The 72,089-nt window shown below is 45.7% G+C and overlaps 1 protein-coding gene across 2 annotated transcripts; it reads right to left on the minus strand.

Annotated features, from left to right (window-relative positions):
• Positions 1 to 4,729: 4,729 nt before the first annotated feature.
• LOC129693649 (butyrophilin subfamily 1 member A1-like) lies at positions 4,730 to 17,914 on the minus strand. 2 transcript variants are annotated; one of them, XM_055630433.1, is made up of 8 exons: positions 17,576 to 17,914; positions 15,985 to 16,068; positions 15,389 to 15,736; positions 12,684 to 12,968; positions 9,187 to 9,315; positions 7,562 to 7,588; positions 6,655 to 6,681; positions 4,730 to 5,661 (listed from the first exon to the last, which is right to left on the minus strand). In XM_055630433.1, exons 1-8 carry the CDS (start codon positions 17,721 to 17,723, stop codon positions 5,126 to 5,128), a joined length of 1,584 nt encoding a protein of 527 aa, XP_055486408.1. In that variant the 5' UTR covers positions 17,724 to 17,914; the 3' UTR covers positions 4,730 to 5,125. The 2 variants fall into 2 exon arrangements, with proteins under 2 accessions (XP_055486408.1, XP_055486409.1); XM_055630434.1 differs by lacking the exon at positions 7,562 to 7,588 and having other exon boundaries at positions 4,731 to 5,661; positions 17,576 to 17,913.
• Positions 17,915 to 72,089: the final 54,175 nt, after the last annotated feature.

The following is a 72,089-nucleotide window of genomic DNA, read 5'->3' on the forward strand; positions in this document are numbered from 1 at the left end:
GTAAATTGCAATGAGTCTTAGCTTGATTCTGCAGAGCTTTCCTGTATCCCATCCGAAGGAAGTCAGCAAATTATTCACGCTTGATTTGCACTTGTAGTCATTGCGGGCTGCTCGGCGTTGTACTTTCTCCAGGGTGATCTTGTTGGTGTTGGTGAAATGATCCCACACAGCTCCATAATGCTCCAATTTGGGCAAGACCAAGGACTTGTAGGCATTCTCTTTGACGGATGTACCATAGGCGTGAAAATGTATTTAAACAAGACTGAGAGTTCTATTTGCTTTGTTAGACACTTGACTAATATGCGTCGCCCAATTTAGCCCTTTGCTTAATTCGACTCCTAGATATGGGTGACGGTCGACAGCAAGCAATGTATGACTACCCATGTTGAATTCTGATACAAGTGGTTTAATCTTGTGTGAGACATGCACGGCATGACATTTGGTTGTATTGAATGACATCTGCCAGGATTGTCCCCACTTACAGATAGCATTCAGTCAAAACACAAGATGAAGCATACAAATTAACCAGAAAAAAGCAGCCAACCAGAGGGCTGGGAGAAATTCAGAGTCCAGCAGAGGAGGACAAGGGGCTTAATTAGGAAAGGGAAAATAGATTATGAAAGAAAACTGACCGGGAACATAAAAACTGACTGCAAAGGTTTTTATAGGTATGTAAAGAGAAAACGGTTAGTTAAAACAAATGTAGGTCCCTTGCAGTCAGAAACAGGTGAATTGATCATGGGGAACAAGGACATGGCAGACCAATTGAATAATTACTTTGGTTCTGTCGTCACTAAGGAAACATAAATAATCTGCCAGAAATAGCAGGGGACCGGGGGTGGGTGAGTGGGCAAATGCATGGCAGATGCAGTATAATGTGGATAAATGTGAGGTTATCCACTTTTGTGGCAAAAACAGGAAAGTAGACTATTACTGAATGGTGGCCGATTAGGAAAAGGGGAGATGCAGCGAGACCTGGGTGTCATGGTACACCAGTCATTAAAAGTAGGCATGCAGGTGCAGCAGGCAATGAAGAAAGCCAATGGTATGTTAGCATTTATAGCAAAAGGATTTGAATATAGGAGCAGGGAGGTTCTACTGCAGTTGTACAGGGTCTTGGTGAGATCACACCTGGAGTATTGCATACAGTTTTGTCTCCTAATCTGAGGAAAGACATTCTTGCCATAGAGAGAGCACAGAGACGGTTCACCAGACTGATTCCTGGGATGTCAGGGCTTTCATATGAAGAAAGACTGGATAGACTCGGCTTGTACTCGCTAGAATTTAGAAGATTGAGGGTGGATCTTACAGAAACTTACAACATTCTTAATGGGTTGGGACAGGCTAGATGCAGGAAGATTGTTTCCAACGTTGGGGAAGTCCAGAACAAGGGGTCACAGCTTAAGGATAAGGGGGAAATATTTTAGGACCGAGATGAGGAAAACATTTTTCACACAGAGAGTGGTGAATCTCTTGAATTCTCTGCCACAGTAGGTAGTTGAGGCCAGTTAATTGGCTATATTTAAGAGGGAGTTAGATATGGCCCTTGTGGCTAAAGGGATCAGGGGGTATCGAGAGAAGGCAGGTACAGGATACTGAGTTGGATGATCAGCCATGATCATAGTGATTGACGGTGCAGGCTCGAAGGGCTGAATGGCCTACTCCTGCACCGGTTTTCTATGTTTCTATCCAGATGCTTCTGTAAGGACAGCTATCTTCTGGTGTTTTAATCTCTCTATAAATTATGGCATCATCTGCGAAGTGTCGAACTGGACGAAACTACATTTGGAATGTCATTGATATACAGTACAGTAGGAAGAGCAATGGACCCATGACAATCCCCTGTGTTACACCTGATGTCACAGAAGTTTATATAGATGTCTCTCCCTCCAAGAGAACTCGCTGGTGTCCCCTTGGCAAAAAGATCTCAATCCATTTAAAGAGGCTGCCGCCTATTCCTACATGGAGCCACTTGTAGGGACCCTTATCAAAAGCCTTACTGGTCTAATATAATCAGGTCAGTCTGACCCTTGATATCGAGTGACCTGGCTAGGTCATCCATTAATCCCGGCAGTTCGGTTTCACATGATCGACCCTGTTGGTGGTTTGTTAGTACCTTGTGGAAGTCAATATGGTCCACACTATGTCGGTGCATTATATGTTGGAGAATCTTGCATCGTATAGAGGTCAGTGTAACTGGGCGACAATTTGCAGGATTTGTCCTATCTCCTTTTTTATGTATGTCTCACCCCGTCACTCTCTATTCTCCCCTCTCCCATCAGGCAAGAGGTAGATAAGTGTGAAAACGCACAACTTCATTCAGGAATAGTTTCTTCCCAGCTGTTATCAGGGAACTGTTATAACCATATAACCATATAACCATATAACAATTACAGCACGGAAACAGGCCATCTCGACCCTTCTAGTCCGTGCCAAACACATAATCTCCCCTAGTCCCATATACCTGCGCTCAGACCATAACCCTCCATTCCCTTCCCATCCATATAACTATCCAATTTATTTTTAAATGATAAAAAAACGAACCTGCCTCCACCACCTTCACTGGAAGCTCATTCCACACAGCTACCACTCTCTGAGTAAAGAAGTTCCCCCTCATGTTACCCCTAAACTTCAGTCCCTTAATTCTCAAGTCATGTCCCCTTGTTTGAATCTTCCCTACTCTCAGTGGGAAAAGCTTTTCCACGTCAACTCTGTCTATCCCTCTCATCATTTTAAAAACCTCTATCAAGTCCCCCCTTAACCTTCTGCGCTCCAAAGAATAAAGCCCTAACTTGTTCAACCTTTCTCTGTAACTTAGTTGCTGAAACCCAGGCAACATTCTAGTAAATCTCCTCTGTACTCTCTCTATTTTGTTGACATCCTTCCTATAATTAGGCGACCAAAATTGTACACCATACTCCAGAATTGGCCTCACCAATGCCTTGTACAATTTTAACATTACATCCCAACTTCTATACTCAACGCTCTGATTTATAAAGGCCAGCACACCAAAAGCTTTCTTTACCACCCTATCTACATGAGATTCCACTTTCAGGGAACTGTGCACAGTTATTTCCAGATCCCTCTGTTCACCTACATTCTTCAATTCCCTACCATTTACCATGTACGTCCTATTTTGATTTGTCCTGCCAAGATGTAGCACCTCACACTTATCAGCATTAAACTCCATCTGCCATCTTTCAGCCCACTCTTCCAACTGGCATAAATCTCTCTGTAGACTTTGAAACGCTACTTCATTACCCGCAACCCCACCTATCTTAGTATCATCTGCATACTTACTAATCCAATTTACCACACCATCATCCAGATCATTGATGTACATGACAAACAACAGTGGACCCAACACAGATTCCTGTGGCACCCCACTCGTCACTGGCCTCCAACCTGACAAACAACCATCCACCATTACTCTCTGGCATCTCCCATTCAGCCACTGTTGAATCCATCTTGCTACTCCACCATTAATACCCAACCATTGAACCTTCTTAACCAACCTTCCATGAGGTTATCAGGCAACTGTTATCATACCAACACCTGTCGAGCGAACCTGACCTCCCATCTTTGACCTATATTTAATCGGACTATCAGACGTCAATGTTATATCTCGCAATAAGTGTTATAACTGTTATCCTATATCTGTGCACTCTGGACGGATTGATTGCAATCGTGTATAATCTTTATTTTGACTGTATATCACAAAACTAAAGCAGCTTTTCACTGTACCTTATTACACGTGACAACACTAAACCAAACTAAATTGGACATGGCCTTTTAATGTCGTACATGGTTGAATTTTGACTCAAAGGTCACCACCTATTCCTCTGTCCAGAGATGCTGCCTGATCAGCTGAGTTACTCCAGCACTTTGTGTCTATCTTCGGTTTAAACCCGCATCCACAGTTACTTCCTGCACATATGTATCACACATCTGGGAGTGGGGAGGGGGGGGGGGGGGGGGGGGAGAGAGAGAGAGAGAGAGAGAGAGAGAGAGAGAGAGAGAGAGAGAGAGAGAGGAGTTTTTATTTACTGAACGTATTTGTTTGTGTCTGATGTTATCTATTGTTCCCACAGAGAGAGAGAGTAAGTGCCAGAAAGTATGTAATTATTATGTAAATAAGTATGTAAATAATTTGCTTTGAAGAAGGGCCCGTGCCCACAACCAGAGATCCTGCCTCTTCCCAAGGTCAAGGTCAGTTTATTGCCACATGTACCAATTGAGGTACAGTGAAATTCGATTTACCATACAGTCCTACTAAAAAAAAGGCAGGCAACTACATTAAAGTTAGCATAAACATCCAGCAGCGGATTCCCCACATTCCTCACTGTGACGGAAGGCAATAAAGTCTTATCTTCGTTCCCCCTCATTTACCCGCGGACACGGCAGGCGAAACATCCGCAGTCGGGGCGACCGAAGCTCCTGTGACTTGGAGCACCCAAAGTCGGACTCTGATGTTAAAGTCCACAGGCTGTCGCGGTCGAAGCAACCAGGTCTATCCCAGACACGGATAGACCTCTCAACGTTGGTACGTCCGCAGGCTCCCGCTGTTGGAGCTCCCGGTGTCGGTCTACAGCTAAATTTGCCAGCTCCTCAATGTTAGGCCGCAGTGCGGACGGAGATACGATACCGAAAATAATCACATCTCCGTCGAGGTAAGAGATTTAAAAACAGTTTCCCCCCAATCTCCCCACACCCATCCCCCACATACAACCATCTAAAGAGCACAAAAGCATACATTTAACACCTACTAAAAACACCAAAGCAGAAAGGAACAGACAGACTGTTGGCGAAGCAGCCATTATGACGCCATCAGGTGGGTACTTATGTTACTCCAGCACTTTGTCATTTTGTTTGTCAATCAGCATCTGCAGTTCCTTATTTCAACTAATAATGTTATTGTTCCGTTTCGGTGCAAATTGCAATTAAACACTATTGAACAAATGAGGGTGGTGAGACCCGGGTCACAGCATTTATATCTGCGCTCTCTGGGGTTTTATGACGTGGAATTTGAGGATTCAATGGGACTCGTTCAGTACCGACCGATAGCAAGTGTTGTGTCTATCCAACAGTCCTAGCCCGCGCTAGTGAAGCCGGTCCCTGGACCCGACTACTTTAAAGCGCTGAGTGGTTCTTGGCAGATTATCAGTGGATGGTTTATGTCCCAAGTGGCGAAGAAAGGATAAAGTTTCTCTGTGAATGCATTCCCAGTGAAGGAGTAGAGAAAGGACTTGGAGTCCGCGTCGTAGAATGAAACTTTCCCAGACTCGTAACTGAGATAAACTCCCACCTTCCTGGGGATGGGACGGGCGGTGAGATTGGATTCCGGTGACGTGTTTACATAAAACCTGTCTCCCGAACGCTCCAGGGACCAGGCTCTACTCTCCGTGGTCAGTCGCTCCGATCTCTTCCTCTCCACAGACTCTGCGGCGACTCCCAGACACCAGCCCCGATTCTCTGCCACCTCCACCTCCCAGTAACGTCTCCCCGATGTGAATCCCACCGATCCCAGGAGAGAAGACCAGTATGTAAACCTCTTCCCATTGTCAGGGAGATTCCTCTCGGTCCCGATATTTTTCACCGACTGGCCGTCCTCAGCCACCACGAGCCGCGGATGCGCTGTATCCACATCCAGGGTGACGGAGACTGGGGGGAGAATCAGAGAGTCAGAGGGGTCGAGGCGAGACGCCTGCAGCGCGGCCCCGGGACTGAGAGAGGTCCGAGTGGGCTTGAAGGACAGAGTGTGGGGGGGGGGGGGGGGGGGGGGGGGGGGGGGGGGTGTGGAGCGCGGTGGGGGGGGGGGGGGGGGGGGGGGGGGGGGTGTGTCATGGGCAGGAGGGCCAGCTGCTGGGAAGAGCAACTGGGGCTGAGCAGAATGAGAACGGGGTACGTCCACCCGTGCGGCAAGGGTGAGAAGGGAGAGTACAAATGGGCAGGGGAGCGTCACTTTAGAGATACAACATAAAACAGGCCCTTCGGCCCACCGAGTCCGCACCGACCAATGACTACCACGTACACTGACAATATCTTACAACGTGGCACAATTTACAGTGGACAATTATTCCTCAAATTAAAAAAAAAACATCTTCGGAGTGTGGGAGGAAACCAGGGCACCTGGAAATAACCAACGCGGTCACAGGGAGAATGTAAAAACTCCGCACCGGCAGCACCCGTTGTCAGGATGGAACCCGTTCTCTACCCTCTGCTCCACTGTGGCGCCTGAAATGGCAGTGGTGGGATGAGCGGCAGAGGTGACGGCAGGTGGATTGAGAAAGGGGAAGAGCGCCGTGGAGCGGATTGAGCAAAGGATGCAGCGGGAAAGAAATGGGATAGCAGGATATTGAGAAAAAAGAGCGGCAAAGATGTGAAGTCAAGGAATGTGAGGAAAATGGGGCGGGTGGTGGAGTGAAGGAAAGGTGCTAGGAAATGAGAGAGGTAGCGGTGGAGAGGAAAGTAACAGTGCAAGCGTGAGCAAGAGGGATAAAGAGGAGAGGAACGTTACTGTGCCGAGGTACATGTGACAATAACGCTTCATCGAATGGGTCACAAAACATTTGTGGCAGAATGGGATGGTTCTGTAGGCCGGAATAGAATGTGAAATAGTACAGTGTATTGGGATGCAGAATTATCTGTACGTACCATATTCAATATCCGTATCATCATAACCTGCATAAAACAAGACATTTTACACTTCAAAACTTTCATTATTTCCTGATGGATGATTCAAAGTAGAAATGGAAATGTTGACAAAATAGGTTACAATCCACTTAATTACAGCACAGATCAAATGGTCTAATCATCTCTAACCACCCAGCCGAATATCGTGAAGCAAGCTGGGCGGAGGTCACAGAGAGAGAGAGAGAGAGAGAGAGAGAGAGAGAGAGAGAGAGAGAGAGAGAGAGAGAGAAAGAGAGAGAGAGATCTTCCTGACGCCCAGACTGCAATTAGTAAGGACAGGCAACAGAGCATTTCCCATGATAATTCTCAACGTTGTTGTTTCTCAAGGCTACATCCTCGGCCCCTTTTAATACCGCCTGAGACTCATGATTTCCCGATGTTAAAATAAGAGAACTGCAAATAGGCAAGAAGAACTATTCCCAAGTAAACCGCAATCTGGGTGTATATTTGCAGATTTCACTGACACATATTTGGTTTTTCATGTAGATTTCTTTCAAATTATATTCAGACATTCACAGGATAGAATAATTATTTGTCCAATTCTGTTAGACATATAAATTAATAAGAACAATTTTTAATCTCGTTCACCAAGGGATTCCAAGACATAAAATGAGTAAACACGGTCCATTCAACTGCGGTCTGAAAGGTGAGAAGAATGGAACGAACGAGGGACTTGGTGGTGGATGGATTAGAAGAGGAAGATAGAGCGATGCAGCACAGGAACAGGCTCTTTGGCCCACAATGTCTGTGGTGAACATGACGCTACGCTTAGTGCACCACGGAGACGGGAGAAGGGCTGTGAAAAGACATTGAACATTTCTCGATCAGTCATTGTAAATTGGAGTCGGAATTCTCCAAAATATCTTACCTTCCAAAGTGCAAAACAGCTGGAGTTCTGAAAATAAAAACAAGCCCCAGGACCATGTCAGCCACTGCGCACAGACAGAGAACAGTGCAGGCGGTGCTCGCTGGATTCAGACACTGTTGACAGTAAATGAGCGCCCTATCTAAACTACTTGCCAAACATGTATAAATGTTTGCCAACTACTTGCCAAACATGTATAAATGCTATAAATGTGAGGTGCTACACCTTGGCAGGACAAATCAAAATAGGACGTACATGGTAAATGGTAGGGAACTGAATAATACAGTTGAACAGAGGGATCTGGGAATAACCGTGCATAGTTCCTTGAAGGTGGAATCTCATATAAACAGGGTGGTAAAGAAAGCTTTTGGTATGCTAACCTTTATAAATCAGAGCATTGAGTATAGAAACTGGGATGTAATGTTAAAATTGTACAAAATTGGGCGGAGGAAACAGAGAGAGAGAGAGAGAGAGAGAGAGAGAGAGAGAGAGAGAGAGAGAGAGAGAGAGAGAGAGAGAGAGAGAGAGAGAGAGAGAGAGAGAGAGAGAGAGAGAGAGAGAGAGAGAGAGAGAGATCTTCCTGACGCCCAGACTGCAATTAGTAAGGACAGGCAACAGAGCATTTTCCAAAGTAGAAATGGAAATGTTGACAAAATAGGTTACAATCCACTTAATTGTACAAAATTGTGAGACCAAATCTGGAGTATGGTGTACAATTTTTGGTCGCCCAATTATAGGAAGGATGTCAACAAACTAGAGAGAGTACAGAGGAGATTTACTAGAATGTTGCCTGGGTTTCAACAACTAAGTTACAGAGAAAGGTTGTATAAGTTAGGTCTTTATTCTCTGGAGCGCAGAAAGTTAAGGGGGGACTTGATAGAGGTCTTTAAAATGATGAGAGGGATAGACAGAGTTGATGTGGATCAGCTTTTTCCTTTGAGAATAGGGAAGATTCAAACAAGAGGACATGACTTCAGAATTAAGGGACAGAAGTTTAGGGGTAACATGAGGGGGAACTTCTTTACTCAGAGAGTGGTAGCAGTGTGGAATGAGCTTCCAGTGGAAGTGGTGGAGGCAGGTTCGTTGGTATCATTTAAAAGTAATTGGATAGGCATATGGATGGGAAGAGAATGGAGGGTTATGGTCTGAGTGCAGGCAGGTGGGACTAAGGGAAAAAAAGATGTTCGGCACGGACTTGTAGGGCCGAGATGGCCTGTGCTGTAATTGTTATATGGTTATATGTTATATGGTTATATGCACTTGGATCTGCAGACTTTCAACACACTTTTGGTTGAAGTAATTTCCCCAGCTCCCCTCTAATCCTCCTGACCAGAACCTTCAATCTAATGTCCCTAGTCATTGGTCTGGCAGTCATGGAAATACATCCTTCCCACTAACTCTTTCCCATTATTCCACACATCAGGGCATCTTCTCTTGGTGGCTTCACCCACCACCCCCGGTGAGAAAACATTGTCCCCTAAGGTTCGTACTAGATCTTTCCCCACTCACCTGAAGCTGATGCCTTCTAATTCGTGATTCACTGTCCATGGTAAAATACTCTGCACTCACCTTATCGATTCCATTCATGAATGTATACATCTCTATAAGATCACTGCTCCCCTTCTCACCTTGAATCTTTTTGTCTTCGTGTCTGTGGATCATTACATTCAAAGCAGCAGCTGTGATCACAAAACCAGCAAACACACAGAATATCGGCAGCCAAATGTTGAACTCGTTAACTTTATTGATGAACATATCTAGAAGGGAAATGCGTACACTCGTATCAGATGCCCCAGCGCTTGAGAACCTGAGCTACAGCGAGATATTCGACCGGCGGACTTTATTCCTTAGAGAGCAGGAGGCTGAATGCTGATCTTATAGAGGTGTACTAAACCATGGCGGACATTGAGAGGTTGAGTGCTCAATCTTTTACCCAGGATAGGGAATCAAGAATTAGAGGGCACTGGCTTAAGGTGAGAGGGGCAAGATTTAATGCAAATCTAGGGGGCAACGTTTTCACAAAAATGATGTTGGGAATATGGAACGAGTTGCCAGAGGAAGAAGTTGAGGCAGGTAATATAACATAATTTAAAAGACAATTGGGCTGGGATGCGGATAGGAATGGTTTGGAGGGAGTTTGAGTTTTCATTTTACCGGTAGCATTTTGTCCGGCGAACTAGTGTTAGAGCCTTTCTCTGGTGAAATGTGCTCCGATCAGGGAAGCGCCCTCGACCACTATGCCCGCCACAGGTGTCGCGGGGACAGCGGTTTCGAAAAATAAAGGTCGATCTTCTCATTACGCAGGGCCAGGATAGGAAGGGTTCGTATCACTTCACAGGCTAGCCGTGTAGTGATGTGTTCTAGTAACTCGCACAAGAACCAACTCACACGTGTAGCGGGTTTACTGAGATCTCAGCCGCTGCTATGAACTGACATGAAACCCGGGGCATCTATATCATAAAATAATGGGTAGATTTCATCTTCAGTACAGACACAGCACAGCACCAGACTTCCGGTTGCGATCTCGCCCCTGTCACGAGCATTTGAACAAGTTGATGGAGATGACTGCTGCTTGGGGGGGGGGGGGGGGGGGGGGGGGGGGGGGGGGTGACACACACTTTTATTCTGAACCAGCATCTGCAGTTCCTTGTTTCATCATTTGGACAGTCTGGAAAGGCGTTGAACTTGTTTCCACAGGAGAAGCGGGAGGTGGAGCTGAATCTATCAGCGGTCCCAACGCACTGGTGACCTCCTCCCATCGGCACCGAGCCTGTAACACATCTCCCCATTCACAGCACCAACAACCAGCCCCAGCTCCCCATCACTTGCCGAATGTTGTTGTTCATTCCTGAGGAATACCACACCTGATCAGTTATGGACCCTGTGTGTAGGAGGGAACTGCAGATGCAGGTTAACACCCCAGATAGACACAAAATGCGGGAGTAACTCGGCTGGTCAGGTAGCATCTCAGGTGCGAAGGAACGAGTGACGTTTCGGGTCGAGACCATTCCTCAGACTGAGAATCGGGCGAGAGGGAGACCGGAGATATGGAAGGGTAAAGAGTGAAAATGCCAGATTAAAGCAGACATTGATCAAGGAAATGTAGAATGGTTCATTGTTAGCGGAGGGGAAGGTGAGAACGAGACATACAATCAGCAAAATTAATCAGGACGGTGAACTAGTCGAAGAACTAGGGTGGGGAGGGACGGAGAGAGAGGGAAAGCAACGGTTACTAGGTTTACTGAATGTATGCCTCCTGCAGTTCCGTGTGTCAGCTTCAATAGACAATAGACTATAGGTGCAGGAGAAGGCCCTTCGGCCCTTCGAGCCAGCACCGTACTGATTGGGGATGATCATGGCTGATCATCCCCAATCAATACCCCGTTCCCACCTTCTCCCTATATCCCCTGACTCCGCCATTTTTAAGAGCCCTAGCTCTCTCTTGAAAGCATCCAGCGAACCGGCCTCCACCGCCCTCTGGGGCAGATAATTCCACAGCTCACCGCTCTCTGTGAGAAAAAGTGTTTCCACGTCTCCGTTTTAAATGGCTTACTCCTTATTCTTAAACTGTGGCCCCTGGTTCTGGACTCAACCAACATCGGGACCATGTGTCCTGCCTCTATTGTGTCCAATCCCTTAATAATCCTATATGTTTCAATGAGATAGTAACATAGAAACATATAAATTAGGTGCAGGAGTAGGCCATTCGGCCCTTCGAGCCTGCACCGCCATTCAATATGATCATGGCTGATCATCCAACTCAGTATCCCGTACCTGCCTTCTCTCCATACCCTCTGATTCCCTTAGCCACAAGGGCCACATCTAACTCCCTCTTAAATATAGCCAATGAACTGGCCTCGACTACCCTCTGCGGCAGATAGTTCCAGAGATTCGCCACTCTCTGTGTGAAAAAAGTTCTTCTCATCTCGGTTTTAAAGGATTTTCCCCTTATCCTTAAGCTGTGACCCCTTGTCCTGGACTTCCCCAACATCGGGAGCAATCTTCCTGCATCTAGCCTGTCCAACCCCTTAAGAATTGTGTACGTTTCTATAAGATCCCCTCTCAATGTCCTAAATTCTAGAGAGTATAAACCAAGTCTATCCAGTCTTTCTTCATAAGACAGTCCTGACATCCCAGGAATCAGTCTGGTGAACCTTCTCTGCACTCCCTCTATGGCAATAAAGTCCTTCCTCAGATTTGGAGACCACAACTGTACGCAATACTCCAGGTGTAGTCTCACCAAGACCCTGTACAACTGCAGTAGAACCTCCCTGCTCCTATACTCAAATCCTTTTGCTATGAAAGCTAACATACCATTCGCTTTCTTCACTGCCTGCTGCACCAGCATGCCTACTTTCAATAACTGGTGTACCATGACACCCAGGTCTCGCTGCATCTCCCCTTTTCCTAGTCGGCCACCATTTGGATAATAGTCTGCTTTCCTGTTTTTGCCACCGAAATGGATAACCTCACATTTATCCACAATATACCGCATCTGCCAAACATTTGCCCACTCACCCAGCCTATCCAAGTCACCTTGCACTCTCCTAGCATCCTCCTCACAGTTAACACTGCCCCCCAGCTTAGTGTCATCCGCAAACTTGGAGATATTGCCTTCAATTCCCTCATCCAGATCATTAATATATATTGTAAATAGCTGGGGACCCAGCACTGAGCCTTGCGGTACCCCACTAGTCACTGCCTGCCATTGTGAAAAGGACCCGTTTACTCCTACTCTTTGCTTCCTGTTTGCCAGCCAGTTCTCTATCCACATCAATACTGAACCCCCAATGCCGTGTACTTTAAGTTTGTATACTAATCTCTTATGTGGGACCTTGTCGAAAGCATTCTGGAAGTCCAGATACACCACATCCACTGGTTCTCCCCTATCCACGATACTAGTTACATCCTCGAAAAAATCTATAAGATTCGTCAGACATGATTTACCTTTCGTAAATCCATGCTGACTTTGTCCAATGATTTCACCACTTTCCAAAATGTGCTGCTATCCCATCTTTAATAACTGACTCTAGCACTGACTCTAGCAGATCTCCTCTCATCCTTCTAAACTCCAGAGTGTTCTCTCTTCTCTCTTTTATAGAGGGATTTCCAGGTTCCCACGTACCTGATATCTGGAGATGGGCCTCTCGTGTTTTCCGCAGTCTTTTACTTCGTATGTAACAGGAATACCTGTTCACGGAATCACTTGTGACATCGATGTGACTGTGGACAGTGAACAACCCGCTGGAGTCCTTAGTAAACAGTATGTCAGACCGCGCTGTCACATCTTGTCCACTCCCATCCAGCCACCGTATCTCCGGCTTGGGAAACCATCCATCCGACATACACACCACACGCACGCCTTGCGTAGTGCTTTCCTCGAAGCGGATCCAGGGCCGGAGTCCAAATCCTGCAATCGAGATGTAATCGTTAAACACGATCGTTGCACTTGTATCTCGCCATGGAAAGGGCTTTACGTGTGCTGGGTCAGTGAGCAGTAGATGACGCCTGGGCTTGAAGAGCCACAGAAACAGCAGCGGTGGGAACTCCAACGATTGGGTCACCGTGTACCGCCGCGGTACCGCCCATCGCCTCGTTGTCACCTTCCCCTTCAGCTAACAATCATCCGTTCTACATTCTCCTTGAACCGCGTCCCCTTTGATTTATATTTTTCACACCTTACCCTTCCATATCTCTACACTCCTCTCCCATGATTCCCAGTCTGAAGAAGGGTCTGGACCCGAAACGTCACCCATTCCTTCTTTCAACACATTCTGCCTGTCCCACTGAGTTACTCCTGCATTTTGTGTCTACCTTCGGTGTAAACCTATATCCGCAGTTCCTTCCTACACACATCCACACCGTTGCCATTCCGTTCCGGGCCGTGCCACTCACAGCCTGAGCCGAGACACAGTGGTGGGCCTACATTTTTGGGGCCATGAAGCTTGAAGTGTTACGGGGGCCCCTTCGCAACCAGCAACGAGGTCTGGGTAACACTGTCATATTCTTCAATGGGGTTGTTCCGCGACACATCACCACGAAATTTAATGTTTTTCATAAATGTTAATAGTGTTTTAAATGATTTATAATTATTTTATATTAACTATATTTAGAATGAAACATCCACAATTTGAATGTTTTTTTTCGTTTGCGGCGAGTCGACATGATACTTTAATAACCTTTAAATCTTATTGTAATTATTATTTTGTATTGAATTATACTATATTATTACTATAATTAATTACCCGCTTCTCATACAGTGGACCACAATTGTTTAAACAATTTGGTCTAAGCAAGATAGGCAGAGAATTACACAGATTCACAATTCTTTATGTTAAAAAATGTTTCCTCATCTCCGTTCTAAATGGCTTACCCCTTTTCTTAAACTGTGGCCCCTGGTTTTGGATTCCCCCAACATCGGGAAAATGTTACCTGCCTCTAGCGTGTCTAAACCCTTAATAATCTTATATGTTTCAATAAAGGGCCTCATGCGGCTAAACAAATATTTACAAAAATGTTAATTGTTAATCCCCGCGCGGCTTGGAATGGCCGCGGGACTCTGCGAGCGCACGCCGGGGGCTCTAACATCAAGACCCGGTGTGCGACCTTGCATCACCCGGCGTGGCTTTAATGGCCGCGGGACAATCGCCATCGCCAGCCGGGGGCTTTGACTTTGACTCTGACATGGGGGGGGGGGGGGGGGGGGGGGGGGGGGCAGTGGAGAGATAAGTTTTTTTGGCCTTCCATCACAGCAATGTGATGGATGTTTATGTAAAATATGTTGTGTCTTGGGTCTATTTGTTTGTAATGTATGGCTGCAGAAACGTCATTTCGTTTGGACCTCAAGGGGTCCAAATGACAAATAAATTGAATCTTGAATCTTGAATCGTGAATCTTGAATTATCTCTTTGCCGAGCACTGAGATGAGAAAACCCGTTTTCACCCAGAGTTGTGAATTTGTTGAATTCTCTGCCACAGAAGGCAGAGAAATCTCGTCTCCTTCAGCAGCACCTCAAACACCCACTTGTTGTCAACTCACCTCCGCTCACTTCCCCTCACCTACACACCTACACCTTGCTAATCCACTCGTCTCACAAAACCCCTGGCCTCGACGATACCTCACTAACAAACTTCTCCTCGCCCCTCAATTAAATCTCACACCTCACCTCACCCCTTAACCCCACCGAATTAAACCCCCGACTAAACCCCGTCGCCTCGACTAAATTTCACCTCACACTTTCACCTTAACCCACTAAACCTCGCCTCGACTAAACCTCCCACCTCACGACTATACTCCACCTCACACGTAATCCCTGATTAGTGTGGAGCGCGGAGAGCAGAGCAGACGAATTGCCCGAGAGAGCGTGTGGGAGGGGAGGGGAGGGGAGGGGCGGGGCAGACGAGAGTTGACGTTGATGTCGACCCCTCCCCGCGGGAGAGAGGCGGCGACTAGTCGAGGCGGGGATTACGTGTGAGGTGGAGTATAGTCGTGAGGTGGGAGGTTTAGTCGAGGCGAGGTTTAGTGGGTTAAGGTGAAAGTGTGAGGTGAAATTTAGTCGAGGCGACGGGGTTTAGTCGGGGGTTTAATTCGGAATTGCGATTTAATTCGGAAGAATATCTGGACGAAAGTCGCTTCTGGAACCCGACCAGGATTAACGGCCCAGAAGAGCAAGTTTCATTAATTTCATAATAGATCCGCCCCTGCCGAGGCAGCGGTCTGCATTGTCAGTAACCCTTGAACTCCCAGTAAAATCCCAAATCTGAGGGGCCGTTTACTGACAATCCCAGTGTAAACCTTGATGTAAACTCTGTGCCTCCAGAGGGACTCACCTTCAACCTGCAGCCGCAGCTCCTCCTGCTGACGGGACGTGGGGGTGCTGATGGAACACGTGTAGATTCCAGCATCTGATACTTTGACCCTCTTCAGTTTAAGCGAGGCGTTTCCACGGGGAAACTCTTCCCGAAAGAGTTCCGTCCTCCCTCGATAAGCCCCGTCTTGCACCTCAGCTCGGTGTTGGCCGTTGGTGTATAAATGTACCGGTGACCCCGAGCTCGTTGTAAACCATCGGACCTCCAGAGCGTCCAGTGATGTATTCGGTATCTTCTGACATTCCAACACGGCATCTTCACCCACCGTGGCCACCACCGGGAAGTCCGGCACAATCACATAGAACTCCTCTGGAAAAATAAAATATTTAAACTTCAGTTTAACACGTTGGCGAGTTGTGTAACTTTTCGGGGGTAGGGTGGCAGTTAAGCAAACCCAGGTACATTTCCATTTCAGAGTTGCTAAATCTTCCACAAATCATCTTAGAATAACGTCACAATCTGCGTCGCTCGGATGCTTCAAATGGGGGTTTGAACCCATGGTGGTGGAGTAAGCACGATAGTCACGGTAAGGTCGCGTCGGTAGTCCTATTACCTACCCATGGTCACCGCATGAACAAGCAACAGCACAAAGATGCAGCCTGCTCCTTTCATCGTTGAAAGACTTATTTCCTTGGTTTCACCTGGAAACAGAACATCGAAATAATGTTTAAAGGGGTAGCACTACCGCACTGAAATTAAGACCATTAACCAATTCTATACATTCTATTTTTTTAAAAACATTTTTATGAGAAGTATGTATACAAAATAGCAGTAAGCGACAATTTAATTACAGATTTCTTCACTTTTTAATTTTTTTAAAGAATATAGATAAAGAGATAAAAATATAAGATAAAGTATAAACTAATAGACAGAAAAAGAAGACGAAAAAATAAATTACAAATAACAAGATTGTGATAAATCCAGGAGATGTTGAGTATAACTATTCATCCAATCCCAAACTCATGTTTGAACCCTGATTTTGTGTTAAACCAATTCACCTTTTTTTTTAAATCAATAAATGTAGACCATATTATAACAAAGAATTCTGGTTTGGCAATTAAGACAAATCTAATCTTTTTTCCAAATGCCAGGTCTCAGTCTATAAATTCTATTTTAACAGATAATATAAAAAAAAATATTGGCAAAACGCCACAGGGTATAACTTCAGACAAATACAGAAGGCGTGTGTCCAATAATATGCATAAGTTCGAGGCTGATCGTTGTTACTAGAGTTTTCACCTGAGTGTTTTATGTTTGTTTTTGCAAAATACTATTATTTGCAATACTATATTGCAAACTGCTCTCCAGTTTCAGAAAATTCAGAACATTACACAACGTTAATGCAGGGAGTGGAGGGTGGTGGATTGTGTGACAGCAGTTAAGCATTGGTCTCCGCATCGTGTTCGGCACAGACATTGTCGGCCGAGGGTGATGTTCCTGTGTTGTACTATGATCTATGTTCTATTGTGCATTGAGCCTACGTTTACAGTTTCAGTAGAGAAACGGTGGCGACGAGAGAGGCAGGAAGATTGCTGTGGTCAACGCCTCTGTCCCCCAGATCCTCTGGCCACTACTATATCAGGAAGATTGTTTGTGTCCTCCTTAGTGAAGACAGATCCAAAGTACCTGTTCAACTCATCTGCCATTTCCTTGTTCCCCATAATAAATTTGCCTTTTTCGATCTTCAATGGTTCAACTTTGGTCTTAACTAATGTTTTCCTCTTCACATACCTAAATAAACTTTTACTATCCTCCTTTCGGGAGAGGCAAGAATATTGTTGTGGTAAATGCCTGGAGATAAGCATTGTGCAGGGCGACAGTGAGAAGTTAAGATACAGCGTCCATTCACAGGAGGACATGATATAAACCACACGAGGCTATCCCAGACCGTGGAGCAAGATGCACCCCACTAACCGGAATATACAGAATAAATTATTGTCCTTTAAAAGAAACAGAAAAACAAAACATTGTTAAGATTTCTCACCGCTAAAATGTCCAAGTTGCTTGTCTTTGAAAATGGCGGCATAGCTTTAATTTAACATTCCAAGACTAGGAAGGAAAATTATTTGACAAAGAACATCCAGCCAATTTGGTCAATGCTGGTAAAAGTTGGGATATTGAGATGCACAGAAGAAAAAAATGATTCACCTGTTACCGAAAAGGTTTGTGGATGTGGTACCGGATGGATTGCTGTTTGAGACAGCCTGCGCTGGGCCACTGGTTCAGTCCCCTCCCGAGTTTCTGGTGAATGTGATGATTTACATGACTCCTTTCTCTGGCTGCTATAACCTGGCATCTGCTCCCATGAAAAACGCCTTCCTTTGAGTTTGAAACCAGATAAATGTCCCACACTAATACTCTTCGCAAATATGAAACCTCTCAACAGCAAAAACAGCACGCCGCACCTTTTCTGGGTCCAAAGTCTGGCTTGTTCCTTTTATTAAAGAGAACTGATAAAGATTCAGGCTAAAATCATAAAGGAATCCAAAGGTCTGATGGAGATAAAAGGGAGTCCAAAGGGCTTTTACTGCACATTAACAATCGAAGGACTATCGGGAGGCAGTGAGATGACGAACAATCACAGTTGGGAATAATATAGGGCCATTTTTCTACACTTTTAACTTGTTTCCTATAACTGTGGCCATACTGCAACATAACTGACCAATGTGGACATTAGAACAATATGAAGTTAACCATATAACCATATAAAAATTACAGTACAGTACAGAGAGTGGTAGCGGTGTGGAATGAGCTTCCAGTGGAAGTGGTGGAGGCAGGTTCGTTGGTATCATTTACAAATAAATTGGATAGGCATATGGATGAGAAGGGAATGGAGGGTTATGGTATGAGTGCAGGCAGGTGGGACTAAAGGAAAAAAAGCTGTGTCGGCACGGACTTGTAGGGCCGAGATGGCCTGTTTCCGTGCTGTAATTGTTATATGGTTATTATATGGTTATTATCAGAAGGATTTTGATAAGGTGCCACACGCGAGGCTGCTAAACGGGATTGGAGCTCTTAGTATTTGAAGCAAGGTTCTAACATGGATAGTAGATTGGTTGATGGGCAGATTCAACGAGTGAGAATAAAGAATAAAGGGGGGGGGGGCATTTCTGGTTGGCTGTTGGTGACCAGTGGTGTTCCCCGGGGGTCGGTGTAGGGGCCGCTACTTTACACTTCATGTGTTAATGGTCTGGATGGGAGAATTGGTGGCATTGTGGACAAATTTGCAGACGATACGAAAATAGGTGGAGGGGCCTGATGTGTAGAGGAAGCATGGAGGTTGTAGAATGACGTGGGCAGGTTGGGAGAGTGGGCAAAGAAGTGGAAAATGGAATACAGCAGGTTGCTGTGTTTGACTCTGAAAGTTCACAATCTAAAATATCCGTTCCCCGCAACTCCCTGGCACTGATAAGGACAAGCGCAGTGAGCTGGGCACAACGGTAAAGTTACCGCACTCTTCTTCGTCTTGCGTTTGTGAACACAAACTTTTTTTAAAAGACGAGGCAAACAATTGGGCGTGCACAGTCTAAAGTTGTAGGACAACTTGTTCTATTTGATCTTATTTGATTGTGCATGCCGGGGTCATTGCACTCGTCGAAACAGGGCGGACCACGTGAAGGTTGCAAACTCTCACATCGAAGTGCCAAAAGTTGCTTCAATTAAACGAAGACAAAAGGGAGGAATTTGTTTTTATAAAGCACTGAATGATCTAGGGCCAAAATGCATCTCTGGTCTTCTGCTACATTATGAACCATCCAGACCTCTGAGGTCGGCTGGCATAGGTCTGCTTTCTGTCCCCAGAGTCAGAACCAATCATGAGGAAGCAGAGTTTAGTTTTTAAGCCCCACATCTATGGAACACATTTCCTGAAATATGCAGGTCCGTTCCAACTCTCAGTCCTTTTAAATCGGGACTGAAGACTTTTCTGTTTGACGCTGCCTTTAATTAAATTAAATCATTATCCATTTCTCACACTGCACTGTAACTTTTATTTTGCATTTTATACATGTCTTAATCTATTTCAGCTTGTTTTTATTTTCTATTCTTTTTAATGTGTGTTGTTCAACATAATTGATTGCTTTTTAATGTTTTGTGTAAAACATTTTGAATTGCCTTGTTTCTGAAATGTGCTACGTAAATAAACGAAGCTTGCGTGCTCAGTAACGGAATACCATGGACTCCCTCTGGCACTACCATTGATATTTGTATAATTATACTAGACTAAGTGGGACCCGTTGGGTCCCAGCATCACACGGGGGGCTGGTCACCAACGCAATATTCCACCTCTCCACCAATTCCAATAATGCTCGCAAGTGGGGGGGAGGGGGGTCTGTTGCGTTAGTATGGGTGTTGCGGGCCGAAGGTACTGGTTTCCATAGGGCTAGTATAGATATTGTGGGCCGAATGGGTTCTTGGGCTGGCAGGCAACTGCTGCAACGATTTTAAAAGCCAAGGCGAGGAAAACAATTGGGCTGCAGCCACATGACAACCAAATTCATTTTGTGAACATAAACATTTTTTAAAAAGGCGAGCAAACATTTGGGCTGCAGCCACATCCGACAACCAAAATAGTACGATTAAACGAGATCTTACCAGTTTGAAGTTTAATCTTTATTTTATGAGGAGTTACAATGAGAGACTATGTGAAGACCCCATCTAGCTGCACATGCGTCAATCTTCAAAGCAGTGGTGTGAAATCACAGATAATAGTGACTGAAGTATAATAGTAAGATAAGTGAAGACTAGAACTACCAGATGTCCTTTCTGAAGGGTGGGAGCGGAGGGCACGTAGTCCCTCATCGTAACTCCTCATAAAATAAAATCAAACTTCAAACTGGTAAGTTCTCGTATAAACTTAGTATTTTGGTTGTCAGGTGTGGTTGCAGCCCAATTGTGGCTACAGCCCAATTGCAGCCCACCATGTGAGTGACTACGTGAAGATTTTAAAGCTCTGTGATTTCATGCCGTACATTCAAATCCAGGCGTCTCACTGCACTGATTGACTCTGAATGAGTAAAGTAATCAACAATGCATAACCATAACATTGATGCAAACAATTAATGGTTTATTTATCACAACAAAAAACAATACTAACCTCGCTATCCCAGGGGGAAACGTAAAACTGAATCCAAAACAGCACCACAAAATACCCCAGGTTCTGTAATCTCCTTATGGTAATACTTGTGAAACATCCGTTCACTTGCCCATCCTGCGGCCGCGAGGATATGGTCTATTGGAACGTCCAAATCCCTGGCCGCCGATGTTGATGCCGCCCTGGTGGAATGAGATTTAAATTTGTCAGTATCAATACCTGCATCAACCAGCACCTGCTTCAGCCACCTTGAGATAGTCTGAACCGACACATTCTTATGCTGCTTCTTATGGCTGATAAAGAATGCTGATTCTGCACCTCTTAAGGTTCTGGTGGCTTCAATGTAACATCGTAAATGTGACACTACACATAGACGTGGATCTGTAGGATATGCTGAAAAACCCAACTTACATCCCGTGACTCCAGGTCTGCTCTGTTTGAGCAAATCATAGACATATAACGTAATGGCATCTGCAGCTATTTCCATCCTGTCTATTCGTAGTTTCTGCAATGTCTGCACTCTCTGTGCTGACACCAGTGCCATGAGCATGACTACCTTCATGGTAACTTTGGCCAAGGACAGAGCTGAAATAGGAATCCATTGACGAAGGAGCATCAGCACATCCCTTACATTCCAGATTACTGTATACCTGGGTCTAGGAGGCTTGGAATTGAAAATTCCCTTCATAAACCTACAGTCCAAAGGGTGTGACCCTACAGGATATTGTTCTGATTCCCTCCATAGATATGCAGAGAGGGCACTCCTTGCAGTATTGATCGCACTATAGCTTAACTTAAAATCAAAATAGAGAGTTGACAGAAACACTAACACATCTGGGATGTCTGCCGTGTGGTATGAATTATTCTGCCTTAAGCAGAACACCTCCCATTTCCTCCAGGATGCCACAATAACATCCACATCTGATAGTCCTCTTCCGAGATATGGCCTCCTTAGCATCTGCAAATCAACAAACCAATACGATCATGTAAAGGATGTGAATCAGCAGTTACAGGATCCACAAGTAGGTTTTCCTGTTTGGGAATAATCATAAGGGGCTTTGTGATAATTTTTAACACCAGAGGGTACCATGGTTGTGTAGGCCAGTCTGGTACCACCAATACTCCTTAAGTGGAGTCGTGTTTGATATACTGTAGACACCGACTGATGAGGCAAAATGGAGGAAATGCATACAAAAACATTCCACCCCAATGCAGCGAGAAAGCATCCATCGCAACTGCCCCAGGATCTGGTTCCCATTAAACATATTTAGGTAATTGGTGGATTAGTCTGGATGCAAATAAATCAATCTCTGGCATACCGAACTGTGCAACAACCTTATTACATTTGTCATGATTCCATATCCATTCTGTATTGTCATGGAATTGACTTGACCTTGTATCTGCTACTATGTTGAATCTACCAGGTAGGTAGATTTCCGAATGTTTCTGGTAATACACCAGCTCCAGATCACGTTTGCCAATCTATCACAAGGTTCTGACTTGATTCCACCCATATGATGAACATACGCTACTGTCGTAGTGTTGTCAATCTGTACCTCAACATGCAAGTTATGCATATTAGAGCAATATGCTTTAAGCCCATAAAATGTTCCTTAATGCTGTAAGTAATTGATCCCTTGTGCTTGCAGCAAAGTTAGTTCCTCCACATTCCATCTACCTCCAAAGCTGGAAATAGTATCAGTAGCTCCCCAACCTAGACCACTTACATCAGTCCGTAGAACAATGGAATGTGTTTCAACCAGAATTTCCCTGGAAGCATTTGAGACACTCCTGATCCACAATTGTATTTCAGTAATAACTGCAATTGGCAATTGCATGGGCATGTCAAAATGCCCTGAATGTATCCTCAATGCATGTACCTTTGCTCGCTGTAATTGCTGATAATGCAGTGGTCCAAACTGCACGGCCGGAAATGTAGCGATTACTTTGCCAAGCAAGCTTGCCACCTGCCTAATTGAGGGTTGGTGCTGTGTAATGAGCTTGATACAACCTTCAATTAACTGCAGCCTTTTATCCTTGGGCAGAGTCACCACCACGAGTTAACAGTGACACCCAAGTAATCAATTACTGTGCTTGGTGATAATTTGGACTTATCTGGATGAAGGATAAACCCCAGTCTCTTGAAGGTGAGCTTAACTACTGACACCGATGCTTCCGCTGTAGCCCGAGTGTCGCCCACAATCAAAATATCATCCAAATAGGCCATTACCAAATGGCCATGAGCTCTTAGTAGCACTGACTGGTTTTTAACAATTTGGTAAATCTAGGAGCTGAGGACCTTTAGGCAATGCTTTAAATTGCCATTATTGACTCATCCAGCTAAATATTAAATATCTCCGATCATTACCATGAACAGCCACTGAGTAATATGCATCTTGAAGCATTTTCTCAAATTTAGCTGTATAGCATTGGCAAATGTCTCCATTTTAAAATGTTTCAACTTTACAATGGGGTTAAGACTCATCAGATCGAGGATGATTCTGCACCCACCATCCTTGTTTGCTCTAGGAACAATACTTGACACAAATTGATGGCGTTGGCAAACTGACTTCTCAATTACTTCTTTATTACACAATTTTTCAAGTTCTGCCTGAATCTCCTTATTCTCTTCTTTTGAGAAAATACGTGTCCGGGTTGAAACATGCTGAGTAGGAGGACACAAATTTGGGTAGAATTCAATTATAAACCCCATTATACTGCACAGTATAAATGCATCAGATGTTATTTCTTGCCATTCTTTTAGGAAGAAGTGTAACCTCCCTCCAACTTGTAAGTGTGAAACACTTAATATGTTTCTATCAGGACCAGACCCACCGACCCCGGGGTTTGCCGGTGAAACATGTTGTCCCCTGCTCCTAGTGGGAAAACTGTAACCTCCACATGTCCCAGGAGCAGTGCGCCAATAACGCATATACGGGAAAGACCGACTTGTTCCTTCCCCGGCCCCAGTCACCCCACGTCGGTAGGGAAACTGCCTTTGAATTGATCTGCCGAGCACCGGTGGCTTCATTAACCCCACAGTTTTTGCCTCTTCATTCAGGTCTTTTACCCTTTTGGCCAGATCCTCTCCAAAAAGCAGATAAGGCAATTGAATATTAGTTGGTTTACAGAGCCCCACAAACTTAGGGTTAGGCCTTATGGCACTTTTACGAGTACAGTTTATTTCAAAGTGCGCACTACTCATGAGTGCTAAGGCATCCTGTTGTGATTCAGACACATGTTCCTCACCCAAGCATCTGGCGAAAGCCGTAATGCCTGATCCCAGCAACTTCAGCACCCGCAGTAATTTCATGTCTTGTGCACGTACTGCAATGCCCAAATAGCCCCATATTACATTATTAACTGCTGGGACTGCTAAATGTGCGCAATTCTGTGGGTTTCATATTTTTTGGCAGTCTCGTCCATAGTGAGTTCCTGGCGCTGACGGGAAAGCAAGTAATTTATTGTCATTGCTAATTCGTCTCCCAATGGTCTCCCTGTTAGTCTGGGAATGGCAAATTTTTGGGCCAGGCCCGATATTTTAGGCTCTGTTATTGGGCTCCGATCCTCATATGATTCATCATCAGAATCTTGCTGACCCGTGAAATAATCCTCCTCAGATAACCATATAACCATATAACAATTACAGCACGGAAACAGGCCATCTCGATCCTTCTAGTCCGTGCCGAACACATATTCTCCCCTAGTCCCATATACCTGCGCTCAGGCCATAACCTTCCATTCCCTTCCCGTCCATATAACTATCCAATTTATTTTTAAATGATAAAAACGAACCTGCCTCCACCACCTTCACTGGAAGCTCATTCCACACAGCTACCACTCTCTGAGTAAAGAAGTTCCCCCTCATGTTACACCTAAATTTCAGTCCCTTAATTCTCAAGTCATGTCCCCTTGTTTGAATCTTCCCTACTCTCAGTGGGAAAAGCTTTTCCACGTCAACTCTGTCTATCCCTCTCATCATTTTAAAAACCTCTATCAAGTCCCCCCTTAACCTTCTGCGCTCCAAAGAATAAAGCCCTAACTTGTTCAACCTTTCCCTGTAACTTAGTTGCTGAAACCCAGGCAACATTCTAGTAAATCTCCTCTGTACTCTCTCTATTTTGTTGACATCCTTCCTATAATTAGGCGATCAAAATTGTACACCATACTCCAGAATTGGCCTCACCAATGCCTTGTACAATTTTAACACTACATCCCAACTTCTATACTCTAGGTGGGGGCGATCTGGTATCCCTGCTTCAGGTGCTTCCAGCGCGGGCTCTCCCGTAGGCCCGCGCATTGCAGCCCTCTTTCAGGTGGTGCTGGCGCTGGCTCTCCTATAGGCCAACGCATAAATCGCCCTTATTCAGGCATTGCTGGCGCTGGCTCTCATGTAGGCCAACATCTAGCCGGACCTCTTTCAGGCGCTGCCTGCGCTGGCTCTCACGTAGGCCAACGCGGACTCCTCCTGGAGTGGGTCCTGATAAATCAATTTTTCCATGAGGAATTCTAAATTTGCGACCCAAGCAGCCATAACGTCTGCCTGAGGAGGGGAACCGTCCGGGTCTGACTCCTCAGAGTCCACTGGTCGAACAGACTTTTTGTTGGCCTTGCGCCCCAACGGCTCTGTGACGGTATTTTCAATGACCGCTTCTGCAGTCGATGGCCTCACTGCCACCGACTCGTTAAGCGGGTGCCCGCTACTCGCAGGCCCGCGGGCCCGCGGTATGCCTCCCCTTTCCTTTACCCACTTTCCCCATTATAAACTTGTAGCGTAGAAACTACAAGTCTATTCCCCGAAGAATGCGACCTGTAGTAAAGTGAATGCACTTACCTCAGGCTTTTTTAAACTCCTCTGTACTCTCTCTATTTTGTTGACATCCTTCCTATAATTAGGCGACCAAAATTGTACACCATACTCCAGAATTGGCCTCACCAATGCCTTGTACAATTTTAACATTACATCCCAACTTCTATACTCTAGGTGGGGGCGATCTGGTATCCCAACTTCTATACTCAACTAGACTAAGTGGGACCCGTTGGGTCCCATGTTCACATGGGACGGCTGGTCCCCCGATGCAATATTCCACCTCTCCACCAATTCAAATATTGGTGGCCAGTGGTGGCTTTCTGGAGTGCTGGTGTGGGTTCTTGGGATGGCAGCTCTGTCCCCCAAGCCTGATCTGCTGGCAGCTCACTCACGACTGGTGAGCTGGCAGTAGACTCATCACTATTCCTTGAAATTCCATTTCAAGCAGGGTTCAAGGCCTCCAAATTCAAATCCATATTCCTACCATTTCAAGCAGGGTGCAAGGCCATCGAATTCAAGTGCAGTTTCCAACCATTTCAAGCCGGGTGCAAGGCCACCAAATTCAAGTGCAGTTTCATACCACATCAAGCAGGATGCAAGGCCACCAAATTCAAGTGCAGTTTCATTCCAATTCAAGCAGGGTTCTAGGCCACCAAATTCAGTGCAGTTTCATACCACATCAATACCTGAAGGGAGGATTTAGGGAGTTGGGAGGAGAGTTAAGAAAAAGGACCAAAAAGGTAACAATCTCAGGATTACTGCCTGTGCCACGCGACAGTGAGAGTAGGAATGGAGCGAGGTGGAGGATAAATGCGTGGCTGAAAGACTGGTGCAGAGGGCAGGGATTCAAGTTCCTGGATCATTGGGACTTCTTTTGGGGAAGGTGGGACCTGTACAGAAAGGATGGGTTGCACTTGAACCCGAGGGGGACCAATATCCTAGCGGGGAAATTTGCAAAGGCAGCTGGGGAGACTTTAAACTAGAATGGTTGGGGCGAGGGACTCAAATAGCGAAAGGTAGTAGACAGAATGGGAGGCAGGAAGCAGAAATGGGAAGCACTCGGACACAAGAGGAAAAAGAAAAAAAGGAAATAAACAGAGAATAAGAGACGGGGGTTTTCTTAAATGTGCATATTTTAATGCTAGGAGCATTGTAAGAAAGGTGGATGAGCTTAGAGTCTGGATAGACACCTGGAAGTATGATGTTGTGGCGATCAGTGAAACGTGGTTGCAGGAGGGCTGTGATTGGAAACTAAATATTCCAGGATTTCGTTGCTTCAGGTGTGATAGAATTGGAGGGGCAAGAGGTGGAGGTGTTGCATTGCTAGTCAGGGAAGATATTACAGCAGTGCTTTGGCAGGATAGATTGGAGGGCTCATCTAGGGAGGCTATTTGGGTGGAATTGAGAAGTGGGAAAGGTGTAGCAAAAACTTATAGGGGTGTATTATAGACCGCCAAACGGGGAACGAGAATTGGAAGAGCAAATATGTAAGGAGATAGCAGAGATTAGTAGTAAGCACAAGGTAGTGATTGTGGGAGATTTCAACTTTCCGCACATAGACTGGGAAACACATTCTGTAAATGGGCTGGATGGGTTGGAGTTTGTAAAATGTGTGCAGGATAGTTTTTTGCAGCAATACATAGAGGTACCTACTAGAGGAGGGGCAGTGCTGGACCTCCTGTTAGGAAATGAGACTGGACAGGTGGCGGAGGTATGCGTTGGGGAGCACTTCGGGTCCAGTGATCACAATACCATTAGTTTCAATATAATTATGGAGAGGGTCAGAACTGGACCTAGGGTTGAGATTTTTGATTGGAGAAAGGCTAACTTTGATGCGATGCGAGATGATTTAAAAGGAGTGAACTGGGACATTTTGTTTTATGGGAAAGATGTAGAAGAGAAATGGAGGACATTTAAAGGGGAAATTTTAAGAGTACAGAATCTTTATGTTCCTGTTCGGTTGAAAGGAAACAGTAAAAATTGGAAAGAGCCCTGGTTTTCAAGGGAAATTGGACATCTTGTTCGGAAAAAGAGGGAGATCTACAATAATTATAGGCAGCATGAAGTAAATGAGGTGCTTGAGGAGTATAAGGAATGTAAAAAGAATCTTAAGAAAGAAATTAGAAAAGCTAAAAGAAGATATGAGGTTGCTTTGGCAAGTAAGGTGAAAGTCAATCCAAAGGGTTTCTACAGCTATATTAATAGCAAAAGGATAAGGAGGGATAAAATTGGTCCATTGGAGAGACAGAGTGGACAGCTATCTGCAGAGCCAAAAGAGATGGGGGAGATATTGAACAATTGTTTTTCTTCGGTATTCACCAAGGAGAAGGATATTGAATTATGTGAGGTAAGGGAAACTAGTAGAGTAGTTATGGATACTATGAGGTTCAAAGTAAAAGAAGTACTGACACTTTTGAAAAATATAAAAGTGGATAAGTCTCCAGGTCCTGACAGGATATTCCCTAGGACATTGAGGGAAGTTAGTGTAGAAATAGCCGGGGCTATGACAGAAATATTTCAAATGTCATTAGAAACGGGAATAGTCCCCGAGGATTGGCGTACTGCGCATGTTGTTCCATTGTTTAAAAAGGGTTCTAAGAGTAAACCTAGCAATTATAGACCTGTTAGTTTGACTTCAGTGGTGGGAAAATTAATGGAAAAGATACTTAGAGATAATATATATAAGCATCTAGATAAACAGGGTCTGATTAGGAACAGTCAACATGGATTTGTGCCTGGAAGGTCATGTTTGACTAATCTTCTTGAATTTTTTGAAGAGGTTACTAGGGAAATTGACGAGGGTAAAGCAGTGGATGTTGTCTATATGGACTTTAGTAAGGCCTTTGACAAGGTTCCTCATGGAAGGTTGGTTAAGAAGGTTCAACTGTTGGGTATAAATGCAGGAATAGCAAGATGGATTCAACAGTGGCTGAATGGGAGAAGCCAGAGGGTAATGGTGGATGGCTGTTTATCGGGTTGGAGGCAGGTGACTAGTGGGGTGCCTCAGGGATCTGTGTTGGGTCCTTTGTTGTTTGTCATGTACATCAATGATCTGGATGAAGGTGTGGTAAATTGGATTAGTAAGTATGCAGATGATACCAAGATAGGGGGTGTTGTGGATAATGAAGAGGATTTCCAAAGTCTACAGAGTGATTTAGGCCATTTGGAAAAATGGGCTGAAAGAAGGCAGATGGAGTTTAATGCTGATAAATGTGAGGTGCTACACCTTGGCAGGACAAATCAAAATAGGACGTACATGGTAAATGGTAGGGAATTGAAGAATACAGTTGAACAGAGGGATCTGGGTATAACCGTGCATAGTTCCTTGAAGGTGGAATCTCATATAGATAGGGTGGTAAAGAAAGCTTTTGGTATGCTAGCCTTTATAAATCAGAGCATTGAGTATAGAAGCTGGGATGTAATGTTAAAATTGTACAAGGCATTGGTGAGACCAAATCTGGAGTATGGTGTACAATTTTGGTCGCCCAATTATCGGAAGGATGTCAACAAAATAGAGAGAGTACAGAAGAGATTTACTAGAATGTTGCCTGGGTTTCAACAACTAAGTTACAGAGATAGGTTGAATAAGTTAGGCCTTTATTCTCTGGAGCGCAGAAGGTTAAGGGGGGACCTGATAGAGGTCTTTAAAATGATGAGAGGGATAGACAGAGTTGATGTGGACAAGCTTTTCCCTTTGAGAATAGGGAAGATTCAAACAAGAGGACATGACTTCAGAATTAAGTGACAGAAGTTTAGGGGTAATATGAGGGGGAACTTCTTTACGCAGAGAGTGGTGACAGTGTGGAATGAGCTCGCAGTGGAAGTGGTGGAGGCAGGTTCATTGGTATAACCGTATATCCATATAACCATATAACAATTACAGCACGGAAACAGGCCATCTCGACCCTTCTAGTCCGTGCCGAACACATAATCTCCCCTAGTCCCATATACCTGCGCTCAGACCATAACCCTCCATTCCCTTCTCATCCATATAACTATCCAATTTATTTTTAAATGATAAAAATGAACCTGCCTCCACCACCGTCACTGGAAGCTCATTCCACACAGCTACCACTCTCTGAGTAAAGAAGTTCCCCCTCATGTTACCCCTAAACTTCAGTCCCTTAATTCTCATGCCATGTCCCCTTGTTTGAATCTTCCCTACTCTCAGTGGGAAAAGATTTTCCACGTCAACTCTGTCTATCCCTCTCATCATTTTAAAGACCTTTATCAAGTCCCCCCTTAACCTTCTGCGCTCCAAAGAATAAAGCCCTAACTTGTTCAACCTTTCTCTGTAACTTAGTTGCTGAAACCCAGGCAACATTCTAGTAAATCTCCTCTGTACTCTCTCTATTTTGTTGACATCCTTCCTATAATTAGGCGACCAAAATTGTACACCATACTCCAGAATTGGCCTCACCAATGCCTTGTACAATTTTAACATTACATCCCAACTTCTATACTCAATGCTCTGATTTATAAAGGCCAGCACACCAAAAGCTTTCTTTACCACGCTATCTACATGAGATTCCACTTTCAGGGAACTGTGCACAGTTATTCCCAGATCCCTCTGTTCACCTACATTCTTCAATTCCCTACCATTTACCATGTAAATCATTTAATGATTTAAAATGATGGTATCATTTAAAAATTAATTGGATAGGCATATGGATGAGAAGGGAATGGAGGGTTATGGTATGAGTGCAGGCAGGTGGGACTAAGGGGAAAAAAAATTTGTTTGGCATGGACTTGTAGGGCCGAGATGGCCTGTTTCCGTGCTGTAATTGTTATATGGTTATATTGTTACATCAAGCAGGATGCAAGGCCACCAAATTCAAGTGCAGTTTCATTCCAATTCAAGCAGGGTGCAAGTCCACCAAATTCAAATGCAGCTACATACCATTTCATGCAGGGTGAAACCACCATAAAACCACGCTAAACAGTGCTCAGTTGATTCACAGCTCAGACAGAGTGATGACCTCACCCTCCCCCATCACGCAGAGACTGAGCCACACCCACACTTCCGGGTTTTATAACCCCACACCCTCCCACCGGAAAAGGTGCGGCTTTCAGGGCGTGATTAACAGGAGAGAGATTCTCGTCATCTTTTAAACACTAATGACACTTACTTTTCATTGATGGGAAGAATTGCCTGCACTTTCTCAGCGGAGTAAGATGGCCAAAAATCACAGCCATAAGTGATAGCGTTTTATCTAAAATCAATATACGGTGCAAACAGGAAGTAAATGCATTTGCAGTAGTGCCTTTTCTCTTCAAGCCAAAGCAGCCAAGTCGCCATTTGCAGTAAGTAGTGCCTTTCAACTTCAACCCAAAGCACCCAAGCCAATATTTGCAGTGAGTAGTGCCGTTCAACTTCAAGCCAAAGCACCCAAGCCACCATTTGCAGTAAGTAGTGCCTATCAACTTCAAGCCAAAGCACCCAAGCCACCAGTTGCAGTAAGTAGTGCCTTTCAACTTCAAGCCAAAGCATCTAAGCCACCATTTGTAGTAAGTAGTGCCTCTCAACTTCATGCCACCACTTGCAGTAAGTAGTACCTTTCAACTTCAAGCCAAAGCACCCAAACCACTATTTGCAGTAACTAGTGGCTTTCAATTTCAAGCAAAGCAGCCAAGCCACCATTTGCAATAAGTAGTGCCTTTCAACTTCAAGCCAAATCACCCGCCACCATTTGCAGTAAGTAGTGTCTTTCAACTTTAAACCAAAGCTCCCAAGCCACCATTTGCAGTAAGTAGTGCCTTTCAACTTCAGCCACAATTTGCAGTAAGTAGTGCCTTTCAACTTCAAGCCAAATCACCCGCCACCATTTGCAGTAAGTAGTGCCTTTCATCTTCAAGCCAAAGCACCCAAACAACCATTTGCAGGAAGTGCCTTTTTACTTAAAAACCATATTTTCATTTTCAAACCACATTAAGGGTACTCACAGTTTTGTATACATTTGTTCAGTGTTATTCAGAGCTCAGAGAGACGTGATCCTTGGCTTCACCCATCTTGCAGAGACTGAGTGAGGCACACCACTTCCTGGTTTTATAGTCCCTCCCCTTCCTCCAGCAGGTGCAGCAAAGAGAATAGTGTTTTTTTTTAAACTTCAAGCCAAAGCTCCCAAGCCACCATTTGCAGTGAGTTGTGCCTTTCAACTTTAAACCAAAGCTCCCAGGCCACCATTTGCAGTAAATAGTGCATTTCAACTTCAAGCCATAGCACCCAAGCCACCATTTGCAGTAAGTAGTGCCTTTCAACTCCATGCCACCATTTGCAGTTAGTGCCTTTCAACCTCAAGCCAAAGCACCCAAGCCATCATTTGCAGTAAGTTGTGCCTTTCAACCTCAAGCCAAAGCACCCAAGCCACCATTTGCAGTAAGAGGTGCCTTTCAACATCAAGCCAAATCACCCGCCACCATTTGGAGTAAGTAGTGCCTTTCAACTACCAGCCAAAGCACCTAAACAACCATTTGCAGGCAGTGCCTTTATACTTCAAACAAACCATATTTTCATTTTCAAACCACATTAAGGGTACTCACGGTTGTGTAGATATTTGTTCAGTGTTATTCAGAGCTCAGAGAGATGTGACCCTTGGCTTCATCAAGCTTGCAGAGGCTGAGTGAGGCACACCACTTCCTGGTTTTATAGTCCCTCCCCCTCCCTCCAGCAGGGGCAGCAGAGAGAATGGTGAATGTTTTAAAAACATTAATATCTCTCTGATTTGTCATCGATGGGAAAAATCATCCGCACCCGTAAGGCAGAGGGGGGCTCTGAGCGAGGTGGCAAAAAATGACTGCCGTAGGTGGCGGCGTTCTGTCAGAAATTGCAGCACAATGGGCCAAAAGCGGTCAAGATCAGAGATTTGGTAATATAGATGCTCTGATTTATAAAGGCCAGCACACCAAAAGCTTTCTTTACCACCCTATCTACATGAGATTCCACCTTCAGGGAACTGTGCACAGTTATTCCTAGTCCCCTCTGTTCAACTTCATTCCTCAACTCACTACCATTTACCATGTACGTCCTATTTTGATTTGTCCTGCCAAGATGTAGCACCTCACACTTATCAGCATTAAACTCCATCTGCCATCTTTCAGCCCACTCTTCCAAATGGCCTAAATCTCTCTGTAGACTTTGAAAATCTACTTCATTACCCACAACACCGCCTATCTTAGTATCATCTGCATACTTACTAATCCAATTTACCACACTATCATCCAGATCATTGATGTACATGACAAACAACAGTGGACCCAACACAGATACCTGTGGCACCCCACTAGTCACCGGCCTCCAACCAGACAAACAGCCATCCACCATTACTCTCTGCCATCTCCCATTCAGCCACTGTTTAATCCATCTTGCTACTCCACCATTAATACCCAACAATTGAACCTTCTTAACCAACCTTCCATGACGTACCTTGTCATAGGCCTTACTGAAGTCCATATAGACAACATCCACTGCTTTACCCTCATCAATTTCCCAAGTAACCTCTTCAAAAAATTCAAGAAGATTAGTCAAACATGACCTTCCAGGCACAAATCCATGTTGACTGTTCCTAATCAGACCCTGTTTATCCAGATGCTTATATATATTATCTCTAAGTATCCTTTCCATTAATGTGCCCACCACTGACGTCAAACTAACAGGTCTATAATAGTAAGATTAAACGAGAACGCCAGAATTGACTACACTGCTTGAAGTGACCATGGATGAGTGAAAAAAGATTCATGCATTCAGACATGACTTGGTTTGTTATGCTGATGCTTGATCATCCAATGAAAATAATAGCCAACCCTTTCATCCAGAGGAAACTATTAACAAGTCAAAAAATGGAGTTGGCAAATACCCCCGATATCTCAACGGTTTTATTAAAAATTGGTAAAGTATGTTCGTTTGACCATCCTGCAGCTGCTAGGATGTGGTCCAAAGCAACGTACATAATCCTATGAGCTGATGTGGTAGCAGCCCCGGTGGAGTGAGTGTTAAAATATGCGTATTGAGTTCACCATTCGCCAAACTCCCATTTTACCACCTGAATATGGTAGAACTACTTTTTATGAAATACTAGACCAAGTGCAGACCTGTTGGGTCTGTTTCCCTAACGGCGTTTGCGGGGCGGGGGGGGGGGGGGGGGGGGGGGGCAGCGGCATCACACTCACATTAACCACCCCCCAAACACACAGGTGGGGGAGGGGAGGTGAGAAGAGGGGAGGGAGGGGAGAGGAGGAGGAGAGAGGAAACGGGACAGATTTGGGAGGGGAAAGGAGAGCGGGGGTAGGAGGTGAGAGAGGGGGATGGGGAGAGAGACGTGGGGAGGGGGGGGTGGGGAGGGAGGGGAGGATGGAGGGAGGGGGAGGGGTGGGGGAAGAGAGGGAAGGAGTGGGGAGAGAGAGGGGGGAAGAGGGGGAGAGAAGAGGAAGAGTGGGGGGGAGGGGGAGGAGAGGGGGTTATGGGGAGTGATGGAAGAGGGGGGAGGGGTGGGGGGGAGGGGAGGGGAGGGGGAGTTGGAGGGGGCAGGGGTGGGGGAAGGGGAGGGGGAGAGAGGAAGGGGGCGGGGGAGAGAGAAAGGAGGGTGGGAGAGAGAGGGAACGGGGGAGGGGAGAGAGGGAAGGGGGTGGGGGAGGGATGAGGAGGGAGAGGGGGAGAGGAGTGAGAGAGGGAGGGAGGGAGGGGTAGTGGGGGGTGGGGCAGGAGTGGTGGAAGAGGGACGGGGAAGTGGTGGAAGAGGAACAGAGGGGTAGAGGAAGGGGTGGGGGAGAGAGGGGAAGGGAAGGGAAGAGAGAGGAGTGGAGGAGGAAGAGGGGTGGGGTAAGGGGAGAGAAGTGGAAGAGTGGGGAGGGAGGGGTAGGGGGAGTGGTGGAAGAGGGACAGAGCGGTATGGGGAAGGGGCGGGGGAGAGAGGGCAGGGTGTGGGGTAGAGAGGGCAGGGGGATGGGGGAGAGAGGGAGATGGGTGAGGAGAGGGAAACATAGAAATTATGTGCAGGAGTAGGCCATTCGGCCCTACGAGCCTGCACCACCATTCGATATGATCATGGCTGATCATCCAACTCAGTATCCTGTACCTGCCTTCTCTCCATACCCCCTGATCCCTTTAGCCACAAGGGCCAGATCTAACTCCCTCTTAAATATAGCCAATGAACTGGCCTCGACTACCTTTTGTGCCAGTGAATTCCAGAGATTCACCACTCTCTGTGTGAAAAATGTTTTTGCCATCTCGGTCCTAAAAGATTTACCCCTTATCCTTAAACTGTGACCCCTTGTTCTGGACTTCCCCAACATCTGGAACAATCTTCCTGCATCTAGCCTGTCCAACCCGTTAAGAATTTTGTAAGTTTCTATAAGATACCCCTTCAATCTTCTAAAATCTAGCGAGCACCAACCAAGTCTATCCAGTCTTTCTTCATATGAAAGTCCTGACATCCCAGGAATCAGTCTGTTGAACCTTCTCTGTACTCCCTCTATGGCAACAATGTCTTTGAGCATTGCGCATTGTGACATCACACAATGGAACGTTCACCAGGGGCTGGGGCTGGGGCTGATTCTATGGGTGTGATGTGGGGGAGGGGGGATGGGGACGGAGGGGGAAGAGGGAGGGATGGGGGGAGAGGGGCGGGGGGAGAGAGGGGCAAGAGTGGGGAGGGAGAGTGGAGGGGGTGGGGGGACAGAAGTGGAAGAGTGCGGAGGGAGGAGGAGAGGGGTAGGGGGGAGTGATGGAAGACGGACAGAAGGATGGGGGAAGGGGGGGGGGGGAGAGAGGGTAGGGGGTGGGGGAGAGAGAGGGATGGGAGGGAGAGGAGGTGAGGAGAGGGAGGGGGGGGGAGGAGAGAAGGGGGAGAGAAGTGGAAGAGTGGGGAGGGAGGGAGGGGTAGTGGGGAGTGGTGGAAGAGGGACGGGGGGGTGGTGGGGAAGAGGAACAGAGGGGTAAGAGGAAGGGGGGGGGAGACAGGGAAAGGGAGGGGAAGAGAGAGGGGTGGGTGTGGGAGAGGGGTGGGGTAGAGGGGGGGGGGTGAGAGGAGAGGTGGGGATGGGGAGGGAGGGGTAGGGGGAGTGGGGGCGGGGAAGAGGGGACAGAGGTGGTAGGGGAAGTGGGTGGGGGGGAAGAGAGGGAAGGGGGGGGGGGGTAGAGATGGAAGGGGGGTGGGGGAGAGAGGGATGGGTGGGAGAGGGAGAGGGGTGAGGAGAGGGAAACATAGAAACATAGAAATTAAGTGCAGGAGTAGGCCATTCGGTCCTTTAAGCCTGCACCACCATTCAATATGATCATGGCTGATCATCCAACTCAGTATCCTGTACCTGCCTTCTCTCCATATCCCCTGATCCCTTTAGCCACAAGGGCCACATCCTCTTAAGTTCCGATTGGACATGCGTGAACATTGGGCATTGTGACATCACACAATGGAACTTTCACCAGGTGCTGGGGCTCCTGCAAAGGCATATGTAAATGAATCCATTCCGATTGGACATCTGTGAGCATCAGGCATTGTGACATCACACGATGGAACATTCACCAGGGGCTGGGGCTGGTGCTGCTTCTATGGGTGAGCAGCCAGTTTATGTTTGAAATATTGGGGGGGAGGAAGGATTTGATTAAAAAACGTGTACTTAAACACGACAAAATGTATTGAGGAGCAGATACTTAGAGAGAAAAGTGAAATCTCTACCGAAATGGAAAAGATGTCGGCGATTCTGCGTCTGGTTTCAGAGTTGCAGTGAATCAAAGGAAGAAATGCAGCCGGCAGCCGTACATGTAAATGGATCCATTCCGATTGGACAGCTGCGAGCATCGGGCATTGTGATTGGACATCTGCGAGCATTGGGCATTGTGACATCACACGATGGAAACGAATCAAAGGCAGAAAGGCAGCCGGACGGACCGCTGGCGACAGGCACAGACTTTTATATAATAGATAGATGTACATATACATATATATATATATATACATATACACATATGAATATACATAAATATACACACATATATAAACACATATTGAACAATTTCTTTTCTTTGGTATTCACCAAGGAGAAGGATATTAGAAACATAGAAACATAGAAATTAGGTGCAGGAGTAGGCCATTCGGCCCTTCGAGCCTGCACCGCCATTCAATATGATCATGGCTGATCATCCAACTCAGTATCCTGTACCTGCCTTCTCTCCATACCCTCTGATCCCCTTAGCCACAAGGGCCATACCCTCTGCTCCCCTCTCAATCTCCTAAATTCTAGAGAGTATAAACCAAGTCTATCCAGTCTTTATTCATAAGACAGTCTTGACATCCCAGGAATCATTCTGGTGAACCTTCTCTGCACTCCCTCTATGGCAATAATGTCTATCCTCAGATTTGGAGACCAAAACTGTATGCAATACTCCAGGTGTGGTCTCACAAAGACCCTGTACAACTGCAGTAGAACCTCCCTGCTCCTATACTCAAATCCTTTTGCTATGAAAGCTAACATACCATTCACTTTCTTCACTGCCTGCTGCACCTGCATGCCTACTTTCAATGACTGGTGTACCATGACACCCAGGTCTCGCTGCATCTCCCCTTTTCCTAGTCGGCCACCATTTAGATAATAGTCTGTTTTCCTGTTTTTGCCACCAAAATGGATAACCTCACATTTATCCACATTATACTGCATCTGCCAAACATTCGCCCACTCACCCAGCCTATCCAAGTCACCTTGCAGTCTCCTAACATCCTCCTCACAGCTAACACTGCCCCCCAGCTTAGTGTCATCCACAAACTTGGAGATATTGCCTTCAATTCCCTCATCCAGATCATTAATATATATTGTAAATAGCTGGGGTCCCAGTACTGAGCCTTGCCGTACCCCACTAGTTACTGCCTGCCATTGTGAAAAGGACCCGTTTACTCCTACTCTTTGCTTCCTGTTTGCCAGCCAGTTCTCTATGCACATCAATACTGAACCCCCAATGCCGTGTACTTTAAGTTTGTAATATTAATGTTAATGTTAATATTGAATTATGTGAGGTAAGGGAAACTAGTAGAGTAGCTATGGATACTATGAGTTTCAAAGTATAAGAAGTACTGACACTTTTGAAAAATATAAAAGTGGATAAGTCTCCAGGTCGTGACAGGATATTCCCTAGGACATTGAGGGAAGTTAGTGTAGAAATAGTCGGGGCTATGACAGAAATATTTCAAATGTCATTAGAAATGGGAATAGTCCCCGAGGATTGGCGTACTGCGCATGTTGTTCCATTGTTTAAAAAGGGTTCTAAGTTTAAACCTAGCAATTATAGACCTGTTAGTTTGACTTCAGTGGTGGGCAAATTAATGGAAAAGATACTTAGAGATAATATATATAAGCATCAGGATAAACAGGGTCTGATTAGGAACAGTCAACATGGATATGTCCCTGGAAGGTCATGTTTGACTAATCTTCTTGAATATTTTTAAAGAGGTTACTAGGGAAATTAACAAGGGTAAAGCTGTGGATGTTGTCTATATGGACTTTAGTAAGGCTTTTGACAAGGTTCCTCATGGAAGGTTGGTTCAGAAGGTTCAACTGTTGGGTATAAATGCAGGAGTAGCAAGATGGATTCAACAGTGGCTGCTTGGGAGACGCCAGAGGGTAATGGTGGATGGCTGTTTGTCGGGTTGGAGGCAGGTGACTAGTCGGGTGCCTCAGGGATCTGTGTTGGGTCCTTTGTTCTTTGTCATGTACATCAATGATCTGGATGAAGGTGTGGTAAATTGGATTAGTAAGTATGCAGATGATACCAAGATAGCGGGTGTTGTGGATAATGAAGAGGATTTCCAAAGTCTACAGAGTGATTTAGGCCATTTGGAAGAATGGGCTGAAAGATGGCAGATGGAGTTTAATAACCATATAACCATATAACAATTACAGCACAGAAACAGGCCTTCTCGACCCTTCTAGTCCGTGCCGAACACGTATTCTCCCCTAGTCCCATATACCTGCGCTCAGACCATAACCCTCCATTCCTTTCTCGTCCATATAACTATCCAATTTATTTTTAAATGATAAAAACGAACCTGCCTCCACCACCTTCACTGGAAGCTCATTCCACACAGCCACCACTCTCTGAGTAAAGAAGTTCCCCCTCATGTTACCCCTAAACTTCTGTCCCTTAATTCTCAAGTCATGTCCCCTTGTTTGCATCTTCCCTCCTCTCAGTTGGATAAGCTTATCCACGTCAACTCTGTCTATCCCTCTCATCATTTTAAAGACCTCTATCAAGTCCCCCCTTAACCTTCCGCGCTCCAAAGAATAAAGCCCTAACTTGTTCAACCTTTCTCTGTAACTTAGTTGCTGAAACCCAGGCAACATTCTAGTAAATCTCCTCTGTACTCTCTCTCTATTTTGTTGTCATTCTTCCTATAATTAGGCGACCAAAATTATACCCAATACTCCAGAATTGGCCTCACCAATGCCTTGTACAATTTTAACATTACATCCCAACTTCTATACTCATGCTCTGATTTATAAAGGCCAGCACACCAAAAGCTTTCTTTACCACCCTATCTACATGAGATTCCACTTTCAGGGAACTGTGCACAGTTATTCCCAGATCCCTCTGTTCACCTGCATTCTTTAATTCCCTACCATTTACCAAGTACGTCCTATTTTGATTTGTCCTGCCAAGATGTAGCACCTCACACTTATCAGCATTAAACTCCATCTGCCATCTTTCAGTCCACTCTTCCAACTGGCATAAATCTCTCTGTTGACTTTGAAAATCTACTTCATTATCCACAACCCCTCCTATCTTAGTATCATCTGCATACTTACTAATCCAATTTACCACACCATCATCCAGATCATTGATGTACATGACAAACAACAGTGGACCCAACACAGATCCCTGTGGCACCCCACTAGTCACTGGCCTCCAACCTGACAAACAACCATCCACCATTACTCTCTGGCATCTCCCATTCAGCCACTGTTGAATCCATCTTGCTACTCCACCATTAATACCCAACCATTGAACCTTCTTAACCAACCTTCCAAGAGGAACCTTGTCAAAGGCCTTACTGAAGTCCATATATGCAACATCCACTGCTTTACCCTCATCAATTTCCCGAGTAACCTCTTCAAAAAATTCAAGAAGATTAGTCAAACATGACCTTCCAGGCACAAATCCATGTTGACTGTTCCTAATCAGACCCTGTTTATCCAGATGCTTATATATAATATCTCTAAGTATCCTTTCCATTAATTTGCCCACCACTGACGTCAAACTAACAGGTCTATAATTGCTAGGTTTACTCTTGGACCCCTTTTTAAACAATGGAACAACATGCTCAGTACGCCAATACTCCGGCACTATTCCCATTTCTAATGACATTTGAAATATTTCTGTCATAGCCCCTGCTATTTCTACACTAACTTCCTTCAATGCCGTCCGGCTGCCTTTCTGCCTTTTGATTCGTTCCATCATGTGATGTCACAATGCCCAATACTCGCAGATGTCCAATCGGAATGGCCGATGCTCGTAGATGTCCAATCGGAATGGATCCATTTACATGTACGGCTGCCGGCTGCATTTCTTCCTTTGATTCCTTGCCACGCCGAATCCAGACGCACAATCGCCGAGATCTTTTCCATTTCGGTAGAGATTTCACTTTTCGTTCTATGTATCTGCTCCTCATTACATTTCGTCGTCTTTAAGTACACGTTTTTAATCAAATCCTTCTCCCCCCCCCACCCCCCAATATTTCAAAAATAAACTGGCTTCTCACCCATAGAAGCAGACATTTCGGTAGACATTTCACTTTTCATTCCTACTATCCACTCCTCATTAGATTTCGTTATGTTTATGTCCACATTTTTCATTAAATACTTCTCCCCCCCCCCCCCCCCCCCCCCCTCACTCATTTTGTCGCCTCCTGCTGGCCAGCAACCATAACGGCTGCTGGCGCCCGCATCTCGCCTCAAAGACGCCATTTAAAACCAGCCGCACTGCTCATTCCTGAGCCGCTTGAGTTGGAGGACCACGTCTCTCGAGGGGGCTACGGGTAGGGAACGGCTGCGTTGGGGGAGCAGACCCAATGGGTCTGCCCTTGGTCTAGTATACATATATTTCTTCCACTAAACATTGTTTCGTTTGGAGCCTTTGAGGCTCTAAGTGATCTAGACGTGTTGTGAATGTGTGACTACACATTCCCGAAGGTCCATCAAGTATACCATGAAACAGTTTGTACCTCACGCCTGGTTAGCTCTATTGAGATAAGGCTTGAGATAAGGATGTAGCTTGAGCCCCCTGCTGAAGAAATGTTAACATTACGTCATGTCCCATACTCCCATGTTACTGGGCCTGGGAGAACTTGTGTGAAGATATCCTATAGAATTCTGGATATCAGAGGGTGAGGCCGGACAGAGTGGGTTCCACTTGCTGCAGCAAATATGATGAGAAGCACGTTTGCACCGTTTAATGGCACTGTAATCTGAGTATTGTCAAAAACTCATGAAATGAACTCTAGGACCAGTTATTTGTGCTGTATTGCATGTAACATGTGTATTCAGCTAGAACCGTTTCCCATCTGCTGAAGTGGAGATGTCCTGCCTCTTTTTGGTGCTAACTTGCATTCTGCCATGAGCACTCCACGGATTTGTCTGAAAACCACAGGAAATCGTCTCGGAGTCTTCATGTCAATGAGTTGATGTATCATGCAGATGCTGGTCTCCCGAGTCACAGATTGTACCAGCAAGTTTTATGCTTTGAATTCCCATATAGGTTCTATATAATTCCTTATATTGGCGGGGACCATGGCTGCATATGTCAGTCCGGCAGATTGAGGCCTGAAGCGGTGTCTTGCTGGATAAATTGCAAAACTCCATTGATGAGGCAGAATGGAGAAACACACATGCAAAAATTCCTCCATCAATTGGCGATAATGTATCTTTTGCCACTGTATGCCACATGTTTTGCAGCTGGTAAATAAGCCTGTATCTAAATATATCGATATTCAATGTTCCATCGAGTCAAAATGACATTAAATACTTAGTAGCCCAACATCCATCATGTGTTTCATAGATTTCACATGGGGTAGTGGTTTAAAAATAAGATTAGGCAAATATCACAGGATATTTAAACGTCATAATAATAATAATAATAAATTTTATTTGCGGGCGCCTTTCAAAGTCTCAAGGACACCTTACAGAAAATTAACAAGAGAGAAAAAACATATAGTCGGAGTAAAATAAATAATAAGGACATCACCAATACACAAATTAAAGACAGAATTCGCTCCAAAGACAAAAAAAAAATCAAAAACACAATGTGAAGAGAGAGCAGCGGCAGCTAAAGCGCGCCAGCGTCCACTCTCCCTTCCGACAGCCATCTTGGACACAAACTAACATATTCACATTACACACAAAAAATCACCCCCCCCACAATGGATACCACTGTGGGGGAAGGCACAATGTCCAGTCCCCATCCCCAGTTCTCCCAAAGTCAGGCCTATTGAGGCCTCCGCTATTGCCTCTCCGGAGGCCCGATGTTCCTGGCCGTTCTGGCCGGGTGCTGTTGCGCCGGCGTCGGGAGAGTCCTTTCAGCGGCTGGGCCACCTGGAACCCATGGTCATAGTACCCAAGTGACTAACATATGCCACCCCCATAGTGTATCGACTTGGAGTTGAGCATGCAGATTGTGCACATTCTTACAATAATCTTTAACGTATAGAATGCACCGAGTTATAGGTAGTTGATACCAATTACTGAATATTGGTAATTTATGCAACCCGCATCCGCATCCGAAACTGGAGATCGCATACCATACTTCTCATCTTTGAGCACTAGCATCAATTTGCAATACTAAGTATACCCGATCAAAAATACTGGAGCAATGCTGAATACTGCCACCATCGTGATTTCGGTAGCTTCAGCTGAGAATAGCATAGGTTTATTTGTAATGACCTATATGGTACTAGAGAGGTTTATTCTTTGCATGTTTTAACTTCAGGTGAAGCAAAGCCCAATTTGTACCGCTGATACACAGCTGCTAAATTGTCAACTACATCTTGATGAATAGAAGCTGCTTTATAACCAACAAGGTTTTTACAGTTTGGTTTGAACATCGAATTCTCCCAATTTTGTTAGTCCTTGCTCTCTCCTCCCCTTCCTCAGTCCCCCTGCTGTCTCCTCCCATCCCCCAGCTTCCGGGCTCCTCCTTTTTCCTTTCTTGTCCCCGCCCCCCCCCGATCAGTCTAAAGAAGGGTTTTGGCTCGACACGTTGCCTATTTCCTTCGCTCCATAGATGCTGCTGCACCCGCTGAGTTTCTCCAGCTTTTTTGTGTACCTAAGGTTTTTACAGGCTTCTGTTAATTGCATCTCTTGCTCCAGGGCGGAATCCTTTGTTAGTTGATAGTTAAATGTTAGTCCCAATAATCAGTGGTTCTGATTGGTATCAACTTAAATTTAGCTGGATGGGTGGGACCCTGATTCTTCAAATATAGTTCGGGCCTATAACAGTTAATTTTTTGCAAAACCCAGCATTTAACATATTCCACATGAATGATAACTAATGTTCTTGAGCTCTGAGCAGCCCAAGCTCCGTTTGGAAATTTGGTAGATAAACCTGGGAATTGTAGTTAGCCTATTTTGCAATGCTTTAACTGTTATTATAGCCCCATCCAGGTAAATTTCAAATATCTCTGGCGATTCCAGTGAATGGGAACTGCATAGCATGCAACTTCTTTGAGATTGATGCTTCCCATATAGCTCATATAAAACAGTTGTTGGACCATAACAAAAATTCACTATTCTGAAAGTCTATATTCCACATATGAGTTAAACCTGGATGAAGTGGCATCCTCCATATGTCACCTGTCCTGAAAGGCAATCCTACCCATAATATTGGGCCTGCCTCGAAGACAACTCTGGACCGAATTCCAAGTCTGCTTGGAGCCTATGTATGTTGTGCAGTAAAAATAATCACATGTGATTGTCTGTTTTTTAAAACCAGATCTGAAACTCATGTTATTGTCATTTTGAACAAAAACACAAGAGTAAAAATTACCAACATTTAACTGGTCCACCATCCCTTGTTTCGGTAAACCCAGACCCACCTACCTCCATAGCTACCGGTGGTCTTGTGGTAAGCCCAAAGGCCCCTGATGCGGGTTCCTTTTCTCTCCTTGATTGGGAGTAGGACTGGTAGGGAGTGGGGATTCCATGTTTCTCCTGACCTCTGCTTGAGTCTTGGTCTGAAAACCTCATCATACTGAGCCTGCCTTGTAAGACAATTTTGGCCATAATTCTAAGTCTGCCTTGAAAGATGACTCTGATCATATTTCCGTGCCCAACGTTCAAGCTACCAACGGCTTCAGTGAACCGCTTACCCCCTACGGTGGTGTGGGGTGTGTTGTCGCCTACTGATGAAGTTTTGCTTGTCGTTGGTACCTTGATTGGTCCGACAGCTTTTGCTTCCTTCTTTTGGTCTTACCTGAAGAGTGGATTCGGCGGCTGGTTTCTCCAAAGTCACCCTGATAGCGCTGTTCCCTTGCCGGCACTTGTAGCGTGCGGGTATTCTGCCAGCTGCTGGCTCTTGAGGCCATATGCATGTGCTTCAGTATGTTCATACTTTAAATTCGAGATCAGTTACCTACTGATCACTCGCACTCCCCTTCACTGATAGTGAGATTTGTAGGCAGCCCTGAAAACAGGTGCTGCCGCAGGCCCCTGAGGATACCTGCGCTAACATGGCCCCTCCAGCGGACCTAAATTAGGTTCTTGCTTTGGGTCAGACTGAAACTGACTGTCGATGCTCCTCTGCACAGAGCAGGAGACATTTGTGCAGCCCTGAAACAGGTGCCGCTGCCTGCGGGTTCTCCATAATTCCCGGGCTGATAACTCCCTCCTTTCGAGTATATCATTGTGGAGCACCTCTCCCTCAGGTGCTCCATGTGCGTTTTGAAAGTTTAAACACGTTACCCATGAAGGAGGTAATCCTGTCCATCCGGAATCCTCCTGGTCCGACTTGTTTGCAAGCTTTCTCGTTGCGCTCCCTTCCTCAGAGCAAGAGATCAAATAGTGGCTAACCCTCCAATTGGGTTTGCCTAGGTACTCCAGGCCCGTTTTGTTTTAATGAATGGGCCTCTTCCCTGTATTCCACTCCACAGAGAGGAGATATAATTTAATGGCTAACCCTTCAAACGGGTTTGCCTAGGGACTTCTGGCAACATGTTTAAATGTTTGGGTCTCTTCCCTGCACTCCCCTCCGCAGAGAGGGGGATGCAATTTTCTTGACTAACTTTTAAAGGCTGTCTAGTTGCTGTCGGCATCTGACCGACGCTGCTGGCTCCGTTGCCAGCGATTCGCGAGACGAATTTTGACTGCCACCCGCACTGTCGTGGTCTCTGTAACATGTCCCGCGGTCTCTGTAACATGTCCCGCGATCTCTGGGGCGGGCCCCGCGGTCTCTGGGGCGGGCCCCGCCGGTGCCGTGGTCTCTGCAGCGGGCCCGGTGCCGTGATGCCACTCCATTTCCGGGCATCGCCGAGGTCATGACCGGGATTCCCTCTGTTCCGTGACGGGGTTCCCGCGGTCCATAGAGGATTACCCGCGGCCCGTCCGGACTTCGCCCCGAATCCAGCAGGAAAACTTTGAAAATGAGTTTCCTGCAAAATAAAAGCAATTCCAGAGGTAAGTTTAAAAACTTACCTTATTGGGTTTAGACTTACCTCTGTACAGCGCGAACGCTGCCGCCAGACGGCTCGTTTGCGCAAAGCGAGTCAACATAATGATGCGCAAAGTGGGATGACGGCCTTCTTCACGTAGTCACTCACATGACTCCGAAGTAAAATTGCTCGGTTTACTCTTAGAACCCTTTTTAAACATTGGAATAACTTTTGCAGTACGGCAATCCTCCGGCACTATTCCCGTTTCTAATGACAATTATTTATGTCATAGCCTCTGCTATTTCTACACTAACTTCCCTCAATGTACTCGGAATATCCTATCGGGACCTGGAGACTTATCCACTTTTATATTTTTCAAAAGTGTCAGTACTTCCTATTCTTTGAATCTCATAGTTTCCATAGCTACTCTACTTGTTTCCCTTACCTCACATAATTCAATATCCTTCTCCTTGGTGAATACCGAAGAAAAGAATGTGTTCAATATCTCCCCCACCCCTTTTGGCTCTGCAGATAGCTGTCCACTCTGACTCTCTAATGGACCAATTTTATCCCTCGTTATCCTTTTGCTATTAATATAGCTGTAGAAACCCTTTGGATTTACTTTCACCTTACTTGCCAAAGCAACCTCATATCTTCTTTTAGCTTTTCTAATTGATTTCTTCAGATTCTGCCATGCTGCCTATAATTATTGTTGATCTCTCCATTTTTCCGAACCAAGTGTCCAATTTCCCTTGAAAACCATGGCTCTTTCCAAGTTTTACTATTTCCTTTCAACCGAACAGAGACATAAAGATTCTGTACTCTTAAAATTTCATCTTTAATGTCCTTCATTTCTCCTCCACATCCTTCCCACCAAACAAAATGTCCTAATTCACTCCTTTTAAATCCTTTAGCATCTCCTCAACGTTAGCCTTTCTCCAATCAAAACTCTCAACCATAGGTCCAGTTCTGACCCTCCCCATAATTATATTGAAACTAATGGTATTGTGATCACTGGACCTGAAGTGTTCCCCAACGCTTACCTCCGCCACCTGTCCCATCTCATTTCCTAACAGGAGGTCCAACACTGCCCCTCCTCTAGTAGGTACCTCTATGTATTGCTGCAAAAAACTATCCTGCACACATTTTATGAACTCCAAACTATCCAGCCCATTTATAGAATGTGTTCCCCAGTCTATGTGTGGAAAATTGAAATCTCCCACAATCACTTCCTTGTGCTTACTACTAATATCTGGGATCTCCTTACATATTTGCTCTTCCAATTCTCGATCCCCATTAGGCGGTCTATAATACACCCCTATAAGTGTTGCTACACCTTTCCTGTTTCTAAGTTCCACCCAAATAACCTCCCTAGATGAGCCCTCTAATCTATCCAACCAAAGCACTGCTGTAATATCTTCCCTGACTAGTAATGCCCCTCTTGCCCCTCCAATTCTATCACACCTGAAGCAACAAAATCCTGGAATATTTAGTTTCCAATCACAGCCCTCCTGCAACCATCTTTCACTGATTTCCACAACATCATACTTCCAGGTGTCAATCCAGGCTCTAAACTTATCACCTTTCTCACAATGCTCCTTGCATTAAAATATACACATTTAAGAAACTCACCCCCTCGTATTCTCTGTTTATTATGTTTTTCTTCTTTCTCCCCTACATTTTGTGTCCGAGTGCATCCCTCCTCTGCCTCCTGCCTCACACACTGACTACTAGCTTTCCCTATTTGAGTCAAAGGTATCAAAGGTATTTTATAAGTCACATTCACATACACCGAGTGAAGGTAGTGAGGTGAAATGCTTTTTGCCATTTTGCAGTACACAAAAGAATACAGACATAACACCAATGAGAGTCTTAAACACAAAGAACATCCCCCCACAATGTCTCCCACCATGAGGGAAGGCACAAAATCCAGTCCCCAACCCCAGTTCACCCATAGTCGGGCCTATTGAGGCCTCCACTGTTGCCTTTACGGAGGCCTGATGTTCCTGGCCGTTCTCGCCGTTGGTGGTGCTCCGGCATCAGGAGAGTCCTCACAGCGGCTTGGGAACCCTGGAAAGGCGGCCATCAGTACTGGAGGCCGCGGCTTCCGAAGCCGACAAGGCCGTGCCGGTTGGAGCTCCACAACTGGCGATCTCGTCGCGAGATCCCAGGCTCCTGGTGTAAAGTTTGGCGCCGCCGCCCGCAGCTGGCCGCTCCTCAGACCCGCAGCTCCGCGATGTTGTTCCCGGCGGTCTCAGCTCACCGGAGTTCCAGCGCAGCGACCCAGGCAAGGCATTGCCCACTCCACGATAGCACTCCAGCGCTGTGCCGAGGTTCTGGGCGGTCCCCAACAGGAAATGCCGCTCCAGGCCCGCTGGTAGGCCGCGAGGACGGGTCGAAGCTGCAGCCCGGAGAAAAGCTGCCTCTCCAACCAGGTAGGGACCCTGAAAGGTAGTTTCCCCCTCCCCCCCCACATAAAAAAGTCTAGGCCTCCAAACAAAACACTTTAACTAACTAAAAATAAAAATAAAACGGTGAAAAGACAGACAACTGCTGGCAGGGCAGCCGTGCACAGGACAGCGCCACCAGTGTCCCTCCCCCCAAACATCAGGAACAATCTTCCTGCATCCAGCCTGTCCAAACTCTTAAGAATTTTGTAAGTTTCTAGAAGACCGCCCCTCAATCTTCTAAATTCTAGCGAGTACAAGCAGAGTCTATCCAGTCTTTCTTCATATGAAACTCCTGACATCCCAGGAATCAGTCTGGTGAACCTTCTCTTTACTCCCTCTATGGCAAGAATGTATTTCCTCAGATTTGGAGACCAAAACTGTACGCAATACTACAGGTGTGGTCTCACCAAGACCCTGTACAACTGCAGTAGAACCTCCCTTCTCCTATACTCAAATCCTTTTGCTATGAATGCTAACATACCTCTCGCTTTCTTCAATGCCTGCTGCACCTGCATGCCTACGTTTAATGACTGGTGTACCATGACACCCGGGTCTCGTTGCATCTCCCCATTTCCTAATCGACCACCATTCAGATAATAGTCTACTTTCCTGTTTTTGCCACCAAAGTGGATAACTTCACATTTATCCACATTATAATGCATCTGCCATACACTTGCCCACACACCCAGCCTATCCAAGTCACCTTGCAGCCTCCTAGCATCCTCCTCACAGCTAACACTGCCCCCCAGCTTTGTGTAATCCGCAAACAATTGGGCTGCAGCCACCTGGCAACCAAAATTCATTTTGTGAACACAAACTTTTAAAAAAGGTCGAGGCACAAAAATTGGGCTGCAATTTATTCTTTGAGTATTTTAGTACTATATTATTTAGTATTCCTTTAGTATTATATTCATGAAAATCATCTGAATATTCACGGATACAATACTAAGGACTCAAAGAATAAAATTTCATTATATGCTGATGATATTCTTTTATATATTACTAATACACAAACGAGTATCCCCACCTTATTAACACTAATTGAGGAATTTGCTTCTTTTTCAGGATGGTAGGTATGGAGCGAGGTGGAGGATAAATGCGTGGCTGAAAGACTGGTGCAGAGGGCAGGGATTCAAGTTTCTGGATCATTGGGACTTCTTTTGGGGAAGGTGGGACCTGTACAGAAAGGATGGGTTGCACTTGAACCCGAGGGGGACCAATATCCTCGCGGGGAAATTTGCAAAGGCTACTGGGGAGACTTTAAACTAGAATGGTTGGGGCGAGGGAGTCAAATAGAGAAAGCTAGGAGACAGAATGGGAGGCAGGAAGCAGAAAAGGGAAGCACTCGGACACAAGAGGAGAAAGAAAAAAAAGGAAATAAACAGAGAATAAGAGGCGGGGGGTTTCTTAAATGTGCATATTTTAATGCTAGGAGCATTGTAAGAAAGGTGGATGAGCTTAGAGCCTGGATTGACACCTGGGAGTATGATGCTGTGGCGATCAGTGAAACATGGTTGCAGGAGGGCTGTGATTGGAAACTAAATATTCCAGGATTTCATTGCTTCAGGTGTGATAGAATTGGAGGGGCAAGAGGTGGAGATGTTGCATTACTAGTCAGGGAAGATATTACAGCAGTGCTTTGGTAGGATAGATTGGAGGGCTCATCTAGGGATGCTATTTGGGTGGAACTGAGAAGTGGGAAAGGGGTAGCAACACTTATAGGGGTGTATTATAGACCGCCAAATGGGGAGCGAGAATTGGAAGAGCAAATATGTAAGGAGATAGCAGATATTAGTAGTAAGCACAAAGTAGTGATTGTGGGAGATTTCAACTTTCCACACATAGACTGGGAAACACATTTGGTAAATGGGCTGGATGGTTTGGAGTTTGTAAAATGTGTGCAGGATAGTTTTTTGCAGCAATACATAGAGGTACCTACTAGAGGAGGGGCAGTGTTGGACCTCCTGTTAGGAAATGAGATGGGACAGGTGGCGGAGGTAAGCGTTGGGGAGCACTTTGGGTCCAGTGATCACAATACCATTAGTTTCAATACAATTATGGAGAGGTTCAGAACTGGACCTAGGGTTGAGATTTTTGATTGGAGAAAGGCTAACTTTGATGAGATAACCATATAACCATATAACCATATAACAATTACAGCACGGAAACAGGCCATCTCGGCCCTACAAGTCCATGCCGAACAAATTTTTTTCCCCTTAGTCCCACCTGCCTGCACTAGTACCATAACCCTCCATTCCCTTCTCATCCATATGCCTATCCAATTTATTTTTAAATGATACCAATGAACCTGCCTCCACCACTTCCACTGGGAGCTCATTCCACACCGCCACCACTCTCTGCGTAAAGAAGTTTCCCCCTCATATTACCCCTAAACTTCTGTCCCTTAATTCTGAAGTCATGTCCTCTTGTTTGAATCTTCCCTATTCTCAAAGGGAAAAGCTTGTCCACATGCGATGCGAAATGATTTAAAAGGAGTGAACTGGGACATTTTGTTTTATGGGAAAGATGTAAAAGAGAAATGGAGGACATTCAAAGGGGAAATTTTAAGAGTACAGAATCTTTATGTTCCTGTTCGGTTGAAAGGAAACAGTAAAAATAGTAAGATTAAACGAGAACTTACCAGTTTGAAGTTTGATCTGTATTTTATGAGGAGTTATGATGAGGGATTACATGAAAAGCCCGTCTCAGGACGCATGTGCGGCATACTTCAAAGCAGCGTTGTGGAATCACAGATAGACACAAGTATTTGAAGTAACATAGTAAAGAAATAGAGACATCAATTTATCAGTTTGATCCATATAATGAGGGTGGGAGCGGAGGGCACGTAATCCCTCATCGTAACTCCTCATAAAGTACAGATCAAACTTCAAACTGGTAAGTTCTCGTTTAATCTTACTATTTTACTTCGGAGTCACGTGAGTGACTACGTGAAGATTTCAAAGCTCTGTGATTTCAAACCGTGTAACAGCTATTACTACACCACTGCCGAAGGCTTTGAGGGAGGAAGTGTGTTATCGTAATCAACCAATAAATCTGTTTATAGAAAAACACAATGGTATTTTTACAATAACAATGAAGAATTTTAAATGCTCCCTTGGGCTAATTTAAATATTTGCAGACTGGAATCTTTCCTGCAAATAAAAAACACAGGTTTTGTCAACAACTTATAATAAATTTTTCTCTGAACGTTTTACCCCCATCATTCTGCTGTAGCCAGGATGTGGTTTATAGGCACGTCCATTCTTTTGCCGTTGACGTGGAATCTTGTCCTGTGGAATGAAACTTTGTACATGTTAGTTCTATCCCAGCAGCTTTAGTACCTGCTTGAGCCATCCCAAAATGGCTCGTTACCCGACCACAAGGTTTTTTGTGACCAACCCACAAGGCTTTTCATCTCCCTCGAATATTTAGGTTGTGTCTATGTAGGGTAATAGGGCCATGGCACATTACCGTGTTTCTTGGCGGGTAAGCTCGGATTCTATGACTGGATAAGGTGTTCCTGGTCTGGTTTGACCATTCCCTGGACAATGATAGAGATCTGGTCTGAAGCTGTGAGCATGGTGTCCAGTTGCTATAGTAGTGACTGGACCCTCTGTGCTGCTCCGCGTGCCCTCAACATATGTGTTTAGAGCATGGATGGTTTAGGTTGAGGGATCTGGCTGGTGGACATCCCCTGAGGTATGGCAGTACCACTGTGACATCCCATATATGGGTGTACCTGGTCTAGGGGTTTAGAGTTGTATACCCTTCATAGATTTACCACCAGCCAGTGACCCCATGGCCTGTTGTCCTGTAGCTGTTTTGAAAAGACAGGCAGGGCAATTCTAGCTGTGTTGATGGTACTGTAGCCGAATCCTTCATCATGGTGAAGGTTCACCAGGAATTCCAGTACGTAGTAACTGTATTGGTTGAGTAGGTTATCCCTGTATCCTTGCAGTACTTCTCTTGATGCTGGACAAGTGCTGTAGTCCAGTGGATGTTCAGAGGGATGCTGACATGGTGTCGACGGTTCGGTATAACAATCCCAGTCCCAGATGTGGCTTGTGCAGAATCTGCAACCCAGAAGCTTGAATTTCCCATGGCACAGATGACTTGTGCCCGGCTCCGAGTGTTAATAATTCTGGGTCACTGGGGAATACCGTCGAAGTTTCAACAACCATGTCATGGAGTATTGGGAACCATGGCTGCGTAAGTCCGTCAGGTACTATCAAAATACCTGAAGCAGAGTCCTTTTGTACTGTGCGTAGTCCCCGACTGATGAGGCAGAAGGGAAGAAATACATAGAAATAATTTCACCAATCCAGCGCGAACGCATTTGCTGCCCCAGGGTCTGGTTCCCACGCGACATACATAGGACATCCCCAAACACCTGGTGATTTAGCGTTGATGCAGATAATCGATATCTGCCGTGTCATATAGCTTGATAGTTTTATTAAAACTATTTTATAAAAAACATCTAATCGATGTTGTCATTAAATTTATGTGACCTGGTGTCTGTCACTGTATTTAGCTTACCTGGCAGGTAAGTTGCTGATAGTCAAATACATCTTTGGACACACCATTGCCAAATTGTGTTGACCAACTTGTCGCATGATACCGACTTTATGCTGCCCATATGGTTAATGTAGGCCACCACCGTAGTGTAGTCTATTTATAACCATACATGCAAGTGCTTTAAATCCATAAAATTCACCCAAACATTTTTAGATAATTAATGCCCAGTATAAGTGGTAACCCCACCACTGTCTTTCTGATATTACTTCAGTGGGTAACTTCATGAGCCGCTCAATGACAACCTATATGTCGTTTTTGATACTAAGGTCCGAATTATGTAGACAGAAATGCTACCATTTTCCCAATTACTCTGTTCCTTGTCGAGTAGTTGGTAGTTTGTTGACCATTAATTTGTTGCATGTTTGTGCCAATTCAACTATGTTGTCTCTTGGCAACATTGTAGTCACGTAGACTGAATTAATATGAAACCCAAGATACTCCAGGAAAGAGCTCTATATGTGGTAGGAACCAGACCCACCTACCTCTATGGTTATTGGTGGTTTTGTCTATTCTGTTTTCTGAGTGCTTTGTTCTGACGACGTGCTGGCGATGTTGGGGGGAGGCGCATTTTCCAGGGGGTCCGCGGCGGGCCCTGATCTAAAAATCTTTGGGGATAATGCGGCCCCAAGCGTTCACCAGTCCCATATTCTAGACGTCGACTGGTGGATGCCGTGGGGTGCTGCCACTTGGGTATCGGAGGTCGTGGTTTGCTCGTCCTGGGGCCTGCCCTCATGATGCCGAAGGTTTTTGATGCCTCTTCCATCTCCTTCAGCTTTTTGTTCAGATCTCTCCCAAATAGCAGTGAGTCTGCCTCCGCAGCTGGGGCTTTACACAAGCCTGCAAATTTGGGATTGAGGGCAGGTCTTATATTCTCCCTCCGGAGATTGTTTAGTTCGAATTGTGTGGTACACCTTAATGCCAGCACATCCTGCTGGTATGTATTCATCTCCGTTGTCTCCACAGAACGAGCATAGGCTGTGATAGCTGACGTCAGGAGCCTTAGGATCCGCTGTAGCTTGAGTTTTTGTGCCCGCATAAGGGCCCCCACATTTTCCCAGATTTGGCTGTTGAGGCTTTTTTCCCTTAAGGGCCTCACAGTTCTCTGGTGCTGTATGTTCTTGCAGCACCTCGGCGAGCACCTTCTCCAGTAGAGGTTTGTTGGATAGGTGATTAATACTGGCTGCCATTTTTTGGCTCCAGCGGTGCTCCAGCCCATGGGGTTGCTACGAAGCGGTCCACCACACCCAACAGCTGTTCCTGATCCTACACCCCATGCATACTCCCAATTTCGTCCGCCTGCCCCATTTCCCGACCAGCCCTGCCCTGGTCACCAATGCTAGCCTCCTGCTCCAGCCCGTGGTATGAGGTAGCGAAGGGCAGTGCCTGACACGACACTATGGAGGAGGTGCCTGTCCTGTCTCGCCGGGAGCGCTGCTGTTCCCGGTGGACCATCTCCTCCAGGAGCTGCTAAATGCAGCTCAGGCTGCTGTCTCTCTTCTGCTTTGGTGGAGACATGCCCCCCTCCAACGAATCGGAGACGACCGGCCGTTTGGCTTCCTGGCCGCTTTCCCAGTCCGCCGTGCAGGCTCTGGCAAGACTGGGCTTGGCTCGGTCTCAGGGATAGCGACCCGCTCTGAGAGTGACGCTGCCGCCGGTTGCTGCCCCGCTGGTAGAGTTGCAGCGGGGCAGTTTCTCTTTGCGTGTTTTCTGCGTTGTGTTCCTGAAAGCCTGCAAAACACAACTGCAACTCACCTCTCCAATGCCCAAGAGCCGCTCCTGCAGCTTAGGCCGCTGTCTCTCCCCCTCCTGGGTGGAGAGACGTCCCCGTCCGATGTCAGGACCACCGGCCGGTTTTGCATACATCCAGCCCGCTGCTCAGGCGCTAGCGGGGCTGGGTTCGGTCGTGGTGTCAGGGTAGCGGACCGCCCGCTAAGCGGTCCTACCGCCTGTTGCTGTCCCCGCAATGAGACGCTCCTCCGTCGAGCGGGCAGGTGCAGCATTCTTCCCAGCCCGCTGCTGAAGTGCTGACGGGCTTGGTGCAGTGTCGGGAGCGGGGCGCTGGTTAGTGGTCCTGCCGCGGTGCGCTCTCTCTCTCTCCTGCACTCGGGCTGCTGTTAGAGTGCAGCGCACTCCACGCCAACACTGCGTAGTGTGTCCCCCCTTCATCGGATCCGATGGTCGGAAGCCTCCGCCCACCCGCCTGCCTGCCTTCACCTGGCCAGCTACTCGAGGGGCGAGCGAGGACTGAGGGGAACCTCCAACGAGTGCAAGCGCCGTCTTCTCCGTTGTCGCCCCTGTGTGGTGTGGTACCGGCACCGGCACAGCTCCCAGTCCGTGGTCCGCCGTGTGTGCGGTCCTGGTGGCGTCTTTCCCCCCTTCCGCGAACGGAACACTCCTTCCCCGGAGTCCAAGGGGGCCGCTTGCATGCCCTACGGGGAACAAGCAGACGCGAGGGGCTGTTAAAATAAAGGTAAGTACTTACCTAAAGCTTAGTTTTTCAGATTGTAGCGGGAGCCCTGTCTCCCGCCTGCCGCTGATGCCTGCTGAAACGTAATGCCGCACATGCGTCCTGAGGCGGGCTCTACACGTAGTCACTCACGTGACTCTGAAGTAAAATTGGAAAGAGCCCTGATTTTCAAGGGAAATTGGACATCTTGTTCAGAAAAAGAGGGAGATCTACAATAATTATAGGCAGCATGAAGTAAATGAGGTGCTTGAGCAGTATAAGGAATGTAAAAAGAATCTTAAGAAATAAATTAGAAAAGCTAAAAGAAGATATGAGGTTGCTTTGGCAAGTAAGGTGAAAGTAAATCCAAAGGGTTTCTACAGCTATATTAATAGCAAAAGGAAAACAAGGGATAAAATTGGTCCATTGGAGAGACAGAGTGGACAGCTATCTGCAGAGCCAAAAGAGATGGGGGAGATATTGAACAATTTATTTTCTTCGGTATTCACCAAGGAGAAGGATATTGAATTATGTGAGGTAAGGGAAACTAGTAGAGTAGCTTTGGATACTATGAGTTTCAAAGTAAAAGAAGTACTGACACTTTTGAACAACATAACAGTGGATAAGTCTCCAGGTCCTGACAGGATATTCCCTAGGACATTGAGGAAAGTTAGTGTAAAAATAGCCGGGGCAATGACAGAAATATTTCAAATGTCATTAGAAACGGGAAAAGTCCCCGAGGATTGGCGTACTGCGCATGTTGTTCCATTGTTTAAAAAGGGTTCTAAGAGCAATCCTAGCAATTATAGGCCTGTTAGTTTGACTTCAGTGGTGGGCAAATTAATGGAAAAGATACTTAAAGATAATATATATAAGCATCTGGATAAACAGGGTCTGATTAGGTACAATCAGCATGGATTTGTGCCTGGAAGGTCATGTTTGACTAATCTTCTTGAATTTTTTGAAGAGGTTACTAGGGAAATTGACGAGGGTAAAGCAGTGGATGTTGTCTATATTGACTTTAGTAAGGCCTTTGACAAGGTTCCTCATGGAAGGTTGGTTAAGAAGGTTCAACTGTTGGGTATAAATGCAGGAGTAGCAAGATGGATTCAACAGTGGCTGAATGGAAGAAGCCAGTGGGTAATGGTGGATGGTTGTTTGTCGGGTTGGAGGCAGGTGACTAGTGGGGTGCCTCAGGGATCGGTGTTTGGTCCTTTGTTGTTTGTCACCTGGATGAAGGTGTGGTAAATTGGATTAGTAAGTATGCAGATGATACCAAGATAGGGGGTGTTGTGGATAATGAAGAGGATTTCCAAAGTCTACAGAGGGATTTAGGCCATTTGGAAGAATGGGCTGAAAGATGGCAGATGGAGTTTAATGCTGATAAATGTGAGGTGCTACACCTTGTCAGGACAAATCAAAATAGGACGTACATGGTAAATGGTAGGGAACTGAAGAATACAGTTGAACAGAGGGACCTGGGAATAACCGTGCATAGTTCCTTGAAGGTGGAATCTCATATAGATAGGGTGGTAAAGAAAGCTTTTGGTATGCTAGCCTTTATAAATCAGAGCATTGAGTATAGAAGCTGGGATGTAATGTAAACATTGTACAAGGCATTGGTGAGACCAAATCTGGAGTATGGTGTTTGGTCGCCCAATTATAGGAAGAATGTCAACAAAATAGAGAGAGTACAGAGGAGATTCACTAGAATGTTGCCTGGGTTTCAACAACTAAGTTACAGAGATAGGTTGAATAAGTTAGGTCTTTATTCTCTGGAGCGCAGAAGGTTAAGGGGGGACTTGATAGAGGTCTTTAAAATGATGAGAGGGATAGACAGAGGATGTGGATCAGCTTTTCCCTTTGAGAATAGGGAAGATTCAAACAAGAGGACATGACTTCAGAATTAAGGGACAGAAGTTTAGGGGTAACATGAGGGGGAACTTCTTTACTTAGAGAGTGGTAGCGGTGTGGAATGAGCTTCCAGTGGAAATGGTGGAGGCAGGTTCGTCGGTATCATTTAAAAGTAAATTGAATAGGCATATGGATGAGAAGGGAATGGAGGGTTATGGTATGAGTGCAGGCAGGTGGGACTAAGGGAAAAAAAGATGTTCGGATCGGACTTGTAGGGCCGAGATGGCCTGTTTCCATGCTGTAATTGTTATATGTTATATGTTATATGATATAGAATTAATTGGTATAAAAACAAAATTATGTCTTTAAAACAACAGGATGAGGGACACTTATTAAAATTCCTTTGAAAATTGCAACTGAAAAATTGAAGTATTTGGGTATTCAAACTTCGAGAAGACACAAATCATTATTTAGCGCCAATTTTATGCCACTATTAAATAAACTGAATGTTATGATTAAATTTTGGAAAACGCTCCGCTCTCATTGATAGGTAGAATAAACGCTATAAAATTGACTTTCCTACCACAATTAATATATTTGTTTCAAGCGATCCCAATATATATTCCAAAATATTTCTTCAAAAAACTAGATTCTAATATCACTAATTTTATATGGGATTATAGAGCATACCGAATTCAACGAAAACATTTGTGTAAACCTAAAGAAGTTGGGGTTTTATCATTACCTAACTTTACTTATTACTACTGGGCAGTGCATATTAAGAATATAATGTACTGGTTGGATAGTTCCACTCACCAGTCGGAGCGGATAAGAATGGAGAAAGAGGAGTGTTTCCCGTACGATATAGGAACGATCCTGTTCTCACCGATAAAATTGAATAGTATAATATATAAGAAGAACCCAATTATTCACAATACAATAAGAATTTGGAAACAAATAAAATTATCCTTGAAATTAAATGATCTATCAGTACTAACCCCAATATTGAACAATCCTGCATTCAAACCATATCTTATTGACAAAACATATAAACAATGGGATAGACTGGGGATTAGGAAAGTAGGAGATATGTATGAATTGGGCAAATTGTTATCACGTGAGGGTGGCTGGGACGGTGTTCTGGCGGCAATGGCCTGAGTCCGGGGTTCGGCCGCGGGTCAGCGGCTGCGTCTGCAGGTCTGGGTGGGCGGCAGCTACGACCACCCCGGGCCAGCGGTGTTGAGCCGCGGGACTGTTATAACATTATCTAAATGGTGGCCGATTGGGAAAATGGGGGATGCAGCGAGACCTGGGTGTCATGGTACACCAGTCATTGAAGGTAGGCATGCAGGTGCAGCAGGCAGTAAAGAAAGCGAATGGTATGTTAGCTTTCATTGCAAAAGGATTTGAGTATAGGAGCAGAGAGGTTCTACTGCAGTTGTACAGGGTCTTGGTGAGACCACACCTGGAGTATTGCGTACAGTTTTGGTCTCCAAATCTGAGGAAGGACATTATTGCCATAGAGGGAGTGCAGAGACGGTTCACCAGACTGATTCCTGGGATGTCAGGACTGTCTTATGAAGAAAGACTGGATAGACTTGGTTTATACTCTCTAGAATTTAGATTGAGAGGGGATCTTATAGAAACTTACAAAATTCTTAAGGGGTTGCACAGGCTAGATGCAGGAAGATTGTTCCCGATGTTAGGGAAGTCCAGGACAAGGGGTCACAGCTTAAGGATAAAGGGGAAATCCTTTAAAACCGAGATGAGAAGAACTTTTTTCACACAGAGAGTGGTGAATCTCTGGAACTCTCTGCCACAGAGGGTAGTTGAGGCTAGTTCATTGGCTATATTTAAGAGGGAGTTAGATGTGGCCCTTGTGGCTAAAGGTATCAGGGGGTATGGAGAGGAGAGGGAGAAGAGGAGGGAAGAGACTGCAGACCTAAGACTTTTGCCTCCATCACAGTGAGGAGATGTTGGGTGGTCTCACTGTGGTGGACGTTAATATGTGTTTACTGTTGTTTTTTATTGTATGTATGACTGCTTAAATTTCGTTCAGACTTCGGTCTGAATGACAAATAAAAGGCTATTCTATTCTATTCTATTCTATTCTATTCTATTCTATTCTATTCTTTTCTATTCTATTTCAACAATTAATATCAAAATTTAAACTGAATGATAATCAATATTTTAAATATATACAGATATGTGACTTTATGAAGAAATATACACATAGATTTCAAACTATATTATTAGACCCTTTAGAAGAAGCAATGAATATTAAGGCTGATCCACAAAAACTAATATCATATTTTTATAATAGTATATTAAATAGAGAATTACCCTCAACAGAGGCACTAAGAGAAGATTGGGAACATTAACTAATGATAAAGATCCCGAAAGATAGATGGGAAAAGTATCTGATGAACACACATAATTGTTCCATTAATGCAAGACATAATTTAAATCAATTTAAATTATTTAAATCAATTTAAATTATTACATAGACTATATTATTCATAAACGAGGTTGAATAAATTCTACCCAAACGTCTCTCCCAGATGCGATAAATGTTTGTTTCAAAATGCCAATATAACACATTAATTCGTAGGATGTACAGTTGAATACATTTTGGAGCGATATATTTGATATATTTACAAAGCTCTTCAAGTCAAGAATAGAACCCAATATGGAATGGATTATATTTTGAATAATAGTAGAAGATATCAATTTAAACAAAGACCAAAAAGTATTCTTTAATTATGGGTTAATAATTGGAAAGAAATTGATACTTAAATTTAGGAAAAATACAGCTATACCAACTATTAAAATGTGGATTAGGAATATGACGGACATAGCACACCTTGAAGAAATGAGACCCCGCCTAATAGATAAATATGACCAATTCTTAAGGAGTTTGTCCCCTTTCATCGACTTTTTGGAATCATGTGATGCAGCAGTACCGTAAAGACTACTGATTTCAGGTCAGATCGGGGATAGATTTACATCTCCGAACAAAGATCTGAAAATTTATTTTTTAAGGGTCCTTTTCTCCTATTTCTACTTTATACTTTTTCTTTTCTTATATACACACTTCACGTTTGTCTATTTTCTACTATCTATTTTTCATCTTTTTCTTCTCTCTATTTTTTTTTACTTCCTTTTCAAAAACATAAAACTAGAGGTTATACATAGAATGTATTACGTTATGACATAGTTGGCACCTAAAATTAGGTACCACTGTATTGTTTTGTACTGTATTAACTGCTAATAAAATTTAAACATTTTTTTTTAAAAAGGCGAGGCAAACAATTGGGCTGCAGTCACTTTACAGCCGCATCGAAGGGACTCACCGTGGAGTAGATGTGCGTTCAGTGTTATTCGCAGCTCAGAGAGCCATGCCCATCTCCCTTCCTGGGTCTGGCAGAGACTGACTGAGGCACGACACTTCCGGGTTTTATAGTGCCTCCCCCTATCGCTAGCGGGGGCAGCATGGAGAATGGGGATTTAAAAAAAAACATTAATATCTCTCTGATTTTTCATTGATGGGAAAGATATGATAATACGACTTGGTCGACAACGGACTCTGGAATACAATGGACGGTGAGTCTTTATCTTCCCGGATTCCACAGCTGACGTAATGTAGCAGCGACGTGGGTTCCACGAGGTCATGCAGGACCTGCAGGAGATGGAGGTGAAGTACAGTCTGCGCTTCCCAGGCAAACTCCAGCTTCAACACAACAGGCAACCGAAGATCTTCATTTCTCCCGTAGAAGCAAAGAAATTTGTGGAAGGGCATCTGAGACGCAGCGCTGGAAATGAACAGACAGGATGACCTCGCAGGACACCTGAGAGCATTAAACAACAGTTTGCTTCAACACACCTAAAGACGGTATAATTTGACATTTTCAATATTATTTGAATAAGTGGATTGGGCGCTTGGCTTGCCTTAGCTGGTTTATTTGTTTATAGACTGGTTAGGCAGTGGGCCTGAGAGGCAATTTTACTTGACCTGGCGGTCCTCGCTAAGCAATGAGGGGGAAGGTGATGCTTTGTATGGGAAGTGTCTTTGGGGAGGGGATCGGGGGTTTGTTAATGTTCAATGTTTTCCAGAGCGGCCAGACTCTTTATTTTTTATTTTTTATATTCTTTTATTTCACCATGGTGTGCCTTTTTGTCTTACCTGAATATGTCAGGACTTAACAGTGTAAAACATGTCGATATGAGTAAGATAACGTTTGTCTCATGGAATGTTCGTGGCCTTGGGCATGCAGTAAAGTGTTTGCACATTTGAAATCTATTAATTCAGACATAATATTTCTTCAATAAACCCATATTAAAGCTACAGAGCAGAGGTAACTGAGAGCTAATTGGATCTCTCAAATGTTTCAGTCACCTTTTACATCCAAGGCTAGAAGTGTAGCCATTCTTTTTCGCAAGAATATTCCATTACAACTTAATTCAATGGTTACAGATCCAAGTGGCAGATATATTATGATCACTGCAAATATTAATTCACTTTCTGTCACACTACTGAATATATACCGTCCAAACATTGATGATCCAAATTATATCCGCAAAGTGTTTGATTTAAATCCAGACCTCAATACCACCAATTTGCTAATGGGTGTAGATTTAAATTATTACCTTGACCCATATCTTGACAGGCTTTCCACCCGCAGCCCACCCACAACTGCATCTGTTCAAACATTAAACAACCTAATTAAGTCTAGAAATATTGACGATATCTGGAGGATACAACATGCAACGGACAAAGACTATTCATTTTTTTCCTATGTCCACAAATCATACACAAGAATTGATTATTTCCTAGTGGATGCAACATTAATATCTAGCATTGAACATACCAAATATCATAATATATTGATATCAGACCACAGTCCCTAGACTTGAAGCTTGCTCTGCCTAAACAAAGATTTTGTTGGTGCTTTGACCCGCATTTGCTCACAGACTGTAAAATGACTTACTGCACACACAAGTCTTTTACTGTAACTATTTATTTAGGTAACTGTTTATCACTATGCTGTAGCTGTCCGTGGTCATCACTGGAGCTAGAGAGCGAGCTAGAGGTGGGGACACTACAATTATACTGGAGGCAATGGGGAGTGGTTAGTAATACGGGAGGTCACTATGGTTAAAGGAACATGCACTGATCTACATCCTTCCTCTTGGAAACAAAAGCGTGGCAGGTACTATACAGAGTGACCACGGCTCATACGCTACGAACACCAACCGCACCGGCAACAGTACAATACTATGCGAGTTCCCCGTAGCGGACAGGCGGCCTGACCAGCCGCCCAGAGCGGGTGCGTAAACCGCCCTCCTCCTCATCGTCGGGAACAGAAGGGACGGCGGCAGCCGGGGGATGGGCAGGGGGGAGGCGGGCGGAGGAGAATGCGGGGCTGCGGGTGGAGAAACAGGCTTGGCAGGGGAGGGAGGTTTTGCGGGCGATGCTGGCTTGACAGGCGAGGCAGGGGAACGGGCGGACAGTTGTGAGGGTAGGGTGCGTGGCATGCGAGGTGTAGACGGGGCGTGAGGGGCAACGGGAGGTCGAGAAGAGATGGGGGGGTGAGAAGGGTCCGTGGGAGGCGGAGCGGGCTCATTCACAAGGAGTAAGTGCTGGCGGGAGCGACGGTAGATAGCCCCCTCGTAGTCGACGAAGTAGGAGCGCGGAGAACCGGCGTCGCCGACTACGACGGCCAGGCGGTAGTGGCCAGTGGGGGATTGCATCCGGACAACCTGCCCCGGGAGCAGACGTGGAAGTAGCCGGGCAGATTTGTCAAAGGAGCGCTTCTGGGTGTCCTGTTTTTTGGCAATGCGCTCAGTGACAGTGGCAGGATTTTGTACTGAGGGCTTGAGGGACTGCTGGGAGACCGGCAGGGGAGGTCTGGTGGTGCGAGACATAAGGCGCTGGGCAGGGGAACCGAGCGCAGGGTCGCGGGAAATGTTGCGGAGGTTGAGCAGGGCAAGGTGGAAATCGGCACGGAACAGGCGGCAGTGTTCAAGCAGCTCCTTGGCGCTACGTACGGCCCGCTCAGCAAGTCCGTTGCTTTGAGGAAACTCGGGGCTGCTGGTGATGTGGTGAAAGTTCCAACGGGCAGCAAAGGTCTTGAACTCGTCGCTGGAGAATTGGCTGCCGTTGTCGGACCGGAGGGTCACCGGGGAGCCGAAGGTGGAGAAGTGGCGGCGAAGTTTCCCGATGACGGCGGCAGAGGTGATGGAGGTCAGCTGGTCGACCTCGAACCAGCTGGAATAGGAGTCCACCAGGACCAGGAAGTGCTTTCCGCGCCACTCAAAGAGGTCGGTGGCAACGGCCATCCATGGGAGCTCTGGAGCCGGCGGCTGCAGGAGAGGCTGGCGCTGCTGATGGGGGTGCAGGGTGTTGCAGGCAGCGCAGGCGGAGACCCTGTCACGGATGTCCTGAGCCATGCCAGGCCAGTAGAATTGGCTTTGGGCATGGGATAGAGTAGCTTCCACCCCAGGGTGGCCGCTGTGAGCAGTCTGGAAATAATGATCCCGGAGTGCGGCAGGCACCACGACTTTGTGACCCTTTACCACCACGCCGGCGTGAAGCACCAGTTCGTCGCGAACGAGGAAATATGGTGCAGCGCCAGCAGGCAGTTCGGAGCGACGGTCAGGCCAACCACGGCGGATAACGTCCGCAAGTTGTTGCAGGGCAGGATCATCAGCAGTGTGTTGGACCAGGGACTGCATTTGCTGTGAAGGAACAATGTTGACGTTTAGTACCAGAAGGTCGGAGGATTCGTACGGGTGGCGGACAACGGAAGGCAGCGGAGCACGAGAAAGAGTGTCAGCTACAAACATGTCTTTGCCCTTACGGTAGACGATCTGGAACGTGAAACGCTGGAGCTGCAGCATCATGCGCTGCAACCGGGAAGAAGCAACATGGATAGGTTTATTCAGGATTGTCACCAACGGCTGGTGGTCAGTCTCGATGGTGAAAGAGTTGCCGAGGATGTAGTCTTTAAACTTGGAGCAAGCGAAGACCACGGCAAGCAGCTCTTTTTCAATCTGGGCATAGCGCTGCTCGGCAGGGGTCATGGTGCGAGAAGCGTAGGAGACGGGCAGCTGAAGGTTGTCATAAAGCTGCAGACAAGCGGCACCGAGACCAAACTTGGAGGCATCGCAAGTGAGGATAATGGGTCGGTGCAGGTCGAAAAATTTCAAAGTCGGGGTAGCGGCAAGCTTCAACTTCAGAGTCACGAAAGCCGACTGGTGGTGCGGGAGCCAGACCCACGCGGAGTCCTTTTTGATTAGTTCCCGCAGGGGGGCACTCAGTTCACTGAGGTCGGGTATGAACTTACCCAGGTAATTGACCATGCCCAGGAAGCGCTGCAGGCCAGGGACGTCGGTAGGAGCGGGCATGTCAGTGACCGCTGACGTTTTCTGGGGGTCGGGCTTGAGACCCCCTGCCGTGAAGACATGGCCAATGTAAGTGACTTCAGGGACCCGGAATCGGCATTTCTTCGGGTTCAGCTTGAGGTTTATCACCCGCGCCCTGTCCAGGACTTTGCGGAGGTTCAGGTCGTGCTCAGCGACGTCCTTCCCGTACACCAGAATGTCATCCACGATGATGGCGCACGGTAAGCCGGCAAACAGCTGCTCCATGGTGCGCTGGAAAACCTCGCTGGCAGAGTTGATTCCAAACGGCATGCGGAGGAAACGGAACCGGCCGAAGGGAGTGCTGAAAGTGGTGAGGAATGAGGAGCATTCGTCCAGAGGGATTTGCCAGAAGGAGCTCTTGGCGTCTAGGACTGAAAAGACAGTAGCAGGGCCGACCTGTGCAGCAACGTCCTCTACCGTCCGCATGGGGTAGTGGGGGCGCTTGATGGCAAGGTTGAGGTCCTTGGGGTTAATGCAGATCCGGATCTCGCTTTTGTCCTTCTTGGCTGCGACGACCATGGTGGAGACCCACCTGGTGGGAGCGCTCACCTCCTTGAGGATGCCCATGGTCACCATATCGCGCAGAGTAGACTCCACGCGGCCCTTCATGGCAAAGGAGACGCGGTGTGCCGGCCGAATCACCGGGTCGACGCTCGGGTCGACAACAATCTTATAGTCGCAGGGCAGCTTGCCCAGAACGTCATCAAAGCGGTCGGGGTATTCGGTAAGTGGGTCCATGGGAGCCTGCACTAGGTGAATGCTGTGGTGGAATGAGACTAGCCCCAAGTCCTGACACGCACGGGCGCCCAGCAGGGTGACGTTGTCAGAGTCCAGAAGGTGGAAAGTGAGGGGCCGAGAGGTCTCTAGAACTGTGCAGATAAGAGTTGCCTTACCCACGGGAACCAGGACGCCCCCCCCGTAGGCATGGAGGCAGGTGTCGCCAGGAAGAACTTTCTCACCAGATCTGATCTGCTTGAAAAGGCTTATTGACATAACATTGGCGAAAGCGCCAGTATCGACCTTGGCTGAAAAGGAATGGCCGTTCACAGTAACATGCACAGAGGGATCCGTAATCAGAGCAGGTGTACCCAAGAGTGAAAAAATAGTTGGATCTTCACGAGAGGGGAGTGCATCAGAGTCTTGGAGCTCCTCCAGCTCGTACTGAGGAAGCAGAGCGCTATCAGGGAGTGCAAGGTTGTTTAGTTCGGCGAAGTTGTTTAGACTCCTTCTTGGAGCAGGGACTGGCTTCCCACGGGAACGGCAGGCGGCAGAAAAGTGGCCGAGTTTGCCACAGGAAAGACAGGTCTTGCCCTGTGCGGGGCAAATGTTTGAGGGATGAGCCGTAAAAAAACAGTTAGGGCAGCGTCGCGGGACAGTGGAGGTGGCGACCTTCATGGGGAGAGCCGCGGGGTTACGTCGCGTAGTCAGGCGACCGGCTTGACCGGTGAAGTTAATGTCCTGGGGAGCCTGTCTGGACACGGAACCAACGGCTTCGGACATGCGTGCAGCATACATAGCATCCCGCAGTGTCAGATCGGGTTTCACTAAGAGCTGCTCACGCAGTCTATCGTTGCGGAGACCATTGACCAGGACGTCCCTAATTAATTCGTCAGGGGTGATTGTGTCAAGGCGGCAGCGCTGAGCCAGGTGATGCAAGGCGGCAATGTAAGTGCCGACAGGCTCGCCTGGCAGCTGCTGCCTCTGGAAGAATTTGAAGCGTTCGATGATGTTGTTGGTGGGTATATCACAGAGGGCAGCGAACTTATTAAGGAGACATACCGGGTCGTTGCGGTCCTCTCCGGCGGCGAAATGGAACGATGCATACTGATCCATAGCTGCAGGTCCCGCGAGGTTAAGCAATAGGTGAGCCTGTACAGCAGGAGTGGCATCAGGATGGGCGATAGCAATGTAATGCTCGTAATCGCGCTGGAACACGGTCCAGCGATGGACAATGTCCGTGTCGAACACCAACGTGTCTGGTCGACGACAGTGGTGGGACATGATAAAAGGAACGGAGGGAAGGACTGGGAGAAAGAAATAATAAAATAAAAACCGATGAACAGGAGACGCAAGTCTACCGCTGTGACACCATGTAAAATGACTTACTGCACACACAAGTCTTTTACTGTAACTATTTATTTAGGTAACTGTTTATCACTATGCTGTAGCTGTCCGTGGTCATCACTGGAGCTAGAGAGCGAGCTAGAGGTGGGGACACTACAATTATACTGGAGACAATGGAGAGTGGTTAGTAATACGGGAGGTCACTATGGTTAAAGGAACATGCACTGATCTACACAGACCAAGTGTTTATTGACTTTTTGACAGCAAGGCTTACAGAGTTTTTTGAGACCAACGATACAGGGATGTATCAGATTCTACGCTCTGGGAGTCCCTTAAGGTAGTAATGAGAGGTCATATAATATCTTATGAAGTCTCAAAATAAAAGGGAACAGTGCCATCACTTGGTAGAAATCTAACTCTCAGATCTGTGGGAACTCTCTCTTACAAGACGATTACATCAAAATCTTGAATTTAAAATATGAATATAACCGTATTCTTAGTGGAAATGTTGGTAAGCTTCTACTCAAGCTCAGAATGAGACACTTTGAGTTGGGCGATAAACCAGAGAGGCTGCTGGCCAGACAATTAAAAGGGGAATAGGCGAGCCATGCAAGCCATAAAATTAAATCCAAAACAGGTGATTTGCTTACCAATCCTAAAGAAATAAACAATCGCTTCAAAATATTTTATTCAGAATTATATACTGCTAAATCTCGTGCCGCTAATGCAGACTTTGCAGGTTTCTTTGACTCCCTCAATTTGCCAAAACTAGATGAATCAGCCAGGCTAGAACTGTACTCACATTTCTTAGAGAGCGTGCTAGTTGAGGCTATTAAATCTTTTCACTCCGGTAAAGCGGCTGATCCGGATGGGTTTGGTTGTGAATTCTACAAGGCATTTCATAAGTCGCTTGCCCAACTCCTAATTAGGATGATCACTAATTTGATTAAGAATAACAGGTTTTCGAAGTCCCTGTATGAGGCAAATATATGTATCCTGTTAAAAAAAAGACAAGGATAAAACTACACCTGGCAGCTATAGGCCTATTGCTCTCCTCAACTTTGATCAAAAGGCTATCACAAAAATACTAGACTGGGGAAGCAAACAGGGTTTATTCCAGGTAGATTTTCATTTTGTAATGTGCGTCAACTCCTGAATAATCTATATAGCTCCCACCAAGAGGGGGGATTCCAGAGCGGCCATCTTATCCTTAGACGCCAAAAAAACGTTCGACCAGATAGAGTGGCCCTGGAGTGACCATGATAGAGGCACTTAAAAGATTTGGGTTTGGGGATTCCTTTATTGCATGGACCAAAATGGTCCGACATCATCCATCCTCACTAATAATGATAAATCCGGACCTTTTGACTGACAACGTGGAGTCAGACAGTGAGATCCTCTGTCCCCCTTACTCTTTGATATTGCTCTGGAACCCCCACAATAAGTATCAGGACTCACCCAAACATCAGGGGTATTAAGGTGGGGAATGTGGAAAGTCGTGTGGGACTTTACGCCGATGACACATTATTATATCTCTGCTATCCAGAAGCCTCTGTTCCTCCATTGTTAGATTTTATTAAAACATTTGGCAAGCTTTCCAGATACACAGTCAACTGGAGTAAGAATGAATTTATGCCTTTATCAGACATTATAGATTCAGATTTCCTTGAGGCTCTACCATTTAACATCGTATATGACCATTTTACATATCTAGGACTCAAAATACCCATAAACCCCAAACTTATATTTAAACTCAACTATGCTGATATGATCACAAAGTTAAAATTGAATATAGAGAAGTGGTCGGTTTTACCCTTGTCTATAATGGGCCTTATTAATGGTGTCAAGATGGTATCTCTTCCTAGATTTTTATATTTATTCCAAAATCTCCCAATTTTTCTTACTTCATCATTCTTTGAAAAACTGGACTCCATTATCCTTCAATTTATTTGGGGCAATAAAGCCCATCGTATATCAAAGGCGCATCTTCAAAAGCCAAAAAATGAGAGAGGCATGGGCCTTCCTCAGTCCCCAGAAGGGGTTCGGCCCGAAACGTCGCCTATTTCCTTCGCTCCATAGATGCTGCTGCACCCGCTGAGTTTCTCCAGCAATTTTGTGTACCTTGTGCCTTCCTATATTTAGGCAATACTATTGGGCAGCCAATGCTAGAGTTCTGATTTACTGGCAATGGGGATTCCCAGATGAACCTTTGAATAATAATAAAAATGTGGCTAAACATTGAAAGCACAGCAGTGAAAAATTCCTCCCTCTGTACTTTGCTTTTTTCCAAAACAGAATCTCCACACAGGTTGGTTGGTGAGAATTTTATTTTAAGAAATTCTATTCGAATTTTAAATCAGATAAGAAGTTTCAGTACATTGTCAAATGTCTCTATTTACACCCTCATATGTCACAACCATTCCTTTTTGCCATCACAGACAAATAGGGTGTTTGCTGTCTGGAGGGGCAAAGGCCTTGTGACCCTCAGAGATTTATATATAGACAAAAAGTTTGCTTCATTTAATCAGCTGAAATCAAAATGTAACTCTCATTTTTTTCACTATCTCCAAATTAGGCACTACATTAAAGACCAAATTCCATATTTTCAAACCATACCTGACAGTTGCCCACTCTACGAGCTCCTGCAGCTTCTTCTGGACTTAAACATCTAATATCTGAAATTTCCACAACCTCCAACGGGATCCCACCACTAGCCACATTTCCCCCCTCCATCCATTTCCACCTTCCGCAGAGACTGTTCCCTCTGCATCTCCCTGGTTAACTCATCCCTTCCCACCCAAACCACCTGATCCCCAGGTACCTTCCCCTGCAACTGCAGAAGATGCAACATCTGTCGCTATACCTCCTCCCTTGATTCTGTCCATGGATCCTGACAGTCATTTTAGGTGAGGCGGAGGTTCACTTGCACCTCCTCCAACCTCATCTACTGTATCTGTTGCTCAAGATGTGGACTCTTATACATCGGCGATACCAAACGCAGACTAGGCAATCGTTTAGTGGAACACCTTTGCTCAGTCTGCCTGAAACAACCTGATCTCCTGGTTGCTGGTCACTTTAATTCTCCTTCCCATTCCCACACAAATCTTTCTGTCCTCGTTCTCCTCCATTGTCAGAGTGATGCTAAACGCAAATTGGAGGAACAGCATCTCATGTTTCGCTTGGGCAGCTTACAGCCAAATAGTATGAATATTGATTTCTCTCACTTCAGGTAGCCCCAGCATTCCCTCCCTCTTTATCCCTCCCACACCCAAGTCGCACCAGCTTCTCGTTTTCATACTACAAATCTAAATTTGGCATGTTTCCTTCATCATCGTCACTTTTTTTTGCATAAATTTCATTCATTGTTCTTTATCTCTCCACATCTATATCTGTAGTTTCCCTTTTCCCTAACAAGTCTGAAGAAGGGTTTTGACACGAAACGTCACCCATTCCTTCTCTCCAGAGATGCTGCCTGCCTGTCCCACTGAGTTACTCCAGCCTTTTTATGTCATTCTTCCCGACCTCATATGTCACGTATCCATGTTCTCCACAGATGCTGCCTGACCGGCTATGTTACTCCATTATTTTGTGTCTTTCTTTTGTTTAGTCCAGTACCCACAGTCCTTTTATTATTACAGTTTTATTCCTATATGGTACGATCTGTGTGGACAACACGCAAACCAAAATGTTTCACTCGTGCGGTATATGTGCAAGGATAAACCAGTACTGAATTTGGGAGGTGTGTATGGAGAAAGGAGCATAGGTGGGACATCCTTCCACTCAACAGTCGCACAAGTTTCTGTCTCCAGTTCTATTTCAGATTAGCAGCATCTGAGTTTTGTTTAATTTGACCCCGGCCGCTTGACACCGCCCACACGCTGATGATGATAATTCAGCACAGACCACAAGGCGCAACTTGTGGACAGGGCCGGATTTACGTATAAGCTTGACAAGCTTAAGCATAGGGCCTCGAGATCTAGGGGGGCCTCGCAGAGCCCGATTTACCACTGGGTTTCATACGCTGAAGCCAAGGACCTTGCAATATAGGCAGTTCCGGCCAAGGCAGGACACCTGCCATTCAACTCTGGGCGGGCCCCCCCCCCCTATCTCTCTCTCTTTGTCTCACTCTGTCTCTGCCCGCCATCCATATCCGTGTCCGGGCCGCCGGGTCTCCACTCTCCGCTTGCTTCTAATCCACTGGTAACAAGAGAACTTCGAGGGTATGAGATGTGAATTGGCCAAGATAGACTGGCAATTGATTCTTAAAGGGTTGACGGAGGATATGCAATGGAAGGCATTTAAAGACTGCATGGATGAACTACAACAATTGTTCATCCCAGTTTGGCAAAATAATAAATCAGGGAAGATAGTGCATCTGTGCATAACAAGGGAAATCAGGGAAAGTATCAAAACAAAAGATGACAAATTAGCCAGAAAATCCAGGTAATCCTGGATCTGCCAGGATTCCTGAAGCCAGGCAATCAATTCAGATTCAGATTCAGATTCAGATTCTACTCTGATCAAGAAGGCTCATCAGCGTCTCTTCTTCCTGAGGAGACTGAAGAAGGTCCATCTGTCTCCTCAGATCCTGGTGAACTTCTACCGCTGCACCATCGAGAGCATCCTTACCAACTGCATCACAGTATGGTATGGCAACTGCTCTGTCTCTGACCGGAAGGCATTGCAGAGGGTGGTGAAAATTGCCCAACGCATCACCGGTTCCACGCTCCCCTCCATTGAGTCTGTCCAAAGCAAGCGCTGTCTGCAGAGGGCGCTCAGCATCGCCAAGGACTGCTCTCACCCCAACCATGGACTGTTTACCCTCCTACCATCCGGGAGGCGCTACAGGTCTCTCCGTTGCCGAACCAGCAGGTCGAGGAACAGCTTCTTTCCGGCGGCTGTCACTCTACTCAACAACGTACCTCGGTGACTGCCAATCACCACCCCCCCCCCCCCCCCCCCCGGACACTTATTATTATTATTTTTTTTTTAATTCAAATCGTTTGCTATGTCGCTCTTCAAGGGAGATGCTAAATGCATTTCGTTGTCTCTGTACTGTACACTGACAATGACAATTAAAATTGAATCTGAATCTGAATCTGAATCTGAATATCAAAATGCAGCCTACCAGAGGACTGGGAGAAATTCAGTCCAGCAGAGGAGGACAAAGGGCTTAATTAGGAAGGGGGAAATAGATTATGAAATAAAACTGGCAGGGAACATACAAGCTGACTTCAAAAGTTTTTATAGATATGTGAAGAGAAAAAGATTAGTTAAAACAAATGTAGGTCCCTTGCAGACAGAAACAGTGCGAGTGACAAATAAAACTTGACTTGACTTGACAGTCTGGAGAAGTGATTGAACCCAAAATGTTCCTTTTCTGCAGAGATGCTACCTGTCCCGTTGAGTTACCCGCTGAGTCCCGCTGAGTTACTCCAGCTTTTTGTGTCTATCTTCTTACACATTTGAGTCGGAACCCTTCTTCAGACTGTTTGCAATGGTTGGGGGGGTGGAGGTTGGCAAAAATGCTGGAAGAGAGGAAGGATAAGACATAGCACTGTGGGTAAGGGGTAAGCCCAGGCCTGCTCATTTACTCTAGCATTTCGTGGCTTTTGTATTAATACAACAGGTTGTACAAAAGCGGAAGTACACAGAATACAGAATGAAATATGACATGACAATGAAATAAGTACGTTCAGATAACAATGAAGTGCGACATTACCACGTAGTAGATTAGAAGATTGGGAATAAATACGCACCATATGGCAGATTCACGGCAGGGAAAGCTCCTTTCTAGTCTTTGTATCTCCTGCCCGAAGGGAAAGAGGTGAAGAAGAGGAACTGATCGGTTTGTGTCTGGTACTTCATGATGCTGCCTGTTTTCCTATCAATATAGGTGGAGCTGAATGCGGGGGGGGGGGGGGGGGGGGGGGGGGGGGGGGGGGGGGGGAGAGGGTGGGGGGGCAGCATGCGGAGGCTGCTTTGGACGTTGGAAGACTTTCATCAACAACTTTCTTCAATTTCATGCGGACTTGGGCAGAGCTGATGACAAATGAAGATGTAACATGAGAGGTTGCTTTCTGTGTTGCATCTGTAGCCATTCTGAAGTGTCATTGAGGACATGCTGAATTTACATTGTCTTCCGAGGAAGTAAAAGCATTGCCATGTGTTCTTGCAAACCACTTCAATCTAGTTATATTGGGACAAATTGTTGGTGGTATTTATGCCTTGCAATTTGAAGTTCTCATCCATTTTATTGTTCCCAACCATTAATGCTGATATTGGCGTGTACACCAACTCACTTCCTTAAGTCAACAACTCTCTCCT

Source organism: Leucoraja erinacea, unplaced genomic scaffold, assembly GCF_028641065.1.
Source record: "Leucoraja erinacea ecotype New England unplaced genomic scaffold, Leri_hhj_1 Leri_377S, whole genome shotgun sequence".
NCBI lineage: Eukaryota > Metazoa > Chordata > Chondrichthyes > Rajiformes > Rajidae > Leucoraja > Leucoraja erinaceus.

Excerpts from the sequence above, each read along its gene's own strand:
- LOC129693649 (XM_055630433.1), bottom strand. The coding sequence starts at position 17,723 with ATGCCAGGTTATAGCAGCCAGAGAAAGGAGTCATGTAAATCATCACAT. Across the intron at positions 9,316-12,683 it reads GGCCCATCTCCAGATATCAG|ATATGTTCATCAATAAAGTT; the intron begins GTACGTGGGAAC and ends TTTCCCTTCTAG. Across the intron at positions 7,589-9,186 it reads CGAAGACAAAAAGATTCAAG|AACTCCAGCTGTTTTGCACT; the intron begins GTGAGAAGGGGA and ends TTTTATTTTCAG.